The sequence below is a fragment of the Cryptomeria japonica genome, chromosome 5 (genome assembly GCF_030272615.1).
Source record: "Cryptomeria japonica chromosome 5, Sugi_1.0, whole genome shotgun sequence".
In the NCBI taxonomy this organism is placed as follows: domain Eukaryota; kingdom Viridiplantae; phylum Streptophyta; class Pinopsida; order Cupressales; family Cupressaceae; genus Cryptomeria; species Cryptomeria japonica.
Window position 1 is genome coordinate 157897727 of NC_081409.1, and position 72089 is coordinate 157969815.

Genomic DNA, 72089 nt, shown 5'->3' on the forward strand with positions numbered 1-72089 from the left:
TTGGTTTTGCCATCAATGCCAAAGGGGGAGATTGTTGGTATTCCAATTATAATGAGAGATTGTTGACATTTCAATAAGGATATTAAGAAGGTTGTTGATGATTATGGATATAACTGATTATGGATGTTTACTTTCTTAATAATATTATTTTGTCATTGATGTCAAGAAATTGATTTTCTGACTCAGTATGATGTTGCCATATCTTAAGAAGTATGATTTGATGAGTATAAAGATGTCGGTAAGTGACATAGAAAGAATGTGAAGAATAAGGGGAGAAATAAAGTTATTCAATGGGCAACTATTACCGAGTTAGACAATGATGAGATCATGTTGTTTAGATTGTTTTGATATCCTACATATGTTGTTGATTGTAAAGGTTAATGCTATACTATGTTACCGAGCAAAGAACCTAGTCAGTAAACCCTAAGGTTATTAATATCGGTTAATGAAGGTGGAATGTCTACTAAGTGAAGTTTAGTATTTACCGACATGCAACTGAGCTGTAACATAACACATTGGATGAATACAAGCAATATTTAATGAAGGACCCTGATTAGCTAGAGTTGATTGAATGATTGGTATGCCATGCATGAAGTTTGTTAAGGATCTATGGCAATGGAAGATCAATAGGAAGATCTATAGCTCATATTAAACCACAATAACCTAGCACAAGTTCCAAGGCGAGGTAAAATGTTTTTCAGATCGAAGGATACGTTGAACCTAGTCAAGTTTATAAATAGGGAACTGTTGATAGACAATGTATGCGGGCAAGTGTAAGCACAGGGATGCTACATAGTGATTACCAAGCACAGAAGCTTGAAGATCTGTTAGAATAACAAAGTAGGGAGCCCAGCAGAGGGACAAGATAAGTCCTATGACTTGATTGTATTGAGCAAATAAGAATCTGCTTTAACATTTTAGATTTGAAGTTGCAGATATATTTTATTACTGTTATTTTGTAAAGTGACAAAAAATCTTTTAACCAAGTGGACTTAACAGTCTTATTTGTAAATCCTCTAGCAAGGTGACATTCTGATTGAGTGTTTGAAATCCTTTGACAGGGTCACTTCTAACAAAGTGAAGATCCTAATAGATCTGAGGGAAATCCCTTAACTGGGTCACATCTAGCAACGTGTTTGTAATCTTTAACAGGATTTTATTTTAACCGAGCATACTCTAGAAGAGTACATTTCTTAGTGGGTCCAAAATCCCACAGTGGTTTTTCCCTATTTGGATTTCCACGTTAAATCTGGTGTTATATGTTATGATGATTATGTGTTTATGAGTTTGCATGTTTAATAGTTTTGGTTACATATTTCTGAAAAGGCTATCGACGTTGAATCTGTTGATTTTATGAAAGATTAAGTTTGTATGATTCACCTCCCCCCCCCCTCTCATCTTATTCACAATCAGTATCAGAGATTAACCAACAGAACAAATTGCAGACATCTTCACAAAGCCACTACCAAGGGACACTTTTGAGTATCTCAGAAGGAAGTTAGGGGTCCTACCCCTATCTTCTACTCACTGACAGAGTTCAGTGAAAGCTTCAATTCGATGACTCTAAAGAATATTATTTGTGAGTTGATGTTGATTTACACACTTTAGGAGGTTTTCTAAAGTTGTACAGGAAATAGTGAATGAAGACAAGTTTCTCTGACCGAGACTGAGATGATACATTTGTATATGTTTTCACAGCAAGGACATCACTTCTCAGAGGAAGAAATCATGAATTAGTTCTTTTCTTTTCTTTTTGGCATTGTTGTCAAAGGGGGAAAAGACTAAATGGAGAAGACCAAAGAAAAGGGGAGAAGACTAAATGCTAAATGGAGAAGATGGAGAAGGTTAACAGCTCAAGGATAACAGGAGAAGTCTAAATAGCAATCTAAATCCAAATCAATTGGAATAAATCAAGTTGGTATTGCCATTTAAAATTGGTATTGCCATCAATGCCAAAGGGGGAGATTGCTAGCATTTAAATTACAATGGGAGATTGTTGGCATTTTAATAAAGATATTGAGAAGGTTGTTGGGGATTGTTGATATAATTGATTAAGGATGTTTACTGTCTTAATAATATTATTTTGTCATTGATGTCCTGAAATTGATTTTCTGATTCAGTATGATGTTGCCATATCTTAAGAAGTATGTTTTGATGAGTATTAAGATGTTGGTAAGTGACACAGAAAGAATGTGAAAATGAAGGGGAGAAATAAGTTATTCAATGGGCAACTATTACCGAGTTAGACAATGATGAGATCATGTTGTTTTGATTGTGTTGATATCCTGTATATATGTGTATTCATTGATGGAATATGAATATTGAAAGATTTCATTCAGTAGATGAATATAAGTTTAATACTATTCTATGTTACCGAGCAAAGAACCTAGTCAGTAAACCCTAAGGTTATTGATATCAGTTAAAGCGGGCAGAATGTCTACCAAGTGAAGTTTAGTATTAACCGAGTTACAACCGAGCTATAAAAGATCGCATTGGATGAATAAAAACATTATTAAATGAAGGATGCCAATGAGCTAGAGATGAATAGATGATTGGTATGTCGTGCATTAAATTTGTTAAGGATCTACGGCAATGGAAAATCAAGAGGAAGATCTACAACACATATTGAACCGCAATAACCTAGCACAAGTACCAAGGATGGAATGCAAGTTCCAAGGTACGATAAAATGTTTTTCAGATTGAAGGATACAATGAACCTAGTCAAGTTTGATGATCTTATGGCTAAGATTGATCATGGGAAATGTGATCAAGGAGATTAAGCGGTGTGAAATTGCTTATAAATAAGGAATTGTTGATGAACAATGTATACGGGCAAATGTATGCACAGTGATGCTACAGAGGTGATTACCAAGCATAGAAGCTTGAAGATTTGATTGAAGAACAGATTGAGAAGCCCAATAAAGAGGATAGATAAGTCTTTTGACAAAATTATTTTGAGCACATAGAATCTGCTTTAGTATTTCAAATGTGAAGTTGCAGATATATATATTTTATTACTATTATTTTGTAAGTGACAAAAAATCTCTTAACCAAGTGGACCTAACAGTCTTATTTGTAAATCCTCTAGCAAGGTAACATTCTAGTTGAGTGTTTGAAATCCTTTAACATGGTCACTTCTAACAAAGTGCAAGATTCTAATAGATCTAAGGAAAATCCCTTAATCGGGTCACATCTAGCAATGAGTTTGTAATCTTTAACAGGATTTGCTTTTAACTGAGCATACTTTAGAAGGGTATATTTCTTAGTGGGTCTGAAATCCCATAGTGGTTTTTCCCTATTTGGGTTTCCATGTTAAATCTAGTGTTATATGTGTTGTGATGATTATCTGTTTATGAGTTTGCATGTTTTACAATTTTGGTTATATACTGAAGTGAAGGCTATCGAGGTTGAATTTGTTGAATATAATGAAGATTAAGTTTGTATGATTCACCCCCCCTCTTATCTTATTAACAACTACCAGATAAACAACCAACAGAGATCAAATTTTGAGACAAGGATATTCTTACTATGACCACCAAGCAATGGACCCTATACTTTGATGGTTCCTACACTCAACATGGCTCTAGTGCTGGCATTCTATTCATCACCCCTGAGGGACACACAATACCAAGATCATATAGGCTCATGTTTCCCTGTACAAATAACTTTGTTGAATATGAGGCAGTGGTGACAGGCACCAAAATGGCCATGGAATGGAGAATTACAAAATTGAAAGTCTACGGAGATTCACAACTAGTCATAAATCAGATCAACAATGACTATCAGATGAAAGATGACAAACTGCTACCATACAAACGGATGGTGGATGATTTCAAACAATATTTTGTACACATCACCTTTGAGGAAATACCAAGGTTAGACAACAGAGTAGCCGATGCAATGGCTACTATCGCTTCACTCCTACGAATTCCAGAACAACAGAGTTGTTACGAGTTTCTGGTAGAGCAACTATTTTCCCCAGCCTATGACAATTCCGCATCCCATGTTATCTATGCCCTAACCAGTTCAAACTCTTCATTATACGAAACAATATATGACTATCTCAAAGCCAATACCCTACCCATTGACCTATCTCGAAATAAAAAACATAACTTTATCCGACAAGCCGCCCGTTACACTCTGACTGCTGATACTCTTTATCGTCAAGGTCTAGATGGTACTCTTCTTCGTTGCCTTGATCGTAATGAATCTGACTCTTCTTTACAAGAGCTTCATGAAGGTATATGTGGCACACATTCAAGTGGTCCTACTCTTGCTAAAAATCTTCTAAGAATGGGATATTACTGGCCGACAATGGAAATGGATTCTTACCATTTTGCAAAGAAATGTCCTAAATGCCAAATCCATGGCAATCTTATACATGTACCAAAACAGGAACTATGACCATTCACAACATCCTAGCCTTTTTGCAAGTGGGGACTGGACTTAGTAGGCGAAATACACCCTTCATCTTCAAATGGACACAAGTTCATTATCACTGCAACAGAATACTTTACCAAATGGATTGAAGCGGTCCCCATAACCACAATGATTGGAAAACAAATTGCCTCATTCATTCTTAATTTTTTGATCTATAGATATGGCATTCCAAGTTCCATCATCACAGATAATGGATGACCTTTCAAAAACCAGGATGTGCGAGAACTATATGAACGATTCAAAATACAACATCATTTCTCTACACCTTACTACCCACAGGGGAATGGTCAAGCCGAGTCATCCAACAAAACAATATTGTAAATCCTCAAGTGAACAATGAATGATGCAGGAAAAGATTGGCACATGCAACCCAATCCAGCACTTTGGGTATACAGAACTAGCATCCGTACACCTACAGAAGCTACGCCATATTCATTGGTGTATGGATCAGAAGAAATTTTACCCCTTGAGGTGGAAATTCCATCACTCAGAGTATCTTTTAAAGGTCTCATTCTGGATGAAGAGTATCAAGTAAACAGACTACAAGAGCTAGAACTTCTAGATGAAAAGCGACAACATGCTTATACTCACCTCAAAGCATATCAACAACGCATGTGTCGAAGCTACAATCACAAGGTCATCCCTAGAATTTTTAAAATTGGTGACCTAGTACTCAAAGAAAATCCCAGAAATCAACAAGATCGGGAAAAGAAAGGAAAGTTTGAACCTAACTGGTTAGGTCCCTATGTCATCATATCAACCTATGGATCAGGCGCCTATCAGCTAACAACTTCAAAAGGAGATATGCTCGATGAACCAACTAACAACATCCATTTGAAGAAATATTATACTTTAGCAGTCTAATGCACAGAAAAGTCAAAAAATCAAAAGAAACATCAACAAAATCCAAAAAAAAATTAAAAAATCAGAAAAGGCAAATAAAAAGGTGCAATTAAAACAAATGGTGAAAACCTGGCAATAGATGCTACTTGTGAGAGGATAGCTCCTCTATCTATCTATACTCTCGATCTTTTATATCCAAAATCAAGCACTACCGACCATCACCCAACATTTTATCAAAATAGCATTATCCAGGACATACTTAGCGTAGTCACTATCCTGGTTTATCCGAATATAATTTCATCATATCCCACCATGGCTTGGTCATCACTATACATATCCATGTCAGGAGGTAAATTTAGCTAGGGGCAAAATTGATCAACATTCCATCCTAAGTCAAAACTCGCAGCACATCAGGAAAATTAAATCAACACAAACAAATCAGCAATCAAGAAAACAAAAACTTTGATTACTTAACAGATTCACAACACATGATGGAAGATTTTCTGAAGTATAAAATGTTACCATCTTGCATGAAGTTTTGACTATTTTTTCTCTTAATTTTTTTTATCATTGGATCCTCTACATTTTCTCAACGATGCATCGAGCTAGAGAAAGTCATTGGGACTCCAATATTTTTTAGTTTTATGTCTGTGAGGCGATCACTTGTATTGTGCAAATACTTGTCTCAAGATGTGATTTAAAGCATATTACTGAAGACATGGTTCCACTTTGTGCATACAAATGGTTTAATATTCTTTGTTTATATGCAAGCCACACTCAGGTCGTCTTGGTTCAATTATACCTCGATGCTTGTGCCATCTTGCAAAATCAAAAATCATGTAAATTTTTCTTAGGTCATTATGGTTAAATTATACCATTATGCTTGTATAAATTTTCAACATATCCCAATAGCTCAATAATGATAAAAACAAAGAAAGAAACAACATGTGACTATACAGGAATGACAAACGAAAGAATGAGGATGATCAATTAATTGCATATCATTTACAATTAGTTGCATATCATTATCATACATCTCATTTTCAAGATACATCTCACATCATTATCATTATCATACATCTCATTTTCAAGATACGTCTCACATCATTATTATTATCATACATCTCAGTTTCAAGATACATCTCATATCATTATCATTATCATACATCTCATTTTCAAGATACATCTCACATCATATCATTATCATACATCTCATTTTCAAGATACATCTCACATCATATCATTATCATACATCTCATTTTCAAGGTGCATCTCATATATCATATATAAAGCATCATCACATCATTATCCATCACATATCAAATCACATGCATCTATCTAAACATTGCATCATCATCATAGAATCATCAAAAATGATATATAAAGCATCATCCATCAAGCACATCACATGTGGATCAAAGAAAACAGTGTCATATATATATATATATATATATATATATATATATATATATATATATATATATATATATATATATATATATATATATATATATATATATCTCAAAAATGATCAAGTATAAAATATGTCATGTCTATCCCAAATACAATAAAATGATCAAAATACAATAGAGAAAAGGTCTCTTAGGTATGACTATCTCCTGAGGGTGACGGTCTCATAGCAGATGTCCTAGCACTTGGGTCTCCAGGTGGATCCTGACGAGTCTGCCCAGTCACACCTCTACTCTGTCCTCAAACCAGTCTGCCTAGATCGACTAGATCTCATTGCCGTAAAACTAGGAGCTCTGCGCTCCCTAGGAACTAGATCCTCATATAGCCACCGGTAGTACTCAGCTTCCTTGGTTGTATAATGCATCTCCCTCAAGGTGTATCTCATTGAGCCACCAGCTGTCACTCTCTCCAGACTATCTTCTCAAGCCTTCACTCGACCCAAGCCCTCCAAATTTGTATCACGCTCCGTGGTCAACTGTGTAATCTGATGCTGATGCACCAATAACTGTGTCTACAGATGCTGCACTGAAAACTATAAGGATATAATCTGAGCATCCTCTCGATGAGTGGGAATCTGAATCTGGAGGGGTACCTGTGTCGTGGTACCCCCTGTCCCTCTCCCTGTCCTCGGTACTAGTGGGGGTAAAACATCTTACCTCCTCCTCTGGGTAGGTCATCTAAAATCATCTATCCCACCCACAACTACTATCACCTCCCCTGCTCGCCCACCACCCCCAACTCCAATCACAAAACCTCCCCTCCCTCTATCCTCCATGGCCTACTGCACTACTCTCTCAACCCGTATCCCTCTATCCCCACCAACTCCACCTCTATCTCCTCTCCTCCCCCGATATCCTCTCCCTAATCTATCTCCATGCTGACCATTGTCACCTCCTCCACCATCCCCACCTCCCTCATCAAACTCCTCTCGTTCCTCTCTCCGTATCCCTAACCTCTCGGGCTGCTCATCCTCATCCTCATCAAAAGAGGGAATCATCTCCATTGGGTCAAATATCCTGGCTATCGCATGAGCCACAAAAGGCATGAAGAACTCCTCTATCATACTTGCATCAACTATCCCATAGGCATAGTCCCATATCTAGCCGGCTAGGTGCATGTACTCCTCAATCGCCGCAATGCTATCAATAGTGGGTCCCCACTCTAGCACATCCTGCCTCTGTTGAGCATATAAGCATGCTCCCTGTGGAATCCCCTGCTATCGTCCATATTGTCGCTAAACTTGGCTGTGCATGAATCTCTCAATAACAAAGGGTGTCTGCCCTATCAAAAATTAGGACATGTATACATAAGGCATCTCCATCTCATCCTTCGCCCACACCTCACAATCCATATACGGTCTCCAGACAACCATGTCAATATCATCAAGCACTCGCCTCCAATGCTCTAGTTTGCCCAGCTTACGTTGTACAACTATCCCTCTATATCCATATGTGTAGGCCCGTCCACCTAGCCTATCTCTATTTGCAAGTGGCCTCGCAGCAGGAATGTTCTCCCATGCCCATACCTGGAGCAACGTAACCCTAGCTGATAGACTCCCATACCCCAAGTACACCACTTGATGCAAGTCCCTGTATAAGTGGGCCAACATAGCAGATCCCCATGCAAATCGGCGACCCTGTGTCACCATGTCCTCCAAGACTAGCCCTCATCCCACTACTAGTCCCTTTGACCTACGGTCGGGACACAAAAAGCCACCTATGAAACCTTCCGGTACTGATGATAGAAGTTGTTGATTTAATGCCCCCATACTTGCTCATTTAATGTCCAATTTTTGTACAACATTGCACCAATAGTTGTGACTTTAAAGTTGTTATTGCTAATGATGAGTACCAATAATTGAATAAAATATACCCTTTGTTGTAAAAAGCAACCAATCATGTGATGCCACATCAGCTGCACAAGTATTGGGGCCCCTTTTGCATGCCAATCAACATGAAATACCTATCACCTAGAAAGCTTCTAGTCCTTGATGGACCACATAAGTCAGTGTGAATCAAATCAAGTACATCATTAGATTTATCATGTATTCTCTTAAAACAAGTTCTAGCTTTCTTTCCCACTTTGAATTCCTTGCATACCAGATCATGAGGCTTCATAATATTAGGTATATCTCTAACTACCTTTGTTGAACTGATCTTAACAATACAATCAAAATTAACATGACACAACCTCTTGTGCCATAACCAACTCTCATCAATATGAGCAATCAAACATGTCTTATTACCAGTGTTCAAGTGAAAGATATTACCTCCAGTCTGAATACAGGTTGCAATCTCCAAACCAGTCTTGTTAATGATTTTGCATTTTCTATTTTTAAACTAAAGTTGGAAACCCTTGTCCACCAATTGACCAACACTCAAAAGATTATGCTTTAAACCTTCTACATAATAGACATTATCAGTATTATGCTTACCATCCAAAGAAATAATACCTCTACCTTTGATCACATGCTTTGTCATCTCCAAATCTGACTTGACCACCATTTTATTCTTACAGGGACAAAAATTTCCCTTTATATCCAGTCATATGATGTGAGCATCCACTATCAATCACCCATTCATCTTTATCTTCAGCTTTTGCTGAGAGGGCCTTTTTTTCATTTTTGATAGCCGGTTCCGGTTCATCTTCCTTTAAAGCATAGAACACCCATTCTTTTCCATTGCTGGATCCACTAGCAGAGTCTTCTGCCAGTTCATCTCCAGAGCCTTCAGTTACTCTTTCCTCATCTGCTATGTAGCATTGTTTACTTTTCTTGAATCTATATCAACTCTGGTTAGGCTTAAATGATTTCTTAACTCTTTCCTTAAACCTTATATTCATTTCAGGACATCTAGGTGCAAAATGGCCACTCTTTTTACATTATTACATGAAAAACATTTAAAAGGTGCTTTTCCTTAATACTTACTTCCTGTCAAACCTTTAGGTACTCTTCTAGCAAATAAGGCTTCAAGTTGCTCAAATTCTTCATCTTCTTTCCTCATGTCTTCCAGTTATTTTGTATATAAAAATTTCCAATCACTTTTGCTAGTAGATGATGACGATGATGCATGAAAAGCAAGTTCAGACTTTACAGCTCCAAAAGATCCAAATTGTTCAAGCTCAAAAGAAGATAATTTACCAATCAGAATGTCTCTATAAACAAAAGAGTTTGCCATTGTTTTCAATTCATTAATTGCAGTTGCCTTCATCTTGTAAACTGGTGGAAGGGCTCTCAAGACATTGGAAACTATTTCATCTTCACTTAGAAATCCTCCACAACATTGAATTCCCATAACAATTTCATTTACTCTTTCCATAAATACAACAATTCTTTCATTATCTTCCATCTTCAAGTTTTCATATCTTACTCGGTAGCCATCAAGTTTAGCAATCTTGATAGTAGGATCACCTTCATTTAGAGTTTGCAATTTGTCCCACATAACCTTAGCTGATGATTTATCAGTCGATCCCATGATCTGATGATCAAGAAGTGCACACAAGAGGGCTTCTCTAGCTCTGCAATCATTCTCAATATTCTTATCCAAGTCTACAGGAGTGGGATTGACAGATGCTGGATCATAAGGTATGTATCCTTTCTCAGTTATCTCCCAAATATCTTTGCCAAGACATCTAAGATGAGCCTGCATTCAAATTTTCCATATCCCATAATTTGTTCCATCAAGCTTAGGGATTTCTCTTCTGAAAATAGTTGCTAGTGGATTATAAGTGTTAGCTATCATAGGATCTACCTGAAGCGGTTAAGCTTCTGCTAAAGAGGACCAAAGCTTTGATACCAATTCTTAGGATAATCAGTGAACAACTAAGAGGGGGGGGGGGGTGAATCAGCTGTTAACAAATTATAATATTTAATCCACTTAATAACCTTTAACCAAATTAAGTATCGGTAAAGCAGAAACAAATATATGTAAACAATGCAACTTAGTAATTAATCAGATAAACAATGCAAAGAAACCATACCACATAACACCATGATTTGTACATGGAAAACCTGGAAAGGGAAAAACCACAGTGGGAATCCTACCCACAGTTAGATGATACTTCTGCAGAAAGTATGTGTTACAATGCGGGGCCTGCACATGCAGGAAGGCACACTACCTAGAGCGTACTTCTCATTACAAAAGAGTCTCATTGACTACAAAGAGGCTACAACCATCTCAAGGTAAATGGAAAACAATACAATAGAGTGAATTGTGAGAGATAGCATCTACCATGCCTGATTACAGTCCCGATTGAACTCAATACCAGAGGCCTTTGACCTCTTCCTTAATCCCAATTTGATCACCTATGATCGACCAAATCTCCTTCGCATATAATATTGCATTCCAAGCCCACGACACATAATCCCCATGATCTACAATTAGATCTTACATAATTTTATACAAACCCTAAGGCCTAAACCAATTAGGTCGGCCACCTAAGAGATATTACAATAAGAGCATTTAATAAATCCATATAACAATGATATGCCATGTCGGCTTAAGACCAAAATAATAATAACAAATCCATAAATCATCCTGAAACATCCCGATAACATGTAGAGTACATGTTGACATGATACCAGTCCATAACCTAGATAGGCACCAGACCTATTCTGGGTCCACCATGCCAAAGCAATGTCTTCACACGGTTGAAGCATGATCAAAGAACATCTTCAGCATCTTGAAATCCATGTAGAAGCTGCACCAACACCAATTATGTATCTTGTCAAGATTCCTCAGTGAAAGCTTTATCAGTAAAGCCTTAAACCAATGCTAGTAAGGGTTTACTAGAGTGTATGATAGCATCCGATTACCAATTCAATACCAACTAAACAAGACATGCTCTAGAAGCACATACCACATGTAACCAATCACATTCCATAGATCCAAACATGTCGAAAGTGTCCAACAAATAATCTCTTCTGTCAGTAACACTAGATCTTCTACCAATAACCAAAACCTGTCTGTCGGTAACCAACCATATCATCTAGTGTTTACATCAATGATAAAACATTAATGCAACACATAATATATTCATCCATAATGCCAACACACTTATGTCCAAAAAAATATTGACATTCCACTTTGGTATTGTCTAATGACACACAACATCAATATTAGGGTGAACATAGAATCAATTACTATAAGTGAATTACACATCTTTGAGGTCATTTAATCAATGTGCATATAAATAATGTCTTGAAATTGATTAAGAGAGGAGAGGGATCAAACCCAAAACATAATAGGGAGGAACTCACAAGTAGTTAGACCACGAACACCTACAAAGAGAAGAACCATTTGAAGAAAGAGAGTATTTTTACTGAAGCACCCAACCAATGAGAACAAGGATTTTGAGTCCTCAAAGGCTTGAACTTTCAGAATAGAGGGATTTAGGACATCACCCCAAACCCTAATCTAACCAGAAACCCTTGTGCTAGAAACAAGCCAACTAAGGAAACAAAAAACAATAGCAAGTTTTGAAAGGCTTCTCGCAACCTTTTTCCCGAAAGACATCCTTTTACAAAAATATGCTCTAAAAAAAGAGGAGACCATAAAGGTCTCAAAAATAACTAGTTTTGAAGGCACCCAACAACACCAAAATAGACAAAACACCTAGCCATTCTAGACAAGAACAAAATAGGGTAGTCATGGAGTGGACTAGAACAAAAAAAAAAGTATTTTAGACCCCCTCAATAGATCCTTTTTCCATAGTCAAAGTCCCACTAATGGTGGTGCATATATCCTTGAGGGGATGCACTATGACACAAACCACCTCAATAAATTTAGAAGTTGTGTAATCCTCCAAATGGTCCACCTCAATAGGACCAAGGACAAAATAATCCACACTAACTAGCGCTAAAGAGAGAACCACCTCAACAGGGTTATCAACAATAGAGGGCACAATATACTTTGTAAGAGTGCAAAGGTCATTTGGAGTAGAAATAAACCCATCATCAAAAACCTCGACACAACTCCAATAACCAGAGCTACTACAAAACATAGGGGAATATGACATCAAGGAATCCTCCACTAGAGTGGAAATCCACATGGTGGGAACAAAGGCAAAAAATATTGTCTCTTCCCCAAAATTAAAACCCCAAAGACCATTATTAGGGCGGGAACCCCAACACTTCACCACAAAATAAACCCTTAAAATGGCTTCAAAATGAACATCACCAAGATGTATCAAATCCCTATACCACATAGGTTGAGCAATGATAGAAAAAGAGTAGCATTAAAAAGCATGTAGGACACAATATAAGCAATGATTTGGTAGGTAGGCCAGTCGAAAAACTCACGTAAGCACTTTCAGTCCATCGCAAGAAAATTGAGAACATGAAGCGGAGAAAGGAAGACCCCAAACACACCCATCCCCTACAGAAACATCTGAGATAGAGGACCTAGGAGAAACTTGTCAGTGGGAACAATCAACACTCTAGCAACAAATATGAACACACTCCACAACCAACAAAATTGAACATAGCATAAAGAATGATAGAAAGGGAAGTAATCAAGTCCTCGCCAAATGGATATGGGAGAAATGAATGACCCACAAAAGAAAAGGCAAATTCAACAAACCTAGATATCTTCATCCACACCCCTTTTATAACCATGGAAAGACAAAGTAGTCCATAGCCACCACCATCCTCCTCTCCATTGTCATTCTCCTCATTTGAATCCTCTGCAATCTCACCTTCCCCTCCCAAAAACATAGCACCTCTTTTCCTTCTCTTGAAACCCCTCTCTAATTGGATGATTGGGACTAAAATTGTACATATCAAGAATGTTTAGAAAAATCCTTATAAGATTAGTCAAAAATAGAATCATCTAACAATTCCTTCTAAGAGTCAACCAAATTGAAAGGTTTAAAAATGACCATGATAGATAAAATCAGGATCCCGATGCTTAAGACGATAGAGGCAGAGATCACATGAGGCATCCTAGTATCTTTGAGATCCATGCATGTGAATGCTACTCATTAACAAAGAAATATGTTACATTAAATAATTTGCAATATTTTATCATCATATATTTCATCAATGAAAATAGTATATGTTTTTTATTAGAGGAAAATAGGTTTTGGAGGAACCTAAAATCCTTTATAGAAAAACCATCCAGTCATAGAGAGTAGATGCTAACAAACCACTGGACATAAGAAAGAAAGAACACCAAAAATATAGGAATAAAACCCCGAAGGCCTTATAGAGATTTCATTAAAATTTCATTCTTTTGAATCAAATCTTTATTAATGTTGCACATCTTATTGATAGTACTATCAATGGCAGTCATGCCCTTGTCCCTGCTATGAAGCCTAATATGAGGACCAAGAGAAGAAATAGAAGCCAAATCATGAATAGTATCCATCCTCATAGATTTTACACTAGCATTACTAGAATCCACACCCCGTTTGGAAAGATTTTTGATAGCCTAGGCTTGGGCATTCAACTACTTAAGTTCTTCAAAACAATTATCCATGGTCATCTCACTGAGAGCCACAACTATCCTCAGCTTATATTGAATTTTAGCAAATGAATCCTCCCCGACTTTAATGTTTTTACCATGTGCTTCCTTTAGATCCTTAATTCCCTTAGCCAGGCCCTAAATAATGGCAAAATATTTATCCATGTTCTGCACATTAGAATTTTGAGCAAACTTGTCCTTCAAAGCACTAATCTTGAAAACCATCCACAAAAATAGGGCACTCTGGCTATCTATAACATCCTTCACATTCCTAATAATATGCCTACAATCAATAATAGAGAAACCTATCTCCAAAGGGGTAACCTTACCAATATCCACAATAATTTCCATGTGCAACCCTGCATCAATACCAATGGTAGGCTCTGGGTGGGCTCTAGGGGACTGCAAACTAAGATCAATCTTCCTATCCTTTTTTTGTTTCATCTTATTTTTTCTAGAAGAACCACCCATCAAATGAAGTAGATGTTTCCCCTTCCCTTTCACCTACCTAGGAGAGGGACCCCTCAAATTATCTTTACCCTTAACATCATAACCATGGGCCATAGAATCAAAAACAATCTCATCCTAAGGGGCAAACTCAGAGTCCTAATCATCCAAAATCACAAATTTATGGTGTGTCAATGAACCCCTTTTGGGTCGTTTACATTTTCCTAAATGAACACCCACATCCTCATTCAAGGGTGTATCCTCCAAATCATTTGAGGAACCTTCAAGACTGACATTATGCTCAAAATATTTTTTGGGATTAGAAGCAAGGTTATTTTAAACAGAAATATTTTTTGCACACTCCATGATAAGGAGAATCAAACCCTTATTAATAATCAAGATAGAGGGGTTTATTCTATGAACTTTCAAACTATGACAGAGAGAAGATAACATATAGAAGGGTAACACAATGTATTTATCATGGTGAAAGTGATTAAGGATGACAAAATGGTAGCTAAACAAACTCCAAAACTAGCCATCCAAAGTAACATATTGCATAATAACTTTAGAAACTTCTGCCCAAAGGGTTTGGAGAGTTTTCCTGTCATACCTGCCATCAATTTTCCTCTCCACTTTATCCCTTTCTCCTTTCTCAAATAAAATCATAAGGGCTTCAGTGATACATATCCCATCCCTATAGAATTTTCTTCCTTCCACTAAGGTATGGGACACCTTCACCACAACCTTCTTAGAAACCTATAGCTCCATGCCATACACCTTGAGAGTACCCCCATCCCTACCCTTGACAAAAGCAATAGTCACCTATATATCTGAGCCATGAAATTTGTCAATATAGGGCATAAGGCCCCCTGCTGAAATCTCATCCCAAACCTCATGATTCTCTTGCCAATTACTATAAACAATGGGATCAACCCTATTTTGATCCCTACCCATGTTGTAGAGAAAAACCAGGAAAAACAAAGCCACACAAATACTAGCCCAAATCATAAAAAGAAAGCTCATAAAGAGGGTAGTATCTTGACACGCCATAATGAGATTTTTTGGTTCTATGATGTGTTACTGCCCTATTGTATTTTCTTATAAGGTCGATGAGTAGTTTGGGTCCTAAGGGGTCATATTGGGTCCTAGGGGGGCATTCATATGTTAGAACAACATATGACCCCTTAGGACATCATATAGTCCTTAGAGGTCATATGGTGTCCTGAGGGGTCATATAGTGTCCTAAGAGGTCATATGGTATTGTTAGGGGTCATATAGGGTTCTAAGGGGCTACACATGTGTTAGAACAACATATGACCCCTTACGACACCATATGACCCATTAGAACATCAAATTGTCTTAAAGGGTCATCTGGTATCCTAAGGGGTCATATGGGCTTGTAAAGGGCCACACATGTGTTAGAACACCATATAACCCGTTAAAACACCATATGTACATCATATGGTCCTAAGGAGTCATATAGTGTCATCAGAGGTCATATGGTGTTCTAAGGGGTCATATGGTGTCATTAGGCGTCATATGGGGTCCTAAGGGGCCACACATGTACATTAGAAGACCATATGACCCCTAAGGACATAATATGACCCATTAGTACATCATATTGTCCTAAAGGGTCATATGGTGTCATAAGGGGTCATGTCATGTACAGGGACATGTTAAAAGGGGTCATATGGTGTCCTAAGGAATCATATGGTGTCCTAAGAGGTCATATGGTATCGTTAGGGGTCATATGGGTTCCTAAGGGGCCACACATGTATTAGAACACCATATGACCCCTTAGGACACCATATAACCCATTAGGACATCATATTGTCCTAAGGGGTCATATAGTATCCAAATGGGTCATATCGTGTTGCTAGGGGTCACATGGGATCCTAAGGGGCCACACATGTGTTAGAACACCATATGATCCCTTAGGACACCATATGGACATCATATCACCCTAAGGGGCCAGATGCTTTTTTGAGGGGTCATATGGTGTCCTATGGGTCATATGGTGTTGTTAAGGGTCATATTGGGTCCTAAGGGGCCACACATGTGTTAGAACGATGTCCTAAGGGGTCATATGGTGTCATGTTGTGTACTAAAACATTAGAGGGGGTCATATGGTGTCATGTTGTGTACTAAAACATTAGAGGGGGTCATATGGTGTCCTAAGGGGTCATATGGTGTCCTAAGGGGTAATATGGTATCATTAGGGATCATATGGGGTCCTAATGGGCCACACATGTGTTAGAACACCATATGACCCATTAGCACATCATATTGTCCTAAGGGGTCATATGATGTCATAAGGGGTCATGTTGTGTACTAAGATGTTGGAAGGGGTCATATGGTGTCTAAAGGGGTCATATGGTGTGCTAAGGGGTCATATGATGTCCTAAGGGGCCACACATGTGATAGACCACCATATGACCCCTTAGGACACCATATGACCGACCCATTAGGATGTCATATTATCCTGAGTAGCAGTCATATGGTGTCCTAAGGGGTCATATGGTTTTGTTAGGGGTCATATGTGGTTATAAGGGGCTACACATGTGTTAGAACACCATATGATACGACACCATATGGACATCATATGGTCCTAAGGAATGGTATGGTGTCGTGAGGGGTCATATGGTGTCCTAAGAGGTTATATGGAATCATTTATGGTCATATGGGGTCCTAAGGGGCCACACATGTGTTAAAAACCATATGACCACTTAAGACACCATATGACCCCTTAGGAAATCATATTCTCCTAAAGGGGCATATGGTGTCATAAGGGGTCATGTCGTGTACTAAGATGTTAAAAGGGGTTATATGGTCTTCAAATAAATATGTGTAACCTCTTAGGACCCCATATGATGCCTAAAAACACCATATGACCCCTTAGGACACCATATGACCCCTTAGGACACCATATAAACCCTTAGGACAATATGATGTCCTAATGGGTCATATGGTGTTATAACACATGTGTTGCCCCTTAAGACCCCATATGACCCCTAATGACACCATATGACCCCTCAAGATACCATATGACCCCTTTTAACATCCTATTACGTGATATGACCCCTTATGACATCATATGACCCTTTAGGAAAATATGATGTCCTAATGGGTCATATGGTGTCCTAAGGGTTCATATGATTTGGTAACACGTGTGTGGACCCTTGGAACCCCATATAACCCCTAACAACACAGTATGACCCCTTATGACACAACATGACCTCTTACTACACCATATGACACCTTAGGACCATATGATGTCCATATGGTGTCTTGAGGGGTCATATGCTATTATTAAAAATGCATGGCCCCTTAGGACCCCATATTACCCCTAACAACACCATATGACCCCTTAGGACACTATATGACCCCTTAGGACAATATGGTGTCCTAATGGGTCATATGGTGTTCTAACACATGTGCAGCCCCTTAGGACACCAGATGACCCCTTTTAACATCCTTGTACATGACATGACCCCTTATGACACCATATGACCTCTTAGGACAATATGATGTCCTAATGGGTCATATGGTGTACTAAGGGGTCATATTGTTTCCTGAGGGGTCATATGGTCTTCTAACATTTTTATGGCCCCTTAGGACCCCATATGACCTCTAGCGACACTATATGACCCCTTAGGATACCATATGGCCCCTCACGACACCATATGACCTCTTAGTACCATATGATGTCCATATGGTGTTGTAAGGGGTCATATGGCGTTCTAACAAATCTGTGACCTCTTAGGACCCCATATGACCCCTAACAACACCATATGACCCCTTAAAACACCATATGACCCCTTAAGACAATACGATGCCATAATGGGTCATATGGTGTCCTAAGGGGTCATATGGTGTTCTAACACATGTGTTGTCCCTTAGGACTGCATATGACCCCTTAGGACACCATATGACCCCTCAGGACACCATATGACCCCTTTCAACATCCTAGTACATGACATGACCCCTTATGGCACCTTAGGACAAAGTGATGTCCTAATGGGTCCTATGATGTCCTAAGGGGTTATATGGTGTCATAAGGGGTCATATGGGACCTTTTGACACATGTGTGGCCCCTTAGCACCCCATTGACCCCTAATGATACCATATGAACCCTTACGACACCATATGACCCCTCACAACACCATATGACCCCTTAGGACCATATGATGTCCATATGGTGTCCTAAGGGGCCACACATGTGTTAGAACACCATATGACACCTTAGGGAACCATATATTTATCTCCCTCTTTATCTATCTATCTCTCTCCCTCTCTCCCTCTCTCCCCCTTTTTTGTTTCTCTATCTCTATCTCTCTCTCTCTCTCCCACTCGATAACCCTCTTTTCCTCTCCCTTTGTTGATACTTGACCCTCTCTCCTCTCCTCCTAACCCCTAATTATCCCCAACTCTCTCTCTCTCCCCCAATAGCCCTCTCTTTCTCTAACCTCTCTTTATCTCTCCCTTTGTTGACAATTTCCCCTCTCCCCTCTCCTCCTAATCCCCCCCCCCCCTCTCTCTCTCTCTCTCTCTCTCTCTCTCTCCTACACAAAATGACCCTCTCTTTTCGTCTCCCTTTTTTGATACTTCCCTCTTCCCCCTACACATTTTTTCTCTTTATCTCTCCCTATCTCTCTCTCTACTTCTCTCCCCATCTTCCCCTCTCGCACCTCTATCTCTCTCTGCCATATTTCCCTCCCTCTCCCGCTTCCTCCTTGGCAATAAAATTCATAGGGGAAAGATACTCCACACACCTCATCAAGAACTAAGATCCAATTATAGCTAACATGAAAACATATATATTAGAAAGATAATGAAGATCCATGACCAATAGGGATATAGATCTCTACATAGATTAAAATAGAGATATAGAGGGAGATACAAATAAAGAGAGATGAGAGGGATAAAGAGAGGTAGAAGAGATAAATATATAGTGAGATGTAGATAGTGTTAGAGAGTGATAAAGAAGGAAATGAAGATAATAGATAAGAATAGATAGAAAGGGAGAGAGAAATATATATATATATATATATATATATATATATAAGGATTGAGGGCAAGAGCTGGAGATATATAGAAATGGAACAAAATAATTGTGCCTTTAGGGATTTTGCCCTCTAGATGTGGTGGCTTTGAAGATAAATTCAGCTATTAAGGAGAATTTCCTGGTGGCTTGTAACAATATTAATGTTGCAGACCCGCCTTTGATTCCTTCTCAATATGATCTCAATGTGGTTCAAAGATGATTTTGGTATGTTTGCATTACTTTGTCATTGTTGGCAAAGGGGGAGTGATATTGAATTGAAAATTTTATGGGGAGTGGTATGGAAGTAGTACATGCTTTTAATTTTGGCAAAGGGAATAGTGTATATGCTTAGGGGGACTAATTTTGGTTTTGCATCATTTTTGTTTTGTAAGCACTTAGATGTCAAATTTTCCCAAGTGCTGCCATCAATGCCAAAGGGGGAGATTGTTGGTATTTTGATGATGTTTAGTTGTGATTGTCATTGACGGACACACCCTTATTTGTTGTATAAGTTATTCTCAATCGGTACTATGTGATGAATTGCTCAAACCAATATTATATGTCATTGTATGTATAGTCTTTGTTTGTAGAAGACTATCGGTGTTTTGCAGAAGGAGCTTACCAGTCAAAGCATGACTAAGGACCTCAAGTGGTATGAGGACTTCAAGCAGTACGAGGACCCCAAGTGACAACCAAACTTTTTAAGATCGGAACACTATGTTCCAGTTTAGCAGTCTTTGTTTGTAAACCAGTAATGTGTATATTGTGTTTTGTTAACCAACAAACTTGTAAATTGTGATGAGTTAGCATCCACCGACACCATTGCAGTGATTCTGTGTCATGTTACAAATTGTGTCTAGACGCACTGTACCTAGAAAATTGTAGTCTAATCTCGTTGGACCAACATAAAATCAGATTCATATATGAGGACATCATGTCTAGGGTCTTGTATATATGCATGTGAAGTGTTGCACAAGAAGATTAGGTCTTTCCAAAAAAGTATCTTGTGATAGAGATTGAATAGAAGACTGAAGTAATGTTGTAATGCATTAACAGAGAGCTATCAAGGATATAACTAAGCATTTTGTGCTACTTTATAGATCACTTACTTGTTGATTATTAATCTCTTCAACAAGATAGAAACCCTTAACTGGGTAGTCTTAGTTAAGCCTGTTCAAAATCCTCTAACAAGGTGGTTCACAGTTGTGGATCTAAAATCCTTTAACATGGTAATGTTTAACATAACTTATCTCCTAACAGAGATCTAGATTCCTAACAAAATTTGTTCTAGTGAAGAACATTGTAAGGCCTTAACCGGTTTGTTTTCTATTCTATAGATAGTGACTATATTCTAAGATGACTAATGTGATGGACTTAGAGATCGCTCATTAAATTAGGTAAAATTGGAGACCTTGCATGAAGGTGATAGTCATGTGAAGATTGCTAAGTTGCAAAGATTGAAAAATAAATATGAGAACCTGAAGATGAGTGAAGATGAGAACATTACCTCTTTTATGCAGGAATTGAATGAGCTATTATGTGGAATCAAATGTGTTAGTGGAGTTTTAGAAGAGTCTGAGATTGTTGCTAAAGTGTTGAGATCCTTGCCTCCTGCTTACAAACATAAAGTTGCTTCTATTGATGAGATTTGGACTGTGATAAATGTGACAAGAGGCATTCTTATTAGTAAACTTGTTTCTTTTGAGTTGAGTGAGTTTGGAGACTCTCTTTCTAAGACTAAATCTACATTCAAAGCTACTATTTCTGGGAAGTAAAGATATGATCCGAGAGAAATTTCTACAAGAGTATCTAGATATAAGGAAGAGATGAAAGAGATAGAAGATGATGAAAGAGAGCTTGAGGATATTGAACCACTTATTGCCAGAAGATTTCCTTAAGGTGTCGATAAGTATGAAGGGAAGTTACCTCTTAAATGTTTTTCATGTAATAAGATAGGACATTTTGCATCAAGGTGTCTGGAAAGAGAGAGAAATCCTAAGAAGCCTTTTAAGCCATATAAGCCTAACTATCAGAAGAAGTGTTATTATGTTGCTGATGAAGGTGCAATAGATGATGAGTCAGATAAGAGTAATTCAGGAGATGAATTTGCATTTATTTCTATCAAGGAAGATGATCCTATACTACAACTTCTACAAGCTACATTAATGAGGAGAAAGATGAATGGATAATTGACAGTGGTTTCTCTCATCATATGACAAGTGACTAGAGTAAATTTGTAAAATTTGAAAGGTATGATGGTGGTATAGTAAGATCTAGTGATAACAAAGCTTGTGTAATCCATGGTAGAGGCTCTATTTCTCTTGATGATAAGCATAATACTGATGATGTGTTGTATGTTGAAGGATTAAAGCACAATCTTTTAAGTGTTGGTCATATGGTTGATAATAGATATAAATTGCAATTAAGGAATGGCAAATGTGAGATATGGAGTAGCTCTAGAACTGAGATTGCATCAAGTACAAAGACTAAAGGTAATATCTTTCACTTGAATGATGGTGGTAAAAGTTGTTTGACTACTCAGATTGATGAAAGTTGGCTATGACATAAAAGGATGTGTCATGTAAATTTTGATATCTTGGTTAAGATAAGTTCTACTCAAGTAGTGAGAGATCTATCAAAGTTAATAAAGCCTTCTAATTCGGTATGTAAGGAATGACAATTAGGGAAACATACAAGAGTTACTTTAAGAGAAAACATTATAATTCTAATGGATTGTTAGATTTTGTGCATAATGATCTATGTGGTCCTTCTAAAGTGAGAAGCTTGCATGGTGGTAGTTATTTCATGTTGTTGATTGATGACTATTGAAGGATGATGTGGGTTACCTTATTAAGGGAGAATTTTGAAGTGTTGGAGAAGTTGAAGATTTTCAAGGCTAGAATTGAAACTGAGACTAGATTGAAGCTGAAGTGTCTAAGATCTGATAGAGGTGGAGAATTCACTTCTGGTGAGTTTAATGAATATTGTGAAGATCATGGAGCTAAGAGACAACTATCTTCTCCTAGGGCACCACAACAAAATGATATTGTAGAGAGAAAGAATAGAACAATTCAAGACGCTACTAGAAACATGATGATTGAAGGAAATGTTTCACATATATTTTGGAAAGAAGCTATGAGTACTACTGTATACACTCTTAACTGAGTAAATGTCAAAGGTGATGCTGGTAATACTCCTTATGAGTTATGGTTTGTTCATGCTCCTACTATTAGATATTTCAAAATTTTTGGGTTTTAATGCTATATCAAAAGAGATAAAGATCTTGGAAAATTTGATGCTAGATGTGATGAAGGAATTTTTCTTGGTTACTCTACTAAAAGTAAGGCATGTCGATGTTATAATAAAACATTGAGGAAGATGGTTGAAAGTGATAATGTGAAGGTTGTTGAAGGTAATGTGAGATATATTATATCTTGCAGATATGATTCTGATGATCAGGATGCCAATTCAGATAAAGGGAAGCAAGTGCAGACCCAAAGTCAATTTAAAATTGCTTTAGAAAAGACTAAGAATGAAGGTGTAGATGTTAATGCAGAAGAAGGAGTTCAAGAACCCGAAATTCAAGAAAATCCTAAAACTCCTAGGCATGTAAGGTTGAATCATTCAGAAAATTAGATTATTGGTGATGAGAATAAAGGTGTGATGAATAGGAGAAGACTTTCTGAAGAAATTTATTTGATTTCTAAGATTGAACTAAGAATGTTGATGAAGCATGCAAAGATGAAAATTGGATTAAAGTTGTGGAAGAAGAATTGAATTAGATTGAGAAAAATAATACATGGATTCTTGTTCCTAGACCTAAAGATAAAAATGTAATTGGAACTAAATGGGTATTCCAGAATAAATTGAATGAATAGGGTGAATTTGTCCAAAATAAAGCTAGAATTATTTGTAAAAGTTATTCACAGATGGAAGGAATTGACTATGAGGAGACTTTTTCTCTGGTAGCTAGAATTGAAGCTTTTAGATTATTTCTTGCCTATGCTGCTCACAAAGATTTTAAGGTTTATCAGATGGATGTTAAATCAACCTTTCTTAATGGTGAATTGGAAGAAGAAGTTTACATTGAGAAACCAAATGGATTTTAGCTAACAGATGAAAAGGACATGGTTTGCCGATTGAAGAAAGCATTGTATGGATTGAAGCAAGCCCCAAGAGCCTAGTATTCCAGATTGGATAAGTATTTGATGAAGATTGGATTCAATAAAGGTACTACTGACAGTAATTTTTATTTCATGATTGATTTGAATAACATTTTGATTGTTTAAGTTTGTGTTGATGACATTATCTTTGGAGAAAATGATTGCCTATGTAAGAAATTTGCTGAAGAGATGCAGAATAAATTTGAGATGTCTATGATTGTTGAGATGAAATTCTCTCCGGGATTGCAAATTACTCAGTTGGATAAAGTTATTTTTATATCTCAATCTAACTATGTGAAGGAATTGTTGAATAAGTTTGGTCTTGGAGATTCTAAACCTGTTGGTACACCTATGGTGACCAAATGTAAGCTGACAAAAGATGATGACTCTCTAAAAGCTAATCAGACCTGATATAGATCTATGATTGGTGGTTTAGGGTTTAGGTTTTGGCTCTATTCTTTTTCTTAGATCTTTGACTATGGATCTATTGGATATCTGTAGCAATCTATTTTTGTCAGTTTTCCTCAAATTCTCAAGTATTTACCCTAAATTAAAATAATACAATTCCAATTACATTTTCAACTCAAACAAAAGGGTAATAAGTACTAGAATCAACATTCAACCCTCTTCCTAATAGAATTGAGAGTGGATATATTGTATTTATCCTCCTTATAATGTAATGAAGGTGAAAGTTTGGTTATTTCCTAGTTTATAAAACCATAACTTGTGAAACCATAATTTTCCCACCAATACATTTTGGTGAACCCAACTTCTTACATGCTTGTTTATAATTTATTGTCTCAAGTCTAATTTGTATGCACTTTAACATTAAGGTTTGCACTCCTTAATCTTATTTACAATTAAATTATATAAATTTAGTGGTTAATTTCATAAAAACCTTAATTTATTATTCTAAAATTGACTTGTGGGTTGCATAATCTTTCAATTGTGTTTTCAAATCTAATTATTATGACGTGTCAAGTTTAGATTTAGATGCATCTAATAACCAATATCATAATTCAAATTGTCTAATTTATTGGTTAATCAATCATTTTTACAAAGAATTGCAATGCTTAATCATAAATTTCATTTTTCGCATTCAATTTACCTCCTTTGTGCATGAGTTATATTATCAATTTTAATGGATGAAAAATTAGGATTTCACAAGTTATGTTTTGTAAACTAGGAAATGGTCTAACTTTCATATACATGCATTGAAAGGAGCATGAACTCAATAGATCTAACCTCAATTCTATGAAGAAGAGGGTTGAATGTTGATTGGGGTCCTATTTTTTTTTGGCTTAAGTTGAAAATGTAATTAAAAAGATGTAAATTGAATGCCCAACCTAGGATAAGAAGGTACATGCATGAACTGACAACTTGGATCGATTATCCTAACTGATAGTGAAACATAAACTTCACAATAGGTATAGAAATGTATAGGGAATCTAATTGTGCACTTGTAGTCAAAATTTGAAGTTGAACTAACAGGACCATGGTGCCCAGGGCCTTGGTCTTTTGAGTTGTATTCTGAAAGTCTGAATGTTGATGCAATCTAGAAGACACCTGTCAAATTTGGACCTATTTTGGGAGGACCTTGGCACCAAATCACCCTATTCCTAGATCACGGTGCCAAAGCACCCTAGTCCAGGCATTTTCTAATGAAATTTGGTTGGATTCTCTATTTTTTAGGTCTCAATGCTATCCTGGTCTCCTTGGCTCCACCAGGTATCTATAGTTGTACATAAGAGGAAAGAAAGGGGGTTGTGGATAGGGGTTTGCCTTAGGTAAAACCCTAGGTTTGGAATTAACCCTAATTGAAACATAAATGGAATTTGTTCCTTTTTAGAGTAGAGGAAAGACTTGGATTTGAAATATTTGAATGTGGATGATTATACCTTCAATAGGTGATGCAATGTTCTTAGGATAAGTCATCCATGTGTTGAGACAAAGTTTTCCAATGTTTTGGAAATCCATGTTTTGAAAAAAAAAAAAATGTTTTGCACTTTGTTTGATGAATGCTCTTGTTTTTTACTTTGTTTGGGCTTGTTTGAAAAATGATGCAGGACTCAACTTTTGAAAAGCATAGAATACAAAGTGTTTGGACTTGGACTCAAAACAATCATGCTCATTCACAACATATTCTATGGCTGGCTAGGACAATATCTATTGAATCCTCTTTCTCAATACAACATTCAGTTGGATAGCTAGACGCTTCGTAGCACGGGCTCCCCCTTACAGTGCACTCACTTCTCAAACATACCAAGCTTCAAATTCAAGGGTCATCACTTCCCAAGAATTTACTATCTCTAACTGAAGAGTACATGAGAGGTATCTTTGGAATGTGCGTATCACAATGCTCGAGCCAATAGATAGAAGGATTATGGCATCTAAAAACAAGAGGTTCTAGTAAGGACATCCATTCAGGTGGGTGTAGATCTGACAAATTTAATCATCGCTACACCATTCCAGCACCTGTTGTCTACAACTTCCGTTGCATCCATAGTTATTTAGAGTGGTTCGGAAGAGGTTCATCTTCAACCTTGTCACCACTTAGGATCGTTCCCTCTCACCAATGCCTATCGAGGTACCAGGGAAATCAGCAGGTAGGCCCACTATCTAAAGGTTAAAACATGCAAGCAAATTAAAAATAAATATGGCATACATGGTGTTCATTTATCCCTTAGAAAATGAAGTGTGCAACTAAGCTAGAAATCACAAACACATGGTTTCAAATATAAGTCTTTGGCCCCGTCCTGCAAGAAATATGTCAATAGTTTCAATGTTTGTGTTCAATACACGAAAATGGATGTCTATGCACAAGTACACAAAACCACGAAGATTAGTTCACAAAAAAAGATCAAAACACATTGACACAAATCTAAATATTAACCTAATAAACAAAATAAAAAAATTTAAATCTAATCTTAACAAAATAAAAAAAAATCTAATCTAATTAACAAATTAAAAAGTAATTAAAAAAATCTAAATTAACAAAATTTAAAATCTAATCTCAAACTAAATCTAAAATCTAATTTTAAAAAAACAAACTAAAATCTAATTTAAAATCTAAAATCTAAAATCCAAAATCTAATTTTAAAAAATTAAAATCTAATTTACAAAGAAAATGAAAAAATCTAATTTAATTTAAAAATCTAAAATCTAAACTCTAAAAATCTAATTTCTAATTTAAAAAATAAAAAGTAATCTAATTTTAAAAAACTAAAACTATATTTAATAAAATCTAAAAATCTAAGAAAAACTAAACATGAATTAAAAGAAAGAAATTTATTTTTTGTTTTTTAAAAGTAAAAATCTAAAACACCAGTAAGACAAGCAATTTTTTTTTAGAAAATGTATAATGTGAAAATGGAAAAATGTGAGAGCATAGACAGGCAAGCAGAATGTAGAATCATAGACAATGAAACCGGCAATGCATTGATCAAATTTTGTAATGTTTTTTATCAGCCTTCGAGACAAATTCTAAAAGTATTGGCAAAGATTTTAATTTTCAATGTGCTCAGGAAGACATGCAAGTTTAAAATGTATATGGCAGATTTAGAGGTGTTTTTCACACATTTGAAATGTGTTAATGCATGCATGCAAATTGTCAAGTGTAGACAGGACGTGAACTATTTTATAAATGTTTGAGGAACATTATTGCCTGGAATGCAATGATTATTGGATGAATGCTGAAATGTGTAGACCTCCAAAACTTTTAAACAAATGTAATTCCTCCCTTATAGACATGCATGCAAACCATGGAATAAAAAACGAAGCATGTAAACCGTTTTAAAACATAATACTAAAACCATAAGCACAAACAAGGCATGAAAACACTAACAGAATGCAAAAACTATAAACAAAGTATGTGGACAGAAGGCTTTTTGAGATGTTTATCAAAATGTCTTAAGACAATATTGCCTCCAGAATGCAAATACTTGCAGGGGATATTTCTTTAAGAAACCTACAAACAAACTTGCAAACACGCAAAAGGCAGAAAATCAGTTAGTTCATGTCGGGTTCATTAGAAAATGTAGATAGGAAAATGGAATACATCAAAGCAATACTAAAGTAGCTCAACTATAAAAACTACATTGCAATGAAATTGATCATATTACACACAATGAAGCTATGAAGACAAAATGCTAATCAAATTTCAAACCATAGAAGCAAAGCATCTCCTTCATATCTCTCCATTGTCCTCCTCTCTACTCCAAATAGTGGCTTTGTGGATCTCACCTACAAGTGCAAGAGAAAGTATGAAAGCAAGATCAATTTTTACAGCATGAGGATACTAGAACTGTGGTTGATTCTAATGAGAAATGCATTCAATTTATAGAAAAAATGGAGAGAGGACATCAATTAGCAAGAAATCGATATTAGATGCAATTGGATTCAAAAATGGGAAAAATCAGATTTAGAAAGAAATGCCATTGCACACTTTCCATGCAAGAGGATAAGACTAGCCATCAAATCTAATGTTAGGATAAGATGCCATATCCAAACTCATGACGAATAAGGAAACATGCTTCCAAGTTAAAGAAAAAAAATAGGAGCCACTTGAGAGAGAGAATGAGTTGGAAATTAGGATTTAGCAATTAGAAAATTAGGTGGAAATGATGAATTGAAAATTAGAAAATTAGAAAGTGATGAAATTAGAAATTAGAAAATTACTAAATTAGGTGAATTAATTAATAAGTTTCCATTCAGTAATTAATTCACAAATGAGGGGGAATTAATTAGCCAATTAAATAAATATTTAATTGTGACAAGAATACTTAGGATAAATGAATAAATTATTTAACCTAGAGGGAAAATGACAAATAAAATTAAATGATTAAATCACAATTTCCTAGGAGATGAATTAGAAATGTAAGGATGATAATTAGTTCATGACAAATGATAATTGATATAGGGTCGATTTGATCATGATTTAATGATGAAAATTGGATAGTTGATAAAGTGTCGATGTTGATTGATAAAGATCAATGATAAATTGATCAAGATTGACAAGGAACAAATTGATAGATGCCAATTGATGAGGAATGATGACTAATCAATCCAAATTGATGAGAAATGATGATTGATTGAGATCAATGACAAATCGATCAAAGATTGATAAAAGGTCGACTTGATGAAGGTCAAATGACCAAAGACCAATGACAAATCAATCGCAAATTGATAAGAGATTGATAAAATTGATGATTGATCAAGACAAAACCCTAATTCGACATTAAGAAGGGTTGATGATGTTCAATTGACATGATAATATTGATAATGATCAAAGATCGCAATTAATAATGATAATGTTGACAAGACCTAATTGAAAATGCGACAAATGCAAGAAATGTAGAAGAATGACAAAATGTCAACAAATAATAAAGATTAATGTGCGACATAGAAGAAATGTTAATAGGATGGGAAAAACCTAAAATAAGGTCACGTGGACATGTTAAAGTATGACACCGCAAGCGTTGACCATTTTTAGATGCCTACCCTTGAAAATGTTTGTATCAATGCTTTAGTGCAAAATAAAGTGATGTTTTACTATGAATTTGAGAAGCCATCCACCATTCTGTAGAGAGTTGTTATGTTCAACATCACTAACATTTAGACATTAAAATACAACACTTTTTGCATATGTATCTTGATCACTTCACCTTATTGCACCAACTCAATTTTTTAGGACACAACTCTCCTCCCCAACTTTGTACCAGATTGTAGGACTCTACTTTAGCATCTGAACTTGATCAATATTGATTACCTCTAGCTTCTCCTCTTGTTTCCTTGTTGCTTCTATCTCACAAATGAAAGCACCATGAGCTACCTCTCAGGTATCCATATGTGTGCACGGAAGTGTGACTATCAAAAATTCAAAATGTTAGAAACAAACCAATTAAACATTACTTATAAAAGGATTAAATTGACAAAACAAGTTAAACAACTATCCTTTTTAAAACTATTCCATTTTCCTCTATCTCCAAGGATTTCTCAAGTCATGGTTTTTGCTCTCTAATCATTTAGCAATTGACTCTTAAATGACAACTCAAAGGGTGATTGTTATGATGAAAATGATCTATATACTTATGCAACTAAGATCTTATATGAGAATAACCATGCTTGCTATGATTGATCTAAGATAATGACTATGATATTCTTATGAGATTACTATGCTATTGATAATGAAACTAACAAGCTATGATAACATACTATGGAAATGAAACTAACATGCTAACATAGATAATTGCTATGAAAAATGATTTAATTATGTATATGGCCTTGATAATGAGAGCACAATGCATGTAGCACCTGGATATTAGGACTTATGTAGCACCTTGATAATGAAAGGATGAGTCCTATTTATAGAAGAAATTAGCAATTGGATGCCAAGATTAAATTGATTTAGAAAGGGCTAGGATTGCATGAGAGAGGCATGATTCTCAATCCATGCTTGCAACTTCCACAAATGCAATGGTGACAAGTGGCACCATGAGGAGGCTTGAGAGGAGAGAGAAGAGGCATTAAATGCCTAAAGAGACATGATGGATGCCTCTGAGTGGTTTTTTAGGGTTAGGTTAGTGGATAAAGCTTTTATCCAAGGGATAAACTCTTGTGCAAGGGTTAAAGGATAACCATGGTAAAAGAATTGAATGCTTTAAGAGACTTAGAGGTTAGATGGATAGTTGAGTTAGAGGAAAAGTCTCTAACCAAGGGTTAAAGGTTGTTTAGTTAGATAAAAGCCTTTAAGGCTTGAGAAGACTTTGGAGGTTAACTTATGGAAGGGAGAAAGCTTTTAATTCTTTTGAGAAGTGACTCCTTCCTAATCCTTAGTTTAGGAATGTGCAAATGTTTAGAGAATGATTAGGATAAATTAGAAGGGATTAGAAGAATCTAGAAGGGTTAGTATGTAAGTGGATTTGTAGGAGAATGCAAGTGGGTTGGATTTTAGGATTTTAAATAAACATCAATTTATTTAAATAGGATAGGATGATTTAATTAAATGTGGTAAGGGATTTAATTTAAACAAATAGGATTTATTTATTTAATTGATAGTTTGAATTTGGCTAGGTGAATTAATTTAAATAATTTGAATAATTTATTTAACTAATAGAAGAAGGGGTTTTGGGTGAATTGATTAAATATTAATTTAATTAATAGCTGGAAAAGGGGAAATGATTAATTAAATGTGAATTTAATTAATAACTTAGATAAATGATAATTAAACAAATATAAAATTCATTTAATTAGGTGGACAGAAATAAGTGTCTACACCATGTATTCAAAATGTTGGGGAAAAGTGGTGATTGCAGCATGGGAATTTTACCTTGGCTAACAAGTCCAGATTGCTACCTATCGTAGTATATACATTCTACATTTCCTACTCATAATCTTTGGTCTGACTGAAGATTACTTTAGGTGCACTTCATTAATCATTTTTTACTACTACATAGAGTGGGTTTAAGACAATTTTTGTGTAGATTGTCTTAACTTGAGACCAAAAAAATAAAAATTGTATTGTCTTAAATATTGTCTTTAAGCGAGTGTCTCAAATTATTGTCTTAAAATATTGTCTCTACAAAGACAATATGAAATAGAAGTATTTTTGTCTCTTTAGAGACAATAGATAAGATTAAAGACATATTGTCTCTCTAGAGACAATATGTCTTTAATCCCAACTACTATCTCTATAGAGACAATATGAAAAATATGTATTAAACAAAATAAATATTTGTTGTTGAAATAATAGCAATTAAACTATGTAAATGAGAATGAACAAAAAGTTATATCGTATAGAATGCTCATTCGTAGTGGGCACAAAAGTTTCTCAGAAATTTCATACTGTTTAGAATGTAATTGGTCAATTTTTCAGATAAACCACATCATAAAAAGAGTATAGAAATAAGAACAATTACCAATGGGGATATAGAGAGAGTTGCCCACCAGAGAAAAATGATGAACAAATTAGGAAGAGAACCAACCAAAAAAAAAGACAATACAACTAGCATCGCATACTTGAAGTACTTACTGTAGCAAGGAAATTACACAAAACCATGTAAAATCAAACACATTCACAACAAGGTCATCAAAAAGTATAAATGAAATGAATAAATTGAACAGTAAAACCATCCAAGCTCCTTTGAAAAGGCCTCGCTGCTCCTTCTTTCTCCTCTAATTATGCTGGTATGTCAGCCAATTAATATAAAAAATATTAATTGTATAAAAAAGTGAAAGAATAAATGAATATTCATTTATTTATTCAAAAGGGAGGACATGTTAGTAAGAAAGGGGATTGATTAATTATTTAATTAATTAACCTAGGGAAAATGATTTGAATAAATTATGGTATCAACCTGATTGTTGAATTAGGTCCTAATAGTGATGATTGATTGGCTAGTAATTGATAAAAATTAATGACAATTAACTGAGGTTGACAACAAAATAGGACAAAAGATCGAAAAAGACCGAATATTGATAATGATCTTGATAAGAGACTGATAAAATCGATTGACAAGTTCCATGAAAGGCAGATAGAGTGTCACAAAGGACTAATTGAAATTGATTGATAAAGAGGTTGATAATTATTGACTCGTTAATCATCAACAAAGAAGGAATTGAGTCTAATTATCAAGATGAGACCAATTCGAATGATTTGAAAATGATTAAATGCCAATCATAATGATTTAGGACCAAATGTGAATGAACAAGACTGATTAGGGTTGGATTTGAAATGAACTGAAACCAGAAGAATGACACAATGTCAACATATGATGAAGATGAAATGTGACATAGAAGACATGCTAAAAATTAGGTTAGCGATGTAGGAGAGATGAACAATGTTGAGTGTCTATATTTTGCCCCTCTTTGAGACAATGCAATTATGAGCATTGTTTCAAAGAATAATTAAAAAGATCATCCCCAATAAATCGAGAGACAGAGGTGGGATGCCCCCTCGAGAGATTGTTTATGTATGAAAGAAATGAATGATCTCTTGAAAGAAGAGAAGAAATGTTAGAAAAAATGTGGGAATAGAAGGATAGTTAATTAATTAGAGATAAAGAGTTGAATGATTGATATAAGAAACGTTAGTAAGTGGAAATTAGACAATGAAAAATGGTGAATAAACCTTGCCTTCACAAGTGCACATTATTGAATGAGAGCCTTTATTTAATATTGCAAAATGGATATAGTGCATCATGGTAGTGAAGGCCAAAGCAATAATGTAATCTCTTTGCGTAAAACAGACACATTGCAAACAAGAAATGAGTCAAAAACTGCCTAAGGCAATACGTGTGTCAAAGGTCAAGGTATGTGCGGCATTCACAAAGTGAATATACTTATCACATACACCCAACAAATATGTGCCCCAAAAATTTATGAAACACTCCGCAAAGACAAAACAAAATAAAAATGATCATGAGCCATGTCAGCCACTCTAAATCACTCTGTGACATCATCGAGTAGCATAGGAACATGATCAAAGATAAATTAAAGAAAGATAAGATTCACAAGTTCAAACAAATCAAACAAACATCCTGATCTTAATTGCCAAAAGTGAGAATGTTGTGTTTAAAGGACAATCATGTTGTCTAGTTTCAGGGAATGCAATACCCTGTCTAAGATAGGACACAGTCTGGTTTCGAGTATACTAAACCCTGCATAAGACCCAAGATATTGTGGACAAAGGAAAATGATAATGTTAATGTCGTTTTGTTTGATAAGACAAATTGGATCAGTTTGAAAGCTTGTTGGGTTGAATAGTTCATATGTTAATACATGATTTGTTTAAGCGCAATGTTTAATATGTTTTTGTTTGATGTCTACATTGTTTTCTATCTATGTACAAAAAGAACAATTTATTGGTGAAATGAAACAAAAGCATTTGTTTTTGGATTTTTCACGTTTTCTAATTTTTAGGGTTTTTAAACTTTTTGATTTTTTCTGTTTTGTTTAGGACATTTTACAATGTTTTTGGATTATTTCAGGATATTCTATGAATGTTTTGGACTTTTTTGGGGATGTTTTACAATTTTTGTGATTATTTTAGGACATTTTATCAATTGTTATTGATTTTTTCAGGACTTTATTTAATTTTTAGTGATTTTTTTTAGGACTTTATTTGATTTTTAGTGATTTTTTTGAGGACTTTATTTGATTTTTATGGATTTTTTTGAGGACTTTATTTGATTTTTAGTGATTTTTTTGAGGACTTTATTTGATTTTCAGGGATTTTTTTGAGGACTTTATTTTATTTTTATGGATTTTTAATGATTTTGTGCCCAATGTCTAGCAAGGCAAGGAATATGACCAATGAATAAATAAGCTTGCTTAAATGTTCGTGCATAGATGGAAGATAGAGGCCATTTATTATTGAGAGAGAGGAGATTTAATGTCCAAGAGCTATCATGCGATGGGCTAAGGGACTGGATATGACAATGTTAAGAAATAAAATGGCATGTGGAACATGTCAAGAGGTTTTTGGAACAATGTTTTTCATTTTATGTCCTTAAGTTGAATCAAGATCAAGGGATGGGAAAGTGTGTATGGATAGTTGATAGGATATGGATAGGATAAGCAAGATCAAAAATGGATAAGGGATATGGACTAAAGGTTGTGATGGGTGAAGGGATAGTGACATAAGGTTGCAATAAGCCAAGGAATATGAAGGAAAGGTTGTAATAAGCCACTAGATAAAGACCAAAAGCTATGGTAGACTGAAAGCTATGAACAAGATGCATGAAGTTCAATAAGATCCTCATACTTGTCAAGATCAAAGGTGGAAAAGGGGATATGGATATGAGGGATGATAGGATAATGGAGGATATGACAAGGGTATGACAGGATAATGGAGCAATGAAGGACAAAAGGATATGATAGGATAAAACTTGCCCCCAAGTATGGTATGAAAGAAGTTCATAGATTATGCATGATTCTTGTTTGTCAGGTTTTCATCATGGTACTTGCCCAAGGTACCCATTTTCTAGGTTTTCACCAAAGGACAAATTGTTTTTCTTTTTCTTTATATATATATATATATATATATATATATATATATATATATATATATATATATATATATATATATATATATATATATATATATATATATATATATATATATATATATATATATATATATATATATATATATATATATGTTAGGGTTCCCACAGATACTGAGAGGGGGGGGTGAATCAGTATCTGACCGGTAATGAAATTTTCTTAAAACTGAATATGCAGAATATAAAGTAACAGTATACCGGTATGCAAGAATTAATGCAAATAACAGAATCAAAAGCATCCACATGAAAAGAACACCATAACACAAGATGTTTAACGAGGAAACTGAGTGTGGGAAAAACCTTGGTGGGATTTGTGACCCACAATATTCACTTACTGGCCAATAAGAGAATATTACTTACAATAGGGGCCTGCACATGCAGGAAGGCCAACTGCCTAGAGCTCACTGCTCAATAAGAAGTCACACTGACTTACAATGAGGATTTACACAAATCCAATATTTTGTCCTGCTTTACAATAGCATCTTCAATGCTAGATTCAGTACCGGTTCTTGCTCTGTTCTTTACATATACCCTTGACCTACAATTCGCACATTAGGTCTGCCTTATAATTTATTTATTGCTTTCTATCCATATCCTACAAATGCCTACAATGATCTCTTTTATATACAAGAGTCATTTTACAATTTGCCAAGTCGGCTTACAATGATAAACAAAATATTACATATCAAAAATCCTGTCGGCCTCTATGCCGATATACATATTTCCTTCTATGCCGGTGTACATCTTCTGTGTCGGTGCCGGTGTAGATTGATTTTGTTGATGCCGGAGCACTGTTTTGTTTGAGTAATGCTTTGCCAATATAATGTCTTGTCGGTGCCATAGGATTGCAAGGTTGCCTGTGTAATGCTTTTCTTGTATAATGTCTTGCCGGTGCCATAGGATTGCAAGGTTGCCATCAATGACAAAACCTTCAATCACACACAATGTCTCATTGGAGTGTCCATATGCCAACAATCTCCCCCTTTGGCATTGATGGCAACACTCATGAGAAATTTCAAAAAGATATCCAAAAATGTGTATACCAAAAAATGTTACCAAAAATGTGAGAGCTCCCCCTGAGCATGTGATCCTTGTGTTTTGAATTTTCTCATCTACTACTCCCCCTTTGGCATCAATGACAAAGGTTAGTAGATTTTGTAGTTGTACCAATTCATAACCTCAACCTTGTAGTTGGGTAGTTATTATCTGAAGAATATCTCCCAAAATTAAGTTTATACCATCCATAAACTTCTTTCTCTCCTTTATTGCTATCTTAGTTCTGTATACTGTACCGGTGAGATGCTGCAAGTGCTCTGTCGATGTTTTTCTACCCTATGTTAGTGCCTCTGAGATTTCCTTACGCAGAGATGCTAAATAGTCCAATCTTGGACTTAGTTTAGATCTCAAAATTTTTGCCTTGTTTATTATTTTCTCTTTTTCTCTTTCTAATTTGAGCAATTCTTCCTCAAAATTTGTTATCTTTTCCTCAAAAACTGATAATGTATCGGGTGAGTTAACAAAATTATCAACAAGTTTATTGATCTCTTCTTGTACCTTTCTCATCTTTTTGTCTACATCCGTGGTCAAAAAGTTTATCTTATAGGTGTCTTTGTACAGAGTTTTGTACTCTTTCAATAAATTGCACAGTTCCGGTAGAAGTGTGTCAAATTCCCTGTTACACTTCTTTATTCCTTCCTCAAAGAATTTCCGTTTCTCTTTTTCTACACTTTCCTTTATAGTTTCTACCTTTGTTTGCTCAAAATTTCTAGAAATATATTTACAAAGTGTATCCAACTAGCCTAAAGAATCTTTGTTGGCTATATTACAATTGGGAGCTATTGATTTCAAAACTGGAATTGAATCATCTATTGCTTTATAGGCTTGTGAGCTATAATCAGTTATTTTCTTGATAGATTCGAGCAATACCTCTGTTACATTTGATGGTGACCCAATAAACTGAGTGCCGGTGGAAGTGACCATGCTGGTATTGACCTCTGGTAGGTCTGTTTGTGTCTCCATCTCTTTAAGCACAGTTTTTCCTGCATCATTTCTTACCGGTGGCATCTGTTCTGGAGCCTTTAGCTCTATTGGTTGCTCTGTTTGTGTTCAAGATTCCATCTTTTTCTCTGAATCTATTGTCGGTTGCTCTTTGTTTCCTGTTGCCGGTTGCTCTTTTGTAGGGCCAAAATCCACCCTAAGTCGTTAATCTTTTCTCATCCAATAGACGATGGTACCTATTGTCAGATGTCGCGGGTCCCATGACTTGTGCCATTTTTCGAGCACGTCACCATACTCGTGTCACTTTTCGGGACCTTTTTTAAGTATTTTTAATCATTTTAAACTTCTGCGCGAAAAAGAGCTTTATAGACTTAATTATATTTAATTAAATTTAAAATGTTCAATTCCAGGCAAAGTTCTCACAAATGTGTTCACTTCCCACATTCGAGCCGAAATCCACCCTAAGTCGTTGATCTTTTCTCATCCAACAGATGATGGTACCTGTTGTTAGATGTCACGGGTCCCATGACTTGTGCCATTTTTCGGGCATGCCACCATACTCGTGTCACTTTTTAGAACTATTTTTAAGTCTTTTTAATCATTTTAAACTTCCGCCCGAAAAAGAGCTTTATATACTTAATTATATTTAATTAAATTTAAAACGTTCAATTCTGGGCGAAGTTCTCACAAATGTGTTCACTTCCCACATTCATGCCGAAATCCACCTTAAGTTGTTGAACTTTGGTCATCCAACGGATGATGGTACCTGTTGTCAGATGTCGTCGGTCCCATAATAAGAGATATTAAACATGTGAAATAGTTTGAGATAACTATTAAAAATATAACGTTAATATTATTTGTAAAAGTATGAAATTCAAAAATAGTATAGAACATAAAACTTAGTTTCTAGAATAAAACAAATAACTAAATGAAAATATGAATTTTGATATACAATTTGAAAGGTAAATGTTTAATATAAAAAAGAAAACATTCAATATTAAATCTAAAATATTAATATAAAGTTTAACAAAATTCTTTAAAAATATGTTTACGATATATAATTTTAAAAAATAGTTTAAAAATATATATAAAAGTTCAACATAAATTTAGTGTAATATAAATTTTAATTTAATAAATAAATAATGACTAAATATATATATATAAGTTCAACATAAATTTAGTTTAATATAAATTTTAATTTAATATAATTTTATTTATAAATAATGTGGTGAATCTTATTGATAAACCTGCAGCTCCTAAGGACCTATGCAATATGCATAACCTTTGATCCTAGTGAGACTATTGGAAATTGAAATTTGAAACACTCGATGGCCCACTATAAGTCTATATATCACCTGCAAAGGTCAAAGACATACTCTCATGAGGGGTTCTCATTGATGATTGATCCAACATGTATGGTGAATGTAATAAGTTAAGAATATATTTATACTTTACAATTGCATGAAGTAACATATTGATATGATAAATTTGACTTAGTGGTTAAGATCTTAGATGGTTTCTCTTGTCCTACTATAGGTTCTATTACTCTTCCAGTTCCCGTTAAGGTTGGTACTAAGTGCTTAGATGTGATTTCTGCTATCATTCCTAAATCCTACTTCAGATCAATTTTGTGTGAAGTTGGGACATCCTTGCCCTTTGTTCTCTTCCATGAAAGCGATCCCATCTACCCTTCATAAATGTCTCAAATTTCTTCATTATGACAAAATCAGACAAAATCTTAACTATAAATCATAGCATGTACCCAGTACCAACCCACGCATGCACTAGTTCAAAACTTCAACAACAAGTAAGTTGGAGTTTTCATTCAAATATTAACTATATATTTATAAAATTATAATCAACCATAATCAATGTACAAATAATTAATGGAACGAACTAAATTTTTTTTTATATATATTAAATATAGAGGAAGAAGCATTACATAAAAAAGATCACAGTATTAAATTTATTTTCATTGTTTAAAAAAATATTGAAATAATGTAGCTCATAGACAAAAAACATTTGAAAAAATTTCATTAATAAAAATGAAATAGAATTATAGAAAGCTTTTTTATATCCATAAGACTTTAAGAGGCAAACTGAAACAAACAGGAATTTGAAAAATTATCATTAATATTTATGCTTTGGAAATTTACAATGTTTATGTCTGAGACTTGAGTCCCTCAAAAACTTAAAAGCCAAAATGAGTGAGCCACTGAGCCTGTGAGGTTTCGAGGATAGGCAAAAAAAAACTACTAGGGGATCGGGGCTAGGGCACAGGTAGTCGATGATTTACAACTTTGCCCTAAGAATCAAGCCTTCCTTCCATGTAGAATTCTTTAGAGAGCATAAGCTAAGAGAATTCTTCAAGCCACATGTAGTTTGGAAAGTCGTCCAGGAGCAACCATTTCTGGAGGAAGTCCCACCCAATCTGTGCCCATTTCTTTTGACGTGTCAAGTCCTCTGCATTCAGGTTTAGGAGAAACAATTGCCTGACCACTGGCACTATTTGTTTAGGGAAGAGAAGCTTGTATAATTCACTCGCCCAAGGGATCCCCACCCCTACTTCTGCAAGGAAGACAACAGTAATGTCGTCTCCAAGGAATTTTTCTTTAAAAACCTTCCTCAACAGCATCAACAAATCCACCTTGTCTCCTCCTAGGTCCAGAAGAGATGCCAAGAACCAGGATGTATTGTCTGTGTTAACATGGTATCTATTTTTGTTTTGCAGAAACTCTCTACCCAACACCATCCACACAGCCTCATTGGTGAACGACCCAACCTCCTTGCAGATTGATTGGAGGGTTGGGTCTCTCACGGAGCCCAAAAAGGCCCTCTAGTCCGCTGCAGAAATGCTTCTCAAGCAGATGGGAGTGTCCATCTTGAGAAATCAGATTAACAAATTAAATAACCTGTGCCTATAAACCTAAACCAGAAGAAGAATTTAAATACCGTGAGCTCCGATGATTTATCTAGCAAATGGCAAAGGCTCATTTAAAATGAAAGAAGCACAGATCGTATATAAATAATTGAAGCTCTTGATTGTAATAATTACTTTTCTAACCATATTAATTGCTTTAATTTTTTTTAAATCTTTCGTATCTATGCAAATCTTTTCCATAAATGCACGAGTGTGCGAAATTGGAAACAGCTATAAACCAATACCAAGTTGGCAAGTACCACATTGAAAGTCATGGGGACAGAGTGGATTGCAGTAAGTGAATAGATATATATTAAATGACTAAAATTATCAATCGTGACTCATGAAATTTGATACGTGTCTATTGAATCCAATTCCATTTCGGGCACTTTCTGGTGAGCTATGTTCTCTTCAGAAAATTGGGCTAAAATAAAACTTCAGCCATTGATCTACGATCATCAAACGATTTAAAATCATTGATGGATTTTAGGTATGTCACCCTTCACGTGTCAAAGAGGCTACACTTAGTGATATCGTGCAGAGTCCGGACTCAATGTGATGTACTAATGTGATGTGATGTGCCTTGCCTATTAATGGCAATGAATTCATGAAATCAGCAATAAATTATATATTTTTCCATAAATAACAAAATATTCGCCAAAACAAATTAAATAATTTTCAAGCAGTGGATAAAAATTGCCAATACATTTAAATATTTTTTCAGGTCAGTGCAAGAAGATGAGTCCACTTTTTGGCCAAAAAGTGGAAGTGTTTTCCCTGATTTTCAGATTTTGTCTCATTTGAGCTTAAATTTTGAAACACTTAGAGATTGAATCTTGGAAAAAGTCAGTAATATAAAAGATATCCCTCTGAGTGTACTTTCTAAATATGTAATTTATTTTAATATCCACATAATAAAAAATAACTTTTTGAATGGAGTTTTGAAAAGTATGTTTTAAAAATGCCTGTTTCAGGACCATACCATGCATGTGTACGACCCACACTTTTTGACACAATTAAAAATATTTTCTCAAACTGTTTTGGAAAATGGTTTGTAACACACTGAAGATTGATGAGCATATTTTTTTGTATTTTTTTTTTTATATTTTTTTTTTAATTAATTTTTTAATGACCGTAATTATCTTTTTAGAAATTTGACGTGTACGACCCACATAATTTGATGTAAACTTAACATTTTTTTATTTTTTTATTTTTTAAATACAAAAGAATTTTGTGTAGATTGATGACATATAATTTTTTTTCCAAAATTCTTTAAAATAAAAAAGTTATTAAATTAACAAAATTAGTTAATATTTCAAATTTATGAACCCGATTTAGTATAAATTAAATGAAAAATAGTTAAAATAATCAATTTTTAAATAAATTTATATATTTAAAATCTAGACAGTATAATCTGAAATGGGTTTTAATTTCGTATAAAAATTCTCTGATTAGAGGCACGTAAACTATTTCTGATGTTCATATTTGTGCTTTCATTCATGGAGATTTGAATTTGCAGGTCCATGTCTCAGGTGTGGCCATCCCAGGCCTATCCCGGGCCTAATCTCGAGCCAAATGGCGGGTTGTGGAATCAACTTCCACAAAATGGGCACCCATTTTCAAACAAGAGCAGCTTGTGGAAAAAAAAGGAAAAATGTGATTTAGAAACAGGAGCCCGTTTTTAAAAAACGGGCCCTCGTTTCTAAAAAATGGGCCCCCGTTTTGTTTAAAAGTGGGGCCTCATTTTAGAACAAAACAGGGGCCCACTTACGACAAACAAACCATAACAATTCACTTACAACACAAGCCAAACTAGGGGACTTACAACATACTAGTAGAAGTATTGACCACAGACATCAAGGGTGGGATGAACTTACAACCAAATCTAGACAAAATATAGTATTGGCTTGGACTAAAATTCAGAGAGGGCCAACACCCTCATCTCCTAAACACCCCAAGAATCCTCAAAGTTGTCTCAATCTCAATAGAAGACAATGGTAATGATTTTGGTAGACAATCCATCGCCTCAAAAGTAGTTTTTTCTGAAAGAAAATTGTATTCCTCGTTTCTTATTTTGATCTTTATTTGAAATTGTATATGTATTATTCTTATTATACATATTTTTCTCAACAAAATAAGCACACCAAATTATGTTACATTTAAATTTAAATTTTATATTATTAAATATAAATTTATAAAATATCCACAAATAACCTATGAATGAGTTTATTAGTAATGATAAATATTTTTTCTCCTTATAGGATCAAATTTTAACCACAAACATCAAGAGTGGGATGAACTTGTTGGTATTTTGGTATGGTTTTGTCATTAATGTCAACACCTACTAAAACACTAGGACTTTAAAGATCCAACATCATTCACCGACAAGCAAGTAACTACTGCACAGTCACTGGTATATGGATCATCGACAGGATATAATGATCACCGGCACTTGGAATGATATGGAAGACACTTGGTAATGTCGAAGACATCGTGTGGACAATTTATTTTGAAGAATTAATCATTGGTATATTCATATTTGCATATTTTCTTTTACTGGCAAATAGGTCCAGTTTTACCTAGGGTTACACTGGCAGGTTTAACTTTTCCAGATCAACATGACACGCTATGAAGATGATTAATTATTATTGTAAATGCTTTAAGACGACATGTTTAATTGGTTATTACATCGGATATTATATTGTTTGTAAAATGTTTTATTGTAATATCTTGTAGAGCCGACCTACTAAAATTGGTCTTAGGTTATGGTATAAATGTAAGATCTTATTTGTAAGATCGAATGTGGAATGCGAAAAAGAATTGTGAGAAGGTATATGTGAGATTAAGTAGAGCTATACACGAAGACATCATTTGAAGGTGAAGCTAGGTTTTTGTGGAAGCATATCAGCATTACACCGATACTATATCCAGCATATGAAGATGCTATTTTATGCAGTACATTCTTATTGGATTTAACCATCCAACTATAGTCAGTGTGACTCCCTTTTTTTGATTGAGCAGTGAGCTCTAGGCTGTTGGCCTTTCTGCATGTGCAAACCCCATTTATGTACACTTACTATCTGTAGTAGTATCATCTGATTGTGGGTAATGTTTACCACTGTGGTTTTTCCCCTTACAGGGTTTCCATGTACAAATATTGGTGTTATGTGTTGTGGATGACTTTGTGTTTATATTTCATGCATTAATCTTTATCAGTATAGCAATTAACTATTAACATTGTCTACCGATATACTTAACTGGTTTACTGGTATTGAGCATTAAGTTGGGCAAGTTGTTTTTGGTGTGAATGTATTTGACAACTGATTCACCCCCCCCTCTCGGTTGTCTCTGAGACCTAACAATTGGTATTAGAGCTTAGTCCTCTTTTTGCAGAAGTTTAACAACTTGAGGAGATCCATTGTCTACTAATTATTCAGGAAGGACAATCCTAAACCTGATGGAACCAATTATGGGATATGGAAAATCAGAGTGGAGACGCATCTGAATTGCATTTTTAAAGACATCTGGGAAGTTACAAAGAAAGGTTATACTGCTGCTACAACTCATTAGCCCAGTCCAACTACCTTAGCTAAAGATGAGGAAAATGATTGCAAAGCAACAGAAGCACATTTGAGCGCATTATCAGATCAACAAATCATGGGATTATCAGATAGGTCTACTGCTAAAGCTATTTGGGATCATTTGGAAACACTGAATTAAGGAGATTCCATAGTCAAGATTGCAAAACTTGAAAGCTTCCGAGTCACGTATGAACATATGAAAATGGAAGAAGATGAAAGGATTTCTGCTTTTATGGAAAGAGTAAATGAAATTGTTTTGGGTATTAAATGTTGTGGAGGAACCTTGAGTGAGGATGAAATTGTTTCAAAAATTTTAAGAGGATTTTCACCGGAATATAAAATGAAGGTTATTGTTATAAATGAGTTGAGAACAATGCCTAATACATCAGTAACTAGGGATACATTGATTGGAAAACTTTCAGCTTTTGAAATTGAGGAATTTGGTCCTGTTGCTACTATAAAGACAGATTTAGCCTTTAAAGCATCAACATCATCTACTCCATCATTTGATAAATCATATTGGAAAGCCTTTTATGGAAGAGAACTTGAAGAAAATAGGAAGGAGAATGAAGAACTTGAAGCACTATTTGCAAGGAAAATGCCTAAAGGTCCAGTTGGAAGTAAGTATGAAGGTAAAGCACCCTTTAAATGTTTTAACTACAATAAGATTGGTCATATGGCTTCGAGATGCCCTGATAGACATGCTAGACTAAGAGAAGAAGCTAGAAGAATATACAAGCCTAATCCTGAATATCAAAGATACAGATTTAAGAAGAACAAAGACAAATCTTGTTACATTGCTGATGGAGGTGTGATTGATGATTCCAGTGAGGATCCAGCAGACAATGGATGAGTTTTTGTTGCTATAACAAAAGATCAACCAACACCTACTGCTCAACCGGTAGAACAAGCCCTAGCAGCTAAAGTTGAAGTAAAGGATGAATGGATCATTGACTCAGGATGCTCACATCATATGACAGGAGACAAAGGTATATTCTTGAACTTTCAAGAATACAATGGAGGTTTAGTAAGATTTGGAGATGACAAAGCCTGTTCAATCAAAGGTAAGGGTACAATATCTCTTGATGGTAAGCATAACACTGACAATGTCTACTATGTTAAAGGATTAAAGCATAATCTTTTGAGTGTTGGTCAATTGGTTGAGAAAGGATTTCAGTTACAATTTAAGAATGGAAAATGCAAAATCATGAATAGAACTGGTTTAGAAATCACAACCAGTAATCAGACTAGAGGTAATATCTTTCACTTGAATAACAGTGAAAAGGCATGCTTGATTGCACATATAGATGAAAGTTGGTTATGGCATAAGAGACTCTGTCATGTAAACTTTGATTGCATGGTAAAGATCAATACTTCTAAGGCAGTTAGAGATCTACCTAAAATTGTCAAACCTCAAAATACAATTTGTAAGGAATGTCAATTTGGAAAACAAGTTAGAGCTAGTTTCAAAAGTTCCAGAAAAATCCAATAATGCTCTTGATTTGATTCACACTGATTTATGTGGTCCAGCTAGAACTAAAAGCTTACAAGGTGATAGACATTTCATGCTAATTATTGATGATTATTCTAGAATGTGTTGGGTTACTTTTCTCAGAGAAAAATCAGAAGCACTCGGAAAGTTCAAACTATTCAAAGCAATGGTTGAAAATGAAACCGGTAAGAAAATCAAATGTTTAAGATCAGATCAAGGAGGTGAATTCACATCTAAAGACTCTAATACATTCTGTGAAGTGAATGGAGTCAGAAGACAACTATCAGCACCTCGGACACCACAACAGAATGGAGTTGTTGAAAGGAAAAACATAACTATCTTGGATGCAACAAGAAGTATGTTATCTGAAGCAAATTTACCACATGTGTATTGGAGAGAAGTAGTCAGCACAATAGTCTATACATTCAACAAAGTTCACATCAAAGGTGAAACCGGTAAGACCCCTCATGAACTATGGTTTGGTAATACTCCTACTCTTAAGTATTTCAGAATTTTTGGAAGTAAATGTTATATTAGAAGAGATGAGTATATTGGCAAATTTGATCCTAGAAGTGATGAAAGAATATTTATTAGTTATTCATCTAAAAGCAAGGCATATAGATGTTTTAACAAGAGATTGCAGAAAATTGTTGAGAGTACAAATGTAAAAATTGATGAACAATTCAGAGGAACTTCAAGGTATATAGACTCTGAACCAGCAACAGAAATTGTGACAAATGAACCTACACTAAATCCACCGGTACAGAATGAAGATTCAATTACCCCGGTACCATCTGAGGATTCCACAATAATTGAAGAACAACAACAAACTAAGACACCCCGGTATGTAAAATTGAATCATTCTGAAGATCAGATAATTGGAAACAAATTTAAAGGAGTTATGACAAGAATTTACAGAGAAATCTTTTACTCCGGTCTTTGATGAGGAAGCTACTTCTCAGGGGGAGTAGTTGGTATATTGAATTGATTGGTATTTTGTATATGAACTTGATTTTATTATTGTAACTTTGGCATTTGATGTCAAAGGGGGAGAGATATCTATGGAAAAACACATTATCTTTTAAGAGAACTTTGGATAACACATGTTGCTCCCAGGGGGAGAGATTGTTGTTTGGGAGAGACTATTACTCTCTATATTCTGGTTATGATATTTTTGGAGATTGTTTTTATTTTTTCTATTTTGGCACTTTGATGGTTTTTCCATCTTGTGTTGCTATCAATGCCAAAAGGGGAGATTGTTGATATTTTGGTATGGTTTTGTCATTAATGTCAACACCTACTAAAACACTAGCACTTTGGAGATCCAGCAGCATTCACCGACAAGCAAGTAACTACTACACAGTTACTGGTATATGGTTCACCGGCAGGATATAATGATCACCGACACTTGGAATGATATGGAAGACACTTGGTAATGTCGAAGACATCATGTGGACAATTTATTTTGAAGAATTAATCATTGGTATATTCATATTTGCATATTTGCTTTTACCGACAAATAGGTCCAGGGTTACCTAGGGTTACACCGAGAGGTTCATCTTTTCAAGATCAGCATGGCATGCTATGGAGATGATCAATTATTGTTGTAAATGCTTTAAGCCAACAATGTTAATCGGTTATTGCATCAGATATTATATTTTTTGTAAAATGTTTTATTGTAATATCTCGTAGAGCCGACCTACTAAAATTGGTCTTAGGTTATGGTATAAATGTAAGATCTTATTTGTAAGATCGAATGTGGAATGCGAAAAAGAATTGTGAGTTTACTTCCTTTCCGTAGTTGTGTGCAACACTTCAAAATTATCAACTGACTATGAGTCAACTGGAGAAATCCACTCCTATGGCTCTAAGTGATAAGGGTGACAGTGCTCAACAACCATTTGTGAAGTTCAAACCAAGCAAAGGATTCATGAAATTCAATGACAACATCAACAACAACAATGTGAATGCTACAACGGGTGTGCCTCCTATTCCTAAATTTTTCAAAAGAGAAAGACAATTTACTCCTTTAAATGAATCTTTACATTGAATTATGTCTCATTTGTTACAAAGAAATATTATCAAACTTCCTCCAATAAAACCAGTTGACCCTTCTAAGGAAGCCTCACCTTACTTTGATAATAATTCTTTTTGTCAATTTCATCGTCAACCTGGTCATGATACTGAGAAATGTTTTGCATTAAAAAGTAAGATTCAAGATTTGATTGATAATAATACTATATATGGGGCAGGTGTGAATGATAAGGGAAATAAATCAGTAACTCCTCCTAATCAAAATCTTAAGATTTTTACTGATCATTTACCTTCTCATACGTCTAATGTGATTGAGACTGAACATACCTCTTTCCCTCCTTTTGATGTGAATACTAATGTAAAAAATTTGGTGAATATGGTAGAGAAACAAGGAAAACCTAAGGATCTATGTATCACATTTGACCCTAGTGAGACCATTAGAGCACTTGATGGACCTCTATACATAGTTGCGAAGATCAAGGAAATACCTTGTCTTGGTGTGCTTATTGATCCCTCTTACATGGTTAATATCATCACTAAGGAGTATCTTTCCACTTTACATTTGCATAAACCAATCTATGATGACACTAATGTGGTTTTTAAGTTATTTGATGGATTTTCCTGTCCTACCATTGGTTCTATCATACTTCCTATTGAGGTTCACACTAAATCTATGGATGTCAACTTTCTTATCATTCCTTCCTCTAAGCAATTTCATGTGAAGTTAGGCTACCCTTGGCTATCTTCCATGAAGTTTATTGCTTCTCCAATTCGTAAATTTTTGAAATTTCCCCACAATGGAGAAATCATAACTGTTAACCATAGCTTATTTCAACCAGTTGAAAGAAGACCAGGTGTTCCTATCGATTTCTTTTGGCCTAAACAATTTCAATCTCTTCCATCAAGAAGCAATGCTCTCTTTCAATCATATCAAAAGTGGAAGAAAGATATGATCATATCCTTAAGCCAACCTAGAACTCCAACAATTGATATTTTCATCCTTCTTGAATATTAGGGCAAGTGCAAGGTAATGAGTCACAAATTCGTGGAAGTCTGCGCGTTGGAAAATGTGCTCTTATAAATGGACGCCCGTTTGTGCTTCGGGCTCCCGAGCCGAAAGGCAACGGGGGTTCGAAGCAAAAAAAAATGGGCCCCCGTTTTGTTCTAAAACGGGGGCCCGCTTTTAAACAAAACGGGGGCCCGTTTTGTTTAAAAGCGGGCCCCCGTTTCTAAATGGCATTTTTCCTTTTTTTTCCACAAGTCGCCCTTGTTTGAAAACGGGGGCCCGTTTTGTGGAAGTTGATTCCACAACCCGCCACTTGGCTTGGGATTAGGCCCGGGATAGCCCTGGGATGGCCACACCTGAGACATGGACCTACAAATTCAAATCTCCATGAATGAAAGCACAAATATGAACTTCAGAAATAGTTTACGCGCCTCTAATCAGAGAATTTTTATACAAAATTAAAACCCATTTCAGATTATACTATCTAGATTCTAAATATGTAAATTTATTTAAAAATTGATTATTTTAACTATTTTTCATTTAATTTATACTAAATCAGGTCCATAAATTTGAAATATTAACTAATTTTGTTAATTTTATAACTTTTTTATTTTAAAGAATTTTGGAAAAAAAATTATATGTCATCAATCTACACAAAATTCTTTTGTATTTAAAAATAAAAATAAAAAAAAATGTTAAGTTTACAACAAATTATGTGGGTCGTACACGTCAAATTTTTAAAAAGATAATTACGGCCATTAAAAAAATAATTAGAAAAAAAAATACAGAAAAATATGCTCATCAATCTTCAGTGTGTTACAAACCATTTCCCAAAACGGTTTGAGAAAATAACTTTAATTGTGTCAAAAAGTGTGGGTCGTACACATGCACAGTATGGTCCTGAAACAGGCATTTTTAAAACATAGTTTTCAGAACTCCATTTAAAAAGTTATTTTTTATTATGTGGGTATTAAAATAAATTATATATTTGGAAAGTACACTCAGAGGGCTATCTTTTATATTACTGACTTTTTCCAAGATTCAATCTCTAAGTGTTTCAAAATTTAAGCTCAAATGAGACAAAATCTGAAAATCAAGGAAAACACTTCCACTTTTTGGCCAAAAAGTGGACTCATCTTCTTGCATTGACCCATTAGGTTCTTCCCTTGACTAATAGATCTAATCTTCCTCCTAAGGAAGATTCCCAACCTATTCCAATGGATGAAACTATGCCTTCTCCTAAGAAGAACAACAATATTCCTCCTAAGGTTAGACAAGTACCTCCTCCTCATGATGGACCTGGTCTCTTTCCTACACCAGACATTCCTCCTTTATATGGTGTAGTTCCACCTCCTTTGTCTTATAGAGAAAGAGACCTACCTCTCCTCTTGTCCAACCTAAAAGACATCAACCTAAACCTCCAACTACTAGAGATGAGAATATTCCCCTTTCAAGAAATATTCCTCTTCCTTCTTAGTCTTCCGCTAAAACTCGATGAAATCATTATGTGATAGAACGTCGACAAAAGCGTTGTGCTCGAGCTCATGAAGTTGTTCCTCAAAACATTCAATCTCCAAAAACTCCAACAGTTGACATGATTCCCTTTTCTCCTAAGAAATATGTTGAACCTACATCTCCAAATCATAAGTTGCAAAACATATGTGATGGTTTTACTCCTATTCGTGTTCACACTCCTCTCTCTATAAATATTGATGAAGAAATAGGTGAAAATGTATTCATGATGGAAATACAACTCCTAATGCTTCTGATAGTGACTATGAATATGTTGATGTGGACAAACATTTATCTACAGAATTTTCAAAAGCCTTAATCCTAGCTCCTAGAAATGAACAAAGTGACTTAGCACATGAGCATAGTCCTTGTTTGGATCTTGTTATAGCTCCATCTTCTATGCTCGATGTCACTAATCTGGCGTGTTTCCCGCCTTCCCAAAATAGTGATTAGCAAGATCAGGAGGTGGATGTCATGCTAGACTAGCTACATTAGCACCGTAGATCCTCTACCTCTGTCTCTTTTCTTTCTCTCTTGTGACCATTCTTCTATGTGTATCTTTATTCTTCTATGTTCCCTAGTAATCTCTACTTGAGCATGATGCAAAGAATTGAGATCTCTCTTGGTCTCTTTCATGTTGACTCAGAATACACCTTCTATTCCCTTTCTTCCCAGGTAGTTTTCTTTCTTTGGGGAATGACGACTATTCTATGCACATATATATATGATATACATGAGTTATCATACAACATACTAACCCCAAGGAATGAAAAACTACCTCGTGCTTTGAGTTTTGTGTTCATTATCCTTGAATTTATTCCTTGATTGGGGGATAAATCATTTTGATAACGTGATCTCTCTTTCTCTCTTGGGTGTATCCTACCTTAAAGAAATCACTCGCGATAAGGCATGCACAATATTTTTAAACGTGGGGGCATACACTCTACTCATATTTTCCTTCTTGATACTCAAAATTACTTAGTGAACTTGGATTTGCTTTGTAATTTTTGGTATCCTCATTTTTCATGACTCATAGTGAGGGGAACCTTGCTACTTGCAGTCATGGTTCTCTCTCTTGATCTTCCCTTTTACTTTGTCAATTGATGTCATAAGATCCTTAGTCCATTGGGGGCTTGGTGTATTTTACCTCCTTGACGTGGTGAAAGTCTTTCAATCTTGTTTCCTTGTACTTTATCAATAGTATTGGCCTACGCTTATACTCCCGCTAAAGTGGGGGCTAAATGTAGCATCATAAAATTGTGATCTTGCAAATTTCAACCATATTTGGGTCTTCACATTGACGAAACGAATCCTTAAGCCTGATTGGAGACCTGAGACATTCTCACACTACCTAAAGCTTGCATTTCCTCGTACCTCGCACTCTCTATTGCTGCTTTATGTCCTAAATTAGGGTAGAACAGGGACGTGGTGCCACTGTCCCCCCTATGAAAGGGTTTGGGCTCCTTCCATTCAAACTTTGCATTGGGCTTTGCATTTTGGAAGTGGGAAAATTTTCCCTATGTCGACCTATAATGAAAAATCAATCAGTTAACCCTAATTGATGAATATATAAGATGCATTTTTTTCCCTCCTATGGGGAGATGAGTTCATGAAGTGGAAATTGTGATCCTAAGAGAAATCAATCATTCAAGCATTCAATCATTCAAGCATTCAATCATTAAAGTATTCCTTCAAGCATTGATCATTCTCAAGTCTCCTTTCAAGGCTAGGTGTTGCATTCAAGTCAAGGATTCAACCATTGAAGTGAAGATCTCTCTTTTGACATTTAATTCTACACATCCTTTCAAGCAACTCTATCTACATTTCAATTGTAGCCTCTCTAGAGGTGAATTTTATTTCAGTCATTTACTTTCATTACTTGCAAGTACTTTCCATCATTTTGTTAATTCCAAAACTGGGGTTTGACCTGAACGCAAACCCCCAATCCCAACAACATTTTCTCTCTTGTCTATGTGTAGGTTGTAGGTTTGCAACTGTATTTGCAAATTTGGACTTCATTTTCAAAGGCAGAAAAACCCTTTTCGGTGCGTGGATTTTTCAAAGGACCATGTGCACTTTCAACACAGTCCCGACAACTTTCACCCAAATTCATAGGGGAACTTTGTCTCGACATTTTACTACTAATTCCAGGTGCATAGCTTAATCCTACATTTCTATCTCAAGTTATAATCATTTCTTTGTCACATTTACACTTAGCCTTAAACCGAATAATTCAACCTATCACATTCTTAAAGAGGGGTTACTTTTAGTTTTCAAATTCATTGTCAATTCACTTAGCATTCAATCTCTTGAGATTGGATCTATTGAATTCTCCCCCTCTTTTAAATGTAATGTGTGTGAGAGGTTGAGGAGAATCTTTTGTGAAACTTTCACTCCTCCTCTTGAGGAGAGAAAAGATTTCCTCGTGACTTCTCCATCACCCTTTTTCACCACATTACAATATCTATTATAAACATACCCCTCACTTTGGTTCAAAAGTGTGTCATTCTTCATCAAGAATCCCTTTCACTTAGCAATAGGATGAAGGTATGTATTCTTGTTATCCTTTCTCTCTTTTGGTCGATCATGTTATTTTTGTTTATGGAACTCCTATTGTAGGTAGATGTCTTTTGAGCATAGATCTCTTTTTGTCCAAGGATTCCCTTTACACTTGTTGCAATATATATCTTTTTCAACTATCTTATCCTTGCTTGTAAGAGTATTGCCTCTTTAGCTTAGGTTTATGAACATTGTTTCCTAAAAGGATATCTTTGTAGTGTATAAGGTGTGTATCCTTGTTTCTAGCTTCCTTAAGACATCAACATAGGGCTATGTTGACATCTTAAGGGGGGCATAGCATATGGCTCTATTTGTACTATACTTTTGCAAGGTGTACATTCTTGAGACTAGACAAAACAAAGTCTTACTGCTGCAGTCACTGCTTAGGAGGGACCTCAAAGAGATCAGTCTAGACCGATTAGCAAGAGTAAACAAAACATAAACACAAGGGTACAATGGAGGTAATGCAGAACTAAATGAATTATATCATGAAAATTGATTACAAGCAATCTATAACATCTGGGTTACAAAAACTAGCTCAAAAGCCTGCTAAAACATGCTCAATACAAAACAGGTGACAAACGGGACCTTAAAACTAAATATATATCTTCTATATTATATTACCACCTTTGATAGATTCTAATTCTTGATTACAATGATTTATACGATCCAAGGGGATTCGATCGGCCCAAAAATGGATCAGAACCCGAAGATCAAGACCAAACGTGTAAAACCAACAAGGTCAGCCTCTGCCAAAGAGATTCCTTTGAAAAATCCAAAGGATGAAGTGTAGACATCAAGTCACACACCAAGGAACATTGGAATCAATTCTCAGGGCTTCGCAAGCTATGGAAAGGATCCGATAGATCACTAATGTTAATAGGTCCAAGCAACCAGTAATAGAAAAATGTCAAGGAAACCAGTAGTGATAACTTGCCAGAAAATGATCCAAATGCTTTGTAGTTTGGAAATAAGGAAGATGATCAAGTCTTCAAGAAACATCTTACTCCACAGGATCCGATGAGCCAAATGCAAAATGAAATGTTGAAACTGCAAAATGGAAAAGAAATGTTTTTGGTTGATGTAAGATTGTCAAGAGCCAAGGATGCTCCTGCATCAGACATCTGGGGTTGTTGAAAAAAAGTGAGTCTCTCACTTTTCTCGAGTTAGAGGAAAACCAAGGTGGTCTACCTCTGCATGATAAATCCAAATGATTCTTTAACTGGTATATCTTTCCACTTCACAAGATACTCCTTATACTAACTGCTCCAGGTACTACGCCCAATCCTGCTATCCAAAATGCCTTCAATCTTCTCTAGTTCCTTTCGGGGAAAATATTTCTTCAAGTCTGACATATTGTCCTTACTGAATTCTAGTTCATGATACTGATGTAGATCTACAAAGTTGAATATAGGTGAAATACTCAAACTATCTAGTAACTCTACTTTATATATGTTTCTGAAACTGAACTTCCTCAAGACCTTACAAGATCCAAACTTCTTCATCTCCAACTTGTTATAGGTTCCAACCGGGAATCTCTCTTTTCTTAGATATACCATCACTTCATCACCAACTTCAAATTCCTTATGTCTCCTCTTCTCATTTTCTTTCTCCTTGTACTTGTTGTTCATTTCCTCCAAATATTGCTTAATCTAAATATGCAAATTTTTCATGTGATCTACAAAGTCTTTGGCTTCTGTACTTCTCTTATCTTCACTATTGATATCTCTCAATTCTAATATACCTCTAGGGTGTGCTCCAATAACAATCTCAAAAGGTGTTCTTCCAGTACTCCTATTTACTGAATTATTGTAGGTGAACTCTACTTGTGCAAGAATCAAATCCCAATTTCCTATTTTGTCTCCAACTAAGAATCTCAAAAAATTTCCCAAGCTCTAGTTAACTACCTTTGTCTGTCCATTAATCAGTGGGTGAAAAGAAAAACTGAACTTCAAATCTATCTTCATCCTCTTCCAAAGTGTCCTCCAAAAATAACCAACAAACTTAGTATCTTTGTCTGAAACGATGCTCTTAGGTAATCCATGCAATCTCACCACTTTCATGAAAAATAGGTCAGTTATATGCACTGCATCTAATGTCTTCCTACAAGGTATGAAATAATCCATATTCAAGAATCTATCCACCACCACAAGTATAGAGTCATTTCCTCTCTGTGTCTTAGGCAAACCAAGTAAGAAATTCATGCTTATATCCTCCCAAGGTATTTATGGTACTGTCAAAGGCTTATACAATCCCAAATTTTGACTACTACCTTTTGCAACTTGACAAACTCTACAAGTCTACACAAATTTCCTAACATCCTTATGAATATGGGGCCAAAAGTAATTCTCACTCACCAATGCTATTTTTTTGTCAACTCCAAAGTGTCCAGCTAATCCTCCACTATGCTTCTCCTTTATTAGATTCTCCCTCATAGAACTCTTAGGTATACATAGCTGAATTCCTGCTAATAACATCCCATCCTAAATGAAGTAATCCATTCATTTGCTTCTATCTACCATAACCAATTCTCTGCATGTTCTCCATGGTTTTGGAAAATCTGGGTCATCATCATACAAGGTCTTCAACTCCTCAAATCCTAATACTGTCACTCTCATCTCTATCAACAAATTTCTCCTTCTACTCAATGCATCAGCAACTTTGTTAGACTTCCCACTTCTATGCTTCAACACAAAGGTGTAACTCTACAAGAATTCTACCCATCTCATATGTCTCTGATTCAACTTACTCTGACTGTTCAAATATGGCAAGGCTTGATGATCCATATACAACACAAACTTCTTAGGCAATAGGCAATGTCTCCACTTCTTGAAGGCTCGAACTATGGCATAAAATCCTTGATCATACACTGAATATATCCTCTGGGTATCGTTAAATTTTGCATTGAAATAAGCTGCTAATCTCCCTTCCTGACTCAAGATTGCTCCAATTGGCATTCCACTTGCATCACAATCTACTTGAAATAATTTGTTGAAATCTGATAAAGCTAACACAGGTTGCTCGGTCACTTTATGCTTCAACAGTTCAAAACTTTTGTTTTCTCCAGTGGTCCACTTGAATTCTTTCTTATCTCCTCCCATTGTCTCAATCATAGGACTACAAAAAGAACTGGAATTTCTGATAAACTTCCAGTAGAAAATAGCCAATCCATGAAATGATCCTACCTCTCCAATTCTTTCTGGTCTAGGCCACTCAACAATTTATTTTACTTTCTAAGGGTCCATCTTCAATCCATCTGCAGATATCACAAATCCCAAATAGACTAACTCTTTCTTCATGCAAGTACACTTCTTCAGGTTTATCAGCAACTTCTCTTCTCTCAACCTCTACAAAACTTGTCTTAAATGCAACAAATGCTCCTCTCTTGTCTTACTGAAGATTAGAATGTCATCCAAATATACAATAACAAGCTTACCCAATAATTTCTTCAATACCCCATTCATCAACCTCATGAAAGTACTCTGTGCATTACTCAACCCAAAAGGCATCACCAACCATTTATACAGTCCTTCATTTTTCTTGAATGTTGTCTTCCATTCATCTCCTTCTTTGAACCTAATCTAATGATATCCACTCTTCAAGTCTATCTTTGTGAAGTATTTGGCTCCACTCAAACAATCCATTGTGTAATCTATCCTAGGCAAAGGAAACCAGTATTTTACTGTGATCTTTTTTATTGCTCTAGAATCAGTACACATCCTCCATTCTCCATTCTTCTTAGGTTCTAATACTGTTGGTACTGCACAAGGGCTCAGACTTTCCTTAATCAAACCTTCCTTCAACAATTCCTTCACTTGTCTATTCAACTCTTCATTCTCTGTCGATGTCATCTGGTATGCAGCTTTATTAGGAAAACTAGCTCCGAGAATTAGGTCCATACAATGACTGATACTTCTTACCGGTGGTAATCCATCATGTATATTATCTGAAATGATGTCTTCATACTCTGTTAGCAACTCCTTTATCTCCTTCGATTGTTCTTCCTCATGCTTCGGATTCTTTGTCTTCTTAGGAACTAACATACATTCTCATGTGTCATTCCATCCAGGAACTTCTTTCCATCCACCAAACAGATCCTAGTATTCATACAAACTTCACTCTTCAAAGGCTCCTCCAAAGGTAACAAGGTTTTCTTCATACCATTTTCTACAATAGTGTATATATTTTTTCTCCCATCATGTATTTCCTATCTATAAAACTACCAAGGTCTACCCAACAAAAGGTGACAAATATCCATAGGCATAATATCACATAAGACTTCATCATGATAATTCCTAATTTTTAATTTCACCAAACATTACTCACTTACTAACAAATTATGTTCATCCTCAATCCATGCTATCTGATAAGGCTTAGGGTGTTTCAATCTTTCCAAATTTGACTTAGTCACCATCTCTTCTAAAACAAGGCTATCTAAACTACCACTATCAATAACAACTTTACAACACTTACCGGATACCTTACATTTGGTCTTGAACAAATTCCTCCTCTGCAAGGGCTCTTCAACTTCTCTGATATAACACAAATCTCTCCTCATCATCAATAGTTCTCCATCTTCTTGTTTATTAGTTGATCAGTGGGGCTTTCTTCCACCACTACTTCTTTCTCAGTATTCTCTATCTTCTTACATTTGAAAGCATGATATCCTTCTCCTCCACACCTTAAATAAAGTACCTCTAAATACTCTCTTGTCTTTTCTTTTGTCATCTTTTCCAAAATTCTCATTCTAGTAGCCATCCAGTTCCCTCCTCTGGTAGAAATTTATGTCATCCTTTCAGTATGAATTACCTTATTTTCTTACTTCCTTGTCCTTGTTATTATTTGTGCAGGTTCCTCTTCCTCTGGTATATCCTCTTCCTCCTTGAAATCTTCCTCTGGTAAACCTTCCACCTCTACCCCTTTATCTCTGCTCATGTCTTTTGGTCTTCTCTTCTACTTTTAGGGCATACTGATAAGCTTTTTCAACACTCTGCAATTTGATCAAAATGAGTTCATCTTGTATAGACATCCACAATCCATTCAAATATCTTGCAAATTTTTCAACCTCATCATCAACATGTCTAGATTTGATGTTCAATTTGTAGAATGCTTCGGTGTACTCCTTCACACTAGATTCCTTCTGCTTCAAGTTTTGCAACTTCCAGAACAGATTTACTTGATAATCAACTGGCATAAACTTTGATTTTTGCTTAGCAACTATCTGGTCCCATGTTTTTATCTTCTCTTTACCTCTTCTATGTCTGTCAACTTGCAAATGCTCCCACCAAAGAGATGCATGACCTTTCAACCGAGTACAAGCATACTTCACCTTCCTTTCCTCTATAGTGTTCTCAAAATCAAAATATTTATCCATCTTCGAGATCCAATCCATCAACTCATCTAAATCCAAATTTCCATTATATTCTGGTGGGGTAAAAGGTGGTTTAGTATCTGCCTTACTCAAAACCCTCAAAAACCTCTCTTCATCTGAATTGATCGTTGGTGGGTTTTCTTGTTTTGTCAGTGCTTCTTCTACTTCATCTTCACTCACATCTTCAATGTGTCGGCCTCTTCTCTAAGTTGTCTCAACTGCTTCCAATCGGGCTACAATTCCTCTCAACATCTCCATCATAGTCGGATCTGCATTCCCATGTGCTCCACCATTCCTATTTCCTCCTCACGCCATCTTCACACCAATCCTTTGTAGCTGCAGGTCGGATCCACAATCCACCACCCTACAACAAAATTCTCAAGCCAACGCAAAATCCAAAACAAATATGCTTTGATACCACTTGGTATAGTCACCAGTTAGGAGGGACCTCAAAGAGATCAGTCCAGACCTTTCAACAAGAGTAAACAGAATGGAAACACAAGGGTACAATGGAGGTAATGCACAACTAAATGAATTATATCATGAAAACTGATTATAAGCAACCGGTAACATCCAGGTTACAAAAACTGGCTCAAAGGTCTACTAAAAAATTCTCAATACAAAACAGGTCACAACTAGGACCTTAAAACTAAAGATCTAGCCTCTATATTCCATCACCACCTTTGATACATTCTAAATCCCGATTACAATGATTTATATGATCCAAGGGGATCCAGTCGGCCCAAAAAGGGATCAAAACCGAAAGAAAAAGACCAAACATGTAAAACCAACAAGGTCGACCTCTGCCAAAGAGATCCCTCCAAAAAATCTAAAGGCTGAAGTGTAGATCTCAAGGAAGGTCAACCACACGCCAAGGAACATTAGAATCAACACTCAGATCTTTGTAAGCTATGGAAAGGATCTGGTAGATCATCAATGCTAATAGGTCCAGGCAACCAGTACCAAAAAATTGTTAAGAAATCCGGTAGTGATAACTTGCCGAAAAATAATCCAAATGCTCCGCGGTTTGGGAATAAGGAAGATGGTCAAGTCTTCAAGAAAAATCCAACTCCACAAGATCCGGTGAGTCAAATGCAAAAAATGCAAAATGAAATGTTGAAACTGCAAAACGGAAAGCAAAACAAAAAATAAATATTTTTGATTGATGCAAGATTGCCAAGAATCGGGGATGCTCCTACATTACTTACACAATATGCTTCATGTTAAAACTAGATGCATTATTTATATATGTCTAATATGGCGATACACATTCTCGAAACTAGATAAAACAAAGTCTTACACAAGATGTTTCATGTTCCTGAACCAAGCATATATTTGTCTTACATGGGGTGTTTATACTCAAAACTAGAAAAAACAAACTCTTATATGAGATGCTTCAAGCCCAAAACTAGACACATTTGCATTTTCATTTCATGAATTATAGAGGTTTTTGCATGCTTGAAACCAATGAAAACAAACTCTTATATGAGGTGCTTAACTCCTAAAACTAGATAATTGCACATGCAACAAGATGAGTGGAACTAACAAAACAAGGCTAGAGTATTCTGACTCTCCTCCCCAACGTGGATCACCTAGAAAAACATGGCTAGACCATGGTATCCATATACTCTTTTTCTCTTCCTCTCATGCATTGCCTTGAAAAACATAGCTAGCCCATGATATCCATGTCTCTCCTTTCTTTTATCTACGAGCTCATAGTTTTTCTATTTATGGTTCATGGTTTGATGCATGCTCTTGCTCTTTTTATTTGATTGCTTGTGCTCTTGTGATATCATTCCAAGAAGGATATTAGTGGCTGGGACATTTAGATTATCAAGGTCTCTTCAACTAGTTGACTTGGAGCCTTTTTTTTAGTACTAACCCCTTGTGTTGTGTGTCCTTGCATGTGATTGTGTGAGTTAAGATCCTAAGATTGGGGGCTTCGTTCCTTGAAATTAAATATATTTTATCTCCTTGTGCCCTTGTTCCTCGTTTCTCATCTCTCTCATGTTTCTACATCAACATGAGTATTTGCATAGGCTCATACTCTTGTTAAATGAGGGGCTAAATGTAGCATCATAAATTGTCACTGGTCCAATTTACACCTCATGTTTGTACTCCCACTTTAGTGTCTTATCATCATCCCATTTCCAAGGGTTGTTTGGCCTTAGTTTCCAACTTTGATGTTGTTTATAGTTGTTTATGGATCCTATTGTGGGACCCCCTTCCCCCTGGCACGTGATCTTGGTCCTATTTGTAGAGGGACCATGGCAAATGCCCTATTATAGACCACGGTTCCCTAAAACACCATGGTCCCTCTCAATGGGGCTCAAATTTGAATTGGGGAAAGTGTTGTATCTTTCTTTCAAAAATTGGTCCCTGTGGCTACACATGACCATTCAAGGTCGGCCTAATCAATAGTTTATCTAGAAATCCCTATATAAAGACACCCTATCAATTCATTTTGACATAAATTACATACCTAGAGTAGGTGTGCATCTGTGAAGAATTCATCATCAAGCATTTTCAGAGATTCAAAGATGCATATTCATCATTCAAGAATTATGGAGAAAATTTAGATCAATCTTAGTGCAGGCATGTGGGTGTGATTAGGGTTTTTCATGTCTATGTGTTTGTCATGGCATTACATACAACATTTTTAGTTACATTCAAAGAGCATTACATCATCATCATCATCATCATCATCAATTGCATATCTAAGTAATATTTCCCTAATATTTATTTCAGTATTTGTATTATTTCATTCAAGGTTAATTCCTAAACTGGGGTTTGATTTAGGAAAACCCCTATCGCCAACACCTTTCTATTTCTCTCTATGTGAATGAAACAATTGTGGGAGTTATACTTGGGAATTCCATTAGAGTCAACAGTGATGAACAAGTTATCTTTTGATGGCGAAAAATTTGGAGGACCATGGTGAATTGATACTACTTGGTCCTAAAAAATTAGGTCAAACTTCTAGGAACAAATCCAAAACAACTTATTCTGATCAAATCCAGGTCGATGGCTCCATGGGACGTCTATATCTTACTGTTTCTATCCATTTATAGAAAATGTCCTTGTTTTACCCTAATTTCATTATTTCATAAATACACCCTTCAATATAGAAAGAGGGGCAAACAAACAGGTGAACCTAATTACAATTTCAGTCTTTTCCCATTGGGATTAAGCCTAGGTCTATTGGGTCCATCCCTCTTTCAATGTGGTGGTCTCTCAATAAAAATTAGTATTTTTTTATCTTAATTGGTGAAACCCTAATTTTCACCATTACAGTATGTATGTATGTATGTATGTATGTATGTATGTATGTATGTATACATTTGTTCTACATATGTTAAAAATATTTGTTCTATCTAGTTTATCAACAACTTTGGGTTATTAACTTGTATAATTGTCTTTAGCCTATTACAGCCCACTTCCAAACTTCCTACTAATGTTCTACCATTCCATTTCATTAGAAGTCCTACATCTATAATATGGGATCCAACACGACAAAGGGAAAAGGTATGCCTGTCTTAGATCAACTCCTTTTCACTAAGTGCACAACAGAGTTGAAACCCTCTCATTAACTACTTTTGGATCACTTACAATGGATATAGGAAATGATCATAACTGATTCATCTGTGACTTTGCCTCCTACAACCATAACATATCCATCTGAGTCTCTGGTATGCTTTAGTTTTTTCTAGTCTATTAATTTTTAATTATTATGTGTTATTTGACACATGTGTCATTAACTTGTATTAATGTTGTTTTACCAGTTACAGCCCCCTTCAGGACATCCCATAGATCCTTCATCTCACCCAATTGTAGAAGACAGAGATGAGGTAATCAAAATTTCAACTTCAAACAATTTAGAGTTCATTATTTAGTTATTTTGATGTTATATTGAGAAAATATATCTGATTCGACATTTGAATAATTGTCCCTGTGCAGCCACCTATAGAGCCATATACTGCTTCGAAGAGGCTTGATTTTGATGATCTATCGTGTATGCATAGATACTGATAGAGACATATAGTTGTAGTTGTGGTCATTAAAGGACCAATTTTTATATATTTGACATTTGTATATGTATATATCAACTTTGACAGACATGGCACATGCCACATTTTTGTAACTATTATTGATTTGGCATCTATGCCATTTTTTGATATGTACACAATTATTGTTCATTTTGATATATATGAAACTTGATATTCAATCCAATTTGTTCATTGATATATACGATTCTTGATATTCTTGAAATTTAGTTATTTGCAATTGAAATATGATCAAACTTGTTCATTGTGTATATATCTTAAAATGTGATCCAATCTGTTCATTACATGTAACTCATATGGTGTATGCTTTTAAACTAGGTTGCTCATATTGTGTATACCCACTTACCCAAGTACAGACACTGGTAATGTTGATATTGTGTATTTTGATGGAGTGAATTTTCTTTGAGTCCTTTTGAGGATTGATGAAAGTAAGCTACATGAGTTTGAACATTTGAATGTGCAATGAAGTAATCTTTAGCTCTTTCATAATTTGCCTCACCTCTTAGGATGTCTTGGATTTCAAAGTTTTACTTCATGACTTCACCTTTGGAGTGAACTTCAAGTGTGAGAGTTTAGGAGTGAACTTCGACTTCAAGCAACTAAGAGTGAAATGCATATTTCAGGTATCAAAAGAGTTGAGCAAAGTTTCTTGCTTCATGAATCAGTGTTTATGAGTGAAGTTGATAACTTTAAGAGCTACAAGCTTCAAATGAAATTATTTACTTGATGTTTGACCTAAGAGGAGTGAAATCATTCACTTTAGGGGTTGCTAAGGAGGAACAAAATTGTTACTTCATGTGTTTGAGATAAGGAGCGAACTTCATGCATGAAGAGATTGGAGTGAAGTTATTATTTCATAAACTCATGCTTTGGAGATAAGTTTTCATGTATTGAACAAGGAGAGTGAAGTTCTATTACTTCATGAGTTGAGAGAAAACAAGATAACTTCTGGAGTTGATATTATGGAGAGAAGTTCATCATTTCAAGAATCAATTAAAATAAGATTTGAGCACCCAAAGTAGATTTGAAATTTATCTAAGGATGAGTCGGCTTAGATAAGGTTTTCATTTTATTTCTATTCCATAACAAGTCGGCCTTATGGTAAGAGACATATCTATTCATCCAAATCACCTATAAAAGAAGAGTTGAAGCAATCATTTTAACATCAAATCAAACCAATTATCTCTTCTTTTGTCAAAAACTGTTAGTGAGAGGTGACAAAATAGTACATCTTTCATTCTTCTCTTTGTGGGAACAAATCGTCAGTGCAAGCATGTCCAGGTGGTCATTTTTATGCTATGTGTGCCCTTGTCTCGCTCCCCAAGATGTCCGACCGTTCCGAGCCACCTCATAGTGATGCTTTCCCTTGAGTGCTCAAAGTGGAAAAAATAGTCAAACTTTGACGTTGCGTAACTCAGAGACCATGGAAATTATGGACAATTAATTTGAACCTATGGGTTCATGTTGTCACTACCTAAAAATCCTCTTTCGGTTTTGGAAAACTCAATTTCATTTTTTTGTGGTGAGATTTTTTCTGTCGCATCAAAAACTGTCAAAAATCGTCAGTGAGAGGTGGCAAAATAGTGCATCTTTTGTTCTTCTCATTGTGGGAATGAACTGTCAGCACAAGTGCATCAAAGTGGTTTGTTTTAGGCTAGGTGTGCCCTTGTCTCACTCCCAAATATTTTTGACCATTTTGAGCCACCTTGTAGGGATACTTTCCCTTGAGCACTCAAAGTGGAAAAAATGGTCAAACTTTGATGTTGCGTAACTCAGAGACCGTGGTACTGATGGAAAAGTAGTTTGAACCTATGGGGTCATTTTATCGCTTCCTAAAAAATCCTCTCTCAGTTTCAGACAACTCCATTCCGTTTTCTTGTGGTGAGATTTTTTCTATCACATCAAAAACTGTCAGTGAGAGGTGGCAAAATAGTGCATCTTTCGTTTTGCCCGTCGTGGGAACGAACCGTCAATGCAAGCACGTCCAAGTGGTCAGGTTTAAACTAGTTTTTCCCTTGTCTATCTCCCCAAGACATCTAATCATTCTGAGCCACCTCGTAACGATGCTTTCCCTTGAGCGCTCAAAGTGGGAAAAACGGTCAAACTTTGACATCGCATAACTTGGAGACTGTGGCACTTATGGATGAGTCGTTAAAACCTATGGGGTTGTGTTGTCAATACCTAAAAAATACTCTCTCAGTTTTAGACAACTCAATTCCATTTTCTTGTGGTGATATTTTTTTTGTCGCATCAAAAACCGTCAAAATTCATCAGTGAGAGGTCGCAAAATAGTGCATATTTTGTTATGCTCATCGTGGGAATGAACTGTCAATGTGAGCACATCTGAGTTGATAGGTTTATGGTAGGTGATCCCTTTTCTCTCTCCCCAAGATGTTTGATCATTCTGAGCCACCTCGTAGCGACGCTTTCCCTTGAGTGCTCATAGTGGAAAAAATGGTCAAACTTTGATGTCGCGTAACTCGAGATCATGGAACTTATGGATGATTTGTTTGAACCTATGGGTTTGTATTGTTGCTTCTTAAAAAAGCCTCTCTCAATTTTGGACAACTCGATTCCATTTTCTTGTGGTGATATTTTTTTGGTCGCATCAAAAACCGTCAGTGAGAGGTGGCAAAATAGTGCATCTTTCAGTTTGCTCATCATGGAAACAACCATAAGCACAAGCACATCTAAGTGGATTATTTTATGTTAGGTTTGCCCTTGTCTCTCTCCCCAAGACATCTGATCGTTCTGAGCCACCTCGTAATGACGCTTCCCCTTGAGCACTCAAAGTGGAGAAAATGGTCAAACTTTGACGTCACGTAACTCGGATACTATGGCACTTATGGATGAGTCATTCAAACCTATGGGGTTGTATTTTTTTTACCTAAAAAATCCTCTCTTGGTTTTGGACAACTCGATTCCATTTTCTTGTGGTGATATTTTTTCTGTCACATCAAAAACTGTCAAAAATCGTTAGTGAGAGGTGGCAAAATAGTGCATCTTTCATTCTGCTCATCGTGGAAATGAACCGTCAGCATGAGCATGTCTGGGTGGCTGGTTTTACACTAGGTGTTCCCTTTTCTCTCTCCCCAAGACGTCTGATCATTCTAAGCCACCTCATAATGATGCTTTCCCTTGAGCGCTCAAAGTGGAAAAAAGGGTCAAAATTTGACATCATATAACTCGAAGACTATGGCACTTCTGGACAAGTCATTTAAACCTACGGGTTTGTGTTGTCATTGCCTAAAAAATCCTCTCTCATTTTCAGACAACCCAATTTCGTTTTCTTGTGGTGAGATTTTTTCTGTTGCATCAAAAACCGTCAATGAGAGGTGGCAAAATAGTGCATCTTTCATTATGCTTGTCGTCGGAATGAACTGTCAGCACGAGTTCATCCAAGTGGTTAGGTTAATGGTAGGTGTGCCATTTTCTCTCTCCCCAAGATGTTTGATCATTCTGAGCCACCTCATAGCGATGCTTTCCCTTGAGCGCTCAAAGTGGAAAAAATGGTCAAACTTTGGCACCGCGTAAATTGGAGACTGTGGCACTTATGGATGATTCATTCAAACCTATGGGGTTGTATTGCCTCTTCCTAAAAAATCCTCTCTCGGTTTTGGACAACTCGATTCCATTTTATTGTGGCGATATTTTTTCTGTCACATCAAAAACCGTCAGTGAGAGGTGGCAAAATAGTGCATCTTTCATTCTACTCGTCATGGGAATGAACCGTCAGTGCGAGCACGTCCAAATGGCTAGTTTTATGCTAGGTGTTCCCTTGTCTCTCTCCCCAAGATGTCTGATCATTCTTAGCCACCTCATAACGATGCTTTCCCTTGAGCGCTCAAGGTGGAAAAAAAGGTCAAACTTTGATGCCACATAACTCGAAGACTATGGCCCTTAAGTATGACTCATTCAAACCTAAAGGATCATGTTGTCTCTATCTAAAAAAACCTCTCTTGGTTTCGGACAACTCGATTTTGTCTTCTTGTGGTGAGACTGCATCAAAAATCATCAAAAACCATTAGTGAAAGGTGGCAAAATAGTGCATCTTTCATTTTGCTCATCATGGGAATGAACCATCTGCGTGAGCATGTCTAGATGGTCATTTTTACACTAGGTGTGCCCTTGTCCTGATCCCCAAGACGTCCATTCATTTGAAGCCACCTCGTAGCGACGTTTTTCCTTGAGCGCTCAGAGTGGAAAAAACAGTCAAACTTTGATATCACATAATTTGAAGATTGTGGCACTTATTGATGCAGAGCCTTGTGCCTTCTTCTAATCACACTCAATTGACCTAAAGAGAATCAAACTCCAATCATCCAATACTAGGTTTCTCACCCTCTCACACCTTATCTCAATGCACTCTCAAGGCATCACCCAACCACTCAAATGGGGTTTTCAACTTCAACAGCTTAACCAAACATAAATCAGGGGTTTAACACACCTATGACACCCTAACACAAGGCTTCACATGCCCAAGTTGACTGGTTCACTTCCCAATACACAAAACTACACTTAGGAGGCTTATTCCTACTAGCCCTTCAAATCGAGTAATTCAACAATAACTCAAAACTTTCCCAAAACACTTGGAAACAAAATTGCATATTCAGATACCCATTTGTAATTTATTTAACATATGTCAGAATCAGACATATTTATTTATAATCAAATAGTACAAATTTATAATCAAATGGTAAAAATTTATTACAAATGTATTTATAATCAAATGGTACAAATTTGGGCTCTCAAAATTTGCAAATCAGCCCCATGCACACTTTTATATGTAAAATTTGGCATCTAATATAAATGATCAAGCTCATTACTATTTATATATACAAAATTTTGCATCTAAATATGAAAATTACAACTTCTTGTTGTTTTTTTTACAAAATTTAGCATCTGGATATGCACATTACAACTCATTGTTATTTTTTAATACAAAATTTAGCATCTAGATATTCACATTACAACTCATTGATGTTTTTATATACAAAATTTGGCATCTACATATGCACATTACAACTCATATGCATATTATAGCTCATATGCATGTAGAGCACATCCAAAAAAGCGAAGTTACAACATTTCACAAAAGATATATACAAAATTATCAAAATTATTCTACCATATTGTATAATTATTCTTCTAGATGGCCCAAAATCAGTCAAGTGAACCTTCCGGATCAACTCTAACCTTTAGTGTCTCAAGTATTGCCTCGTGGTCAGATTCATGAACTTTCCACAAATCCTTGTTAAGAGGTCTACCATGATATTTATGTTGGTATTGACAAAACTGGTCAATCCAGAGAACCGGTATATGAGCTAGATTTGTCATTGATGTCCAACACTGACCGGTGAAGTGGTATCGGTAGAGTGGTGTATTTCAGTAAGCAAAGGCGATGACTTGCAAATACATGGAAACAACATTGAAAATAGATGACCAAAATTTCAATCAGCTCAAGGGAAGATAGACTAAGCCAACCGGTCTATCATTCAAGAAGATCGGTCATTCTGATGTTGATGAAGTCACAAAAGATGACTCGGCCAAGAAGACTTGAGGTTGTATGAAAACCGGAACCCCATTGGAAAACAGGGAAAGAGACTTGATGCTAGCACAACAAACTAGCAATCAAAGGATGAACCGGTAATATATAAGTGCAATGGTATACCGATACACCGGTATGATAAAAGGAAGATAGGTGATCACCATAAATCTCAGAGCAGTGATCGGTTATTCAGTTGCGGTGGCAAAAGGTGAGTTGGTGAGCTTGTGTCTATGCCAAATCATAAGTTGGTAAGATCAACTTCATTTATCATGCAGTCAAGCCATGATTACCTGCGGATTTTCTGGTTCACTCTTAAATGACTGAACTCGACCCAAAAGTTACTATTTTTGGGAGATGCGATGGTAGAATTCATTGAACACTTGGTAGAATTGTTGAAGGCCACGTAGAGAAAGAGTGGGAGATTTTAAATTTTAAATATTCCAAAATTTGTGATTGCTTTGATTGAGGGAACACCTGAAGGTGACGATAGAAAATATATAAAGTATTCTTGAGTTCATTCAAAAATCCTTGATCACAAAATTTGCAAAAAGAAGATCTTGTAGAAGGCAATGAAAAGTGAAGAGCAGATTGAGAGGAAGTGATGAAAGGATTTAGCAGAGCAGAGGGTGTTTGAGGTAGACCAGCTGAGTGTAGAGCCGAGAGACAGAGGACTGGAAAAGTGCAAAGTCAAAGGTCAGAGGATCAACAGAGTGCAGAGCCGAAGGTCAGAGGACCGGTAGAGTGCAGAGCCGAGGGACAAAGGACCGACTGAGTGCAGAGTCGAAGGTGTAAGAAGAAAACCGGTGTTGTGCAGATAAGACACAACCAGTGTGGATAGAGTGTGATTCTCATTATGATTTGATCAAGCTATCAGTAGCTATTTTAGCAGATCATCCATTTGTTTCTTTCTAACCATTGCAACTTAAATCCCTTAACCGGGTGGAATATAACAGGTTCCTTTTGTAAAATCCCTTAACCGTGGGACATCTTAATTGATGTTCTTGTCCTTTAATCAGGCTACCTTTAATAGGGTAAAAGCACTAACCAACCTTAAACAAAATCCCTTAATCGAGTGGCACCTAACAGTGTCTTTGTAATCTCCTAACAAGGATGGCACCTCACTGAGAGTACTCTAGAAGAGTACAATTTTTTTGAGTTCCTACTCACGCCGTGGTTTTCTCCCATTTGGGTTTACATGAGATAAATCTTGGTGTCACTGTCAACTTTTCATGCATGCATATTCTACTTCAGTGATTAAGTATATTGATGAATATTAAATAAATTCATATTAGAGTTAAAAGTTTTAATTGTGAAAAATTGATCAAGTGTTGATTCACCCCTCCCCTCTCAACACCGGTTGGGACTAACAATTGGTATTTGAGCTTAAGGTCCTTAGAATCAGAAAAAGCTTAATCAGCTTAAGGAAAGATCCAAGATGATACGTAAGGAGGGTCATAAGTTCTCTATGGAGAATTACACCTTATGGTGTGGAAGAATGAAAGCTTATCTAAGATCCCTAGGAGAACATTACTAGAATCATGTAATCACAAAGTACATTGAACCTTTAGGGACTCTCACTCCAGATCAGATCAAGGAAAGGCAAGATAATACTGTTGCTATGGATCTGATTGTTAGCACTCTTTCTGATAATGAATTTGTTGAGGTTCATGATTTGAAAACAACTTTTCATATATGGAATAAGCTGAAGATAGTCTATGGGGGAGATCCTCATGTTCAAAAGGCTAAATTAGATAGCCTGAGAGGAAAATATGATAAGATGAGGATGCAGGAAGGAGAAACATAGAGCAGTATAGCAAGAGAATAAAGGATGTAGTAAAATCCATTAAAAGTGTTGGAGGAAAGCTTGAGGAGGAGGATGTGGTTAGCAAAATCCCGAGAACCTTGCTACCACAATATGCCATAAGGGTATTTGCTATCCAGGAACTCGGATCCTTGGGAACAGTTAATGTATCTCTTGACTCACTGAACAGTAAGTTGATTGCTTTTGAACTAAGCAATTATGACAACAACATACCAAAGATTGATGCTTCTTTCAAAGCCTCCATGATCCATGTACCATCAAGGAGAAGGAAAGAAACCGAAAGTATTTCTACTACAAGAACCAGTCATTTCCATGAAAGTGACAATTTGTTATCTGAGGAACATGAGCAAGATGAAATTGAAGCTCTATTGGCAAGAAGATTGCCAAGAGGAAAAGGAAAGTATAAAGGTAAATTACCCTTAAAGTTCTTCTCCTGTAATAAGATAGGTCATATTGCTTCAAGATATCCTGACAATGATAGATACAGGAAGGGTAATTTTAGAAGCTATAGGGACAAGAGCAAGCAGGAGTGTTATCTTGCAGAAGAAGGAGTCACTGATGAAGAATCGGAAGGACCTGATGGAGATGGAATTACATTTGTGGTAGTCAAGGAAAATAGCATAGAGGAAGGAGATATGGCACTGATTTCTAGTACAAACCGATGTGGAGAATGGGTGATTGATAGTGGTTGCACTCACCACTTGACCGGTGACAGAAATAAATTCCTCGGGATGGAGGATTGCAATGGAGGAACTATGAGATTCGGAAATGATGCTCCTTGTGTAGTAAAAGGTAAGGGATCTATATCCCTAAATGATAAAAACAAATTGTGATGATGTCTATTAGGTAGAAGAGATAAAATATAGTTTGTTGAGTGTTGCACAACTTAACAATAAGGGTTACCACTTAGAATTCAATGAAGGAATATGCAAAATAAATGACAAATCAGGAAGTCTGATTGCTACTGGTAAATAGTCAAGAGGCAATCTATTTCACCTAGACACCACCATAGGTAGTTTTCTAATGGCTAAGGTAGAAGACAGTTGGTTGTGGCACAAAATCTTGTGTCATGTTAACTTTGATAGCATAGCAAAAGTCAGTAAGACAAAGTCTGTTAGAGGCATGCCTAATATAGTTAAACCTGAAAAATGTTATGTGTAAAGAATGTCAACTAGGAAAGTTGATCGGGTCTAGTTTCAGCAGTAAATCCTTTTCATCTGAAAATGTGTTGGACTTAGTTCATACAAACCTATGCGGTCCTATGAGAACCAAGAGTTTCTATGGAGACTGGTATTTTATGTTGTTTGTGGATGATTTCTCAAGAATGATGTGGGTTGTATTCTTGAAGGAAAAATCCAAAGCCTTTCACATGTTTAAAGTTTTTAAGCCTCAAGTAGAGAGAGGAACCGGTAAGAATCTGAAGTGTCTAAGATCATATAGAGGAGGATATTTCACCTCTCAAGAGTTCATGAATTACTATGAGGAACAGGGGATTATGAGACAAATGTCTGCACCCAGAACACCTCAGCAGAATGGGGTTGTTAAAAGAAGAAACAAAACTCTTATTGATTGTGCAAGGACTTTGATGATATAGAAGGACATTCCACATATTTTCTAGAGAGAAGCAATAAGCACTATTGTATACACCTTGAACCAGATACAGGTAAAGAAAGGGACAAATAAAACTCTATGAATTATGGTGTGGATACTCACCCAATCTTTGTTATTTCAAAGTATTTGGAAGCAGGTGCTATATCAAGAGGGATGAGTACACTGAAAAATTTGATCCCAAGAGTGATGAAGGAACCTTCTTAGGTTACTCCACAAAGAGTAAGGCATATCAGTGTTTGAACAAAAGGACCGGCAAGATTGTGGAAAGTGAAAATGTCAGAGTAGATGAGTACTCTAAGAAAAATGAATAGGATGGCAAAAGTGAACCAGAGGACAATAAAGGGTTTGAGTACAATGTATCGATGGAACCTGCTGAAGAAGATCTTGTTGAAGTGGAAAATGAAGAGGCTTGTGAAGTAGAACCTTCACAACTGGTAGAAGAAGCTCCAAGAAGTGAACCGATAGTGGCTAAGTATGTCAGAAACAAACACTCTGCAAAAAATATCATCGGTGACAAAGATGCAGGAGTTCTAACCAGAAGAAGAGCAAGAGAGAATGGGTGTATGCTCTCCATAATTGAGCCCAAAATAGCAAAGGATGCCCTAAAAGATGATGACTGGGTCAAATCCATTTAAGAAGAACTAGAGCAAATTGAGAAAAATAAAACATGGACCCTAGTGCCTAGACTAGAAAACAAAAATGTGAAAGGCACTAAATGGGTGTTCAAAAATTAAAATGGATGAAACTGGTAAAGTAATAAGAAACAAAGAAATATTAGTTTGCAAGGGCTATGCTCAAGAAGAAGGCTTGGACTATGGAGAAACCTTCGCACCGGTGGCCAGGCTGGAAGGGGTCAGAATTTTGCTATCCTATGTTGCTTACAAAAATTTCAAAGTTTATCAAATGGATGTCAAATCGGCATTCTTAAATGGTGTGTTAGAGGAAGAAGTATACATAGAGAAACCGAAAGGGTTTACATCTAAATATGGAAGAAATATGGTATGCAGGTTGTAGAAGGCTCTATATGGGCTGAAACAGGCATCAAGAGCTTTGTATGAGAGGTCGTACTCATATCTGCTAAGCATAGGGTTCAAAAGAACCAATGATAACAGTAACCTATATTTGAAGAGTGGATTTGAAGGAAAACATCTAATTGTTGAGATCTTTGTAGATGACATCTGTGAGATTTCGCCAAGATCAAGAGGCAATGGAAAGCACAAATAAGAGAGACAAAATATATGATAGAAATAAATTGTATTCTATCAAGATGAAAATACTGATCAACTGGATCATCAATCGATACAGATAATGAATATGAGCATGCTTATATAGGCAAGGCTATATTGATATATGAGCACACAAAAATGACATGTGGCTCAATAAGAAACAAGGGTAGGTAGGAAATAGGTGTGGGTAGGTAGGAGAAACAATATAATATTATACACGAGGTGGATCGCCCACTAAATGTGGAGTGTAACAACAAGATCACACCATAAAAGGTGGAAATTCTCCTACACACACTATCCCAATGTGGCACAAACACCCAAGTGTATCATACCCAAACTACTATGAAATGTATTTACCTAAGTAAACTTAAGTAAGGTGTAATAATATCCAAGATGAATAATTATTTACACCATC